General features: G+C 33.6%; 1 protein-coding gene and 1 non-coding gene across 3 annotated transcripts; one reads left to right on the top strand and one right to left on the bottom strand.

Moving 5' to 3' along the window:
* Positions 1 to 27624: 27624 nt before the first annotated feature.
* TRNAL-AAG (transfer RNA leucine (anticodon AAG)) lies at positions 27625 to 27705 on the bottom strand. Its single transcript has one exon. It is a non-coding gene; the product is annotated as a tRNA-Leu (tRNA).
* Positions 27706 to 35976: 8271 nt separating this feature from the next.
* LOC120079641 (Protein kinase superfamily protein) lies at positions 35977 to 54296 on the top strand. Of its 2 annotated transcripts, none has more exons than XM_039033908.2 (6): positions 35977 to 36638; positions 43230 to 43528; positions 48204 to 48339; positions 52631 to 52767; positions 52982 to 53105; positions 53443 to 54296. In XM_039033908.2, exons 1-6 carry the CDS (start codon positions 36572 to 36574, stop codon positions 53817 to 53819), a joined length of 1140 nt encoding a protein of 379 aa, XP_038889836.1. In that variant the 5' UTR covers positions 35977 to 36571; the 3' UTR covers positions 53820 to 54296. The 2 variants fall into 2 exon arrangements, with proteins under 2 accessions (XP_038889836.1, XP_090170858.1); XM_090314732.1 differs by lacking the exon at positions 35977 to 36638 and adding an exon at positions 39852 to 39871.
* The last annotated feature ends 3008 nt before the right edge of the window (positions 54297 to 57304 follow it).

Here is a 57304-nt window from a genome sequence, read left to right as displayed (position 1 = left end):
TCAATTTCTTTTAATAAAATTGAAAATATTATTAATTTTACAAAATTAGTTTCATAAATTAATTTTCTTAATAAAATTAATAAATAATTATTTAAACAATTCAAATAATTATAATTAATTTAATATCAAATATTAAAATAATTTTTACACAATTCCATCTTCAAATATTTCAATCATATTTAAATATTATTTCTTCAATTTCATTTCATTCTAATTTGAACACTTCAAATGAACTTATCACGCTATTCTAGAGAAAATCCATTTACGAGCTAGTAGGGGGACCTCGCAGACCTACAGATCATGGGCTTCAACGATCCGAGATTAATCAGCTAAACTCATTAAAACCGATCTAACCCCCATTCGTTAACTAATGGGTGATTGCACTAAAGCCCATAGCTGAACTCTCCTCACTGTAGATATATTATGTCCACTCGATATAACCATGATTAGTAAGTTAACCCTTCATAGGTTGCTCGTAATAACGGCTGGGTCGAATCTCTGTTTTACCCCTGAAATTACCTCTTGTTCCTTAAATCCCACTGATCTCTTAATGAAAAATTGATTTGTGATCCAATCAACAAATCGAATCTCTCTCGGGTCAATGAGAGAGTGAGGTATCTTGTTCAAGACCTAGAATCAACACTTGAAGGGAACAACCTCTCTACTAACCCTAATCGGGTAGGAGTGAATTTCGTCTTGCACCTTATGTCCCCATCTATTCATCTGGTCTTATCCCCAACGAAAATTGAGCAAAGGCAATTGGTCTACTCTCATCGTTTACAGATCAAATGATAATCCCAAAGAAAAAGGAGTTCATAGTTAGCTCAGGATTAAGGTCAAGTTACCTAGGTCATCACTTTGAAATAGTTAGTCCTAAACAGTAAACAGTGTTATAAAGTAAGAGTGACTGGTTTCGTGGTCCGATCTTGCACAAAACTCATTTGCACAGGATACCTCCACTCCTCATGTCCTAACATGAACGAATTAAGATAACTTCGTTTATAGTACTTTACAACTCTTTGTAACAACTACAGAGTAAGTCGTATCCAATAGTGTTACCAGAATAAGGCACCCAACCTTATTCATATACTATAGATCATTTTGATTATTTACTCGAACCTGATCCACTTGTATGTCTCCATATAAAGTTCAAGTACACATGTAATAGTTAAGGGACTTTGGTTTATTGGATTTCTAAAAAACAATATATTCAATACCAACTTTATTAAATTTTCAGAATAAGTTCTATTGTTTATTAACCATGAGTTTTAGGACATATTAGGACATAAAACCCAACAACCTCTATTCCTCATGTCATAACATGGACGATTTATTAGATTTCTAAAAAATAATATATTCAATAACAACTTATTGAATTTTCAGAATAAATTCTATTGTTTACAAACCACGAGTTTTAAGACATAAAACCCAGCAGGTTACACTTACAAGAGTTACTAAGTGTTAGTAAGTTTTTTTATTGAAAACGGTAACTAAAAATTACTATAGGAATAAAGAGTTATTTTGGAGTTAGTATTTAGTCAAGAATGTTTTGCTTCGGTGAAGGAGTATTTGACTGACCCTAGGTAGCATCTATTATGATTTACTAAAGTATCATTGCAAATAAATAATAAAATTTAGGTACATTATTACTTTTGCTAAAATTTGATTGGGTTTAAAAAGTAATTTACTAATTATAATTTATTAATATCATCATGTTAAATTCTTCTAAAACATTCGCTTCTGATAAATTTAACAATTTTGATTATTCAACATGGAAATGAGACATAAATGCAATATTAGTAGTTGATGGTTTAAGGTTTGTTTTAACAAAGGAATGTTCCATATCTCCTAGCTCATCTGAAAACCATAAATTTTGGATTGCTTATGACAAATGATAAGGCCCGAATCTATATCTTAGCTAGCATACGCCATATACTAGCTAAGAAATACGAGAGCATGGTTTTCGCCAAAGAAATCATGGATTTAATGCAGACATTGTTTGGACATTCTGTCAGGAATAAAATTCTCGAAGGTGTTTATAACTATGCCACAAAGGATAGAACCTCTGTTAATGAACATGTTCTAGATATGTTCAAAGTAATAAACACAAATGTCATAGATGAGGAAATTAAGAAAGCACAACAAAGTAAATATGATTTATTGGTTGTTGAAGTGTGTTTAGTGGAAAATGATAAATTAACCTGGGTACTTTATTTAGGTGCCACTATTCATATATGTGCTTTTGCTCGGGAAACTAGTTCCTAGAGGCAGCTTACAGAAGGCGAGACAACTTTTAAGGTAGGGACGGAGAGATTGTCTCAGCTAAAGCAGTGGGAGATATAAAGTTATTTATTGAAGATAGATACATTTTACTTGAAAATATTTATTATGTTTCTACCATAAGGAGGAATTTAATATCTATCTCATGTTTGCTAGAACAAAAGTATAGAGTTTCCTTTGAAGTTAATGAAGTGTTCATTATTTCAAAGGGTATTAAAATATGTTCTGCAAAATTAGAAAATAACTTGTATATGTTAGCACCAACTGAGACAAAAGTTGTTTTGAATATAGAGATGTTTAAAACAGCTGAAACTCAAATAAGAGGCGACAATTCTTCTAATGCCTATCTTTGGCATTTAAGACTTGGTCACATAAATCTCAATAGGATTGGGAGACTGGTAAGAATGGACTTCTAAATTAGTTAGAACACAACTTTTTACCTCCTTGTGAATCTTGTCTTGAGGGTAAAATGACAAAAAGATATTTTACAAGAAAAGGTCTTAGAGTCAAAGAACTCTTAGACCTCGTGCATTCAGACCTCTATGGTTCGATGAATGTCAAAGCACGTGATGGGTATGAATATTTCATCATATTTATTGATGATTATTCTAGATATTGCTATATTTACCTAATGCATCATAAGTCCAAAATCATTGAAAAGTTCAAGGAGTATAAGGCAGAGGTTGAAAACCAATTAGGTAAAAAGATGAAAACACTTCGATCAGATCGAGGTAGCAAGTATATGGACTTGAAATTCTAGAACTATTTGGTAGAACGTTGAATTCGGTCTCAATTGACAGCACTTGGTACACCTTAACAGAATGGTGTAGCAGAAAGGAGAAATAGAACCTTGTTAGACATGGTTCGTTCAATAATGAGTTTTTGCTCAGTTGCCTAGTTCATTCTAGGGAAACGCAGTACAGACTACAGTATATATTTTGAACATGGTTCCCTCGAAAAGTGTTTCAGAAATACCTTACGGGTTATAGAAATGGTGTAAAGGTAGTTTATGTCACTTTAGGATTTGGGGAATCCTGACATATGTGTTGGTGAAAAACTCAAAGAAATTGAAATGATGTTCTAAAATATGTCTATTTGTAGGATACCCTAAAGAAACAAAAGGTGGTTTTTTTTTATGATCCACAAGATGATAGTGTTTATATTGAAAAATGCAACACTCTTAGAGGAGGACTACATTAGAAACCATCAACCTCGCAGTAACCTAGTATTGAATGAGATGTCCAAAGAAACTATAGATAGATCAACAAGGGTTGTTGATCAATCTAGACCTTTAACAATTGGTCTGTCACATCCTTCTCAAGAGTTAAGAATGCCTCGACGTAGTGGGAAGTTTGTTCAACAACCTGTCCGTTACATGGGTTTGATAGAAACCCAGGTCGTCATACCCGATGATGGCTTAGAGGATCCATTAACCTTTAAACAGACAATGGAAGATATGGATCGGGATCAGTGGATAAAAGCCATGGAATTCGAAATGGAGTCTATATACTTCAATTAAATTTAGGAACTTCTAGATTAACTAGATGGGTAACCTATTGGTTACAAATGGATCTACAAAAGAAAGTGAGACCAAGTTGGTAAGGTACAAACAGACAAAACTAGACTCGTGGCAAAAGGGTTTACTCAAAGAGAGGGGGTGGACTATGAAGAAACCTTTTCTCCGGTTTCCATGATTAAGTCTATTAGAATACTCTTATCTTGCTGCCTTTTACAATTATGAAATAGGGAAAATCGATGTCAAGACAGCTTTTCTGAATGTCTATCTTGAAGAGAGTATCTGTATGTCTTAACCAGAGGGGTTCATTGAACAGGGTCAAGAACAAAAGGTTTGCAAGCTTAAAAGATCCATTTATGGGTTGAAACAAGCATCTCGATCCTGGAATATAAGATTTGAGTGCAATCAAATCTGATGGCTTTAAACAGAACATTGACGAACCTTGTGTTTACAAGAAGATTGTTAATGAGACTGTTTTGGTATTATATATTGATGATATTCTACTCATTGAAAATGGGTAGAATTCCTGGCTGACGTCAAGAGATGACTGGCATCGCAATTCCAAATAAAGGATTTGGGAGATGCACAATATGTTCTTGGAATCCATATAGTTCAGAATCGCTAAAACAAAATACTAGCATTCTCTCAGGCATCTTATATATACAAGATGTTGTCTAGATATAAGATGCAAAATTCCAAGAAATGTTTGTTACCTTTTAGGCATGGAATTCATCTGTCTAAGGAACAATGTCCCAATACACCTCAAGAGGTTGAGGTTATGAAACAAATTCCTTATGCATCAGCAGTTGACAGTTTAATGTGTGCCATGTTGTGTACACAGCTAGACAAATGCTATGCAGTTGGAAAAGTCAGCAAGTTTCAGTCCAATCCTGAATATGATCATTGAACTACTGTTAAGAACATCCTCAAGTATCTTCAGAGAACAAGGGATTATATACTCATGTATGGTGCTAAGGATTTGGTCCTTACAAGATACATTGATTTTGATTTTCAGACTGACATGGATTTTAGGAAATGTACTTCAGGATCAGTGTTCACTCTAAACAGAGGAGTTATAGTATGGAGGAGTATAAAGCAAAGTTGTATTGCTGACTCCACCATGGAAGTGGATTATATAGCTACATGTGAAATGGCGAAACAAGTAATATGTCTTAGAAGTTCTTGAACGATTTGGAAGTGGTTCCAAATATGCATATGCCTATCCCCCTCTATTGTGATAACAATTGAGAAATTGAAAACTCAAAATAACTAAGAAACCATAAGCGTCGGAGGCACATCTAGTGTAAGTACCATCTCATCAAGGAGATAGTACATCGAGGAGACGTGATTGCCATGCAAATTACCTCGGAAGACAATTTAGCAGATCCATTTATAAAGGCCCTCACGACTAAAGTGTTCGAGGGTCATCTAGTTGGATTAGGACTACGAGATTCATAAATCTAAGGCAAGTGGGAGAATTCATGGGTACTAGATGCCCTAGTTTATTATATTTATTTCTCCTTTACTCACTATTGTATATATTGTAAACCCGCTGGAGTTTTAGTCCAAATGGGAGTTTGTTGGGTTGTATGTCCTAAAACTCGCAGTTTGTAATCTTTATACATATTTTACTTACAATAAAGTTGTTATTGAGGTTTATTCAATAAAGTTGTTATCTAACATGTAAAATTGCACTTGTAATAACCTAAATCCAATAAACTAAAACCCCTGGCTATACCATGAATACTTGAACTTTATGTGGAGATATAAAAGAGAATGAGGTTTAATATGTGGCCAAAACGGTCTATAAGTATAAGGATAGGGTTGTGTATCTTATCCTGAGGACACTATAAATGTGTCCTGCTTTGTATTCGATACAAACGATGTGATCCCAAAATTGTTCATGTAGAGACATGCAAGTGACGGCATCCTATGCAAAAGATATTTGCATAAGACCGGACCATGAAATAGTCACCTTTATAACACCATTTATTTTTTAGACTAACTATTTCAATCTAATGACCTAAGGTAACTCGATCTCAATCATGAGCTAACTATAAACTCTTGTTTATTTTGGATTATTCTTTTAATCTACATGGGTGAAAATGGCTCAACAGTGCCGCTCAATAAGCCTTCCATTTTAGGGGTAAGATCGGGTAGATTGTTGGGGACATAGTCTTGCAAGATGGAACTCACTCCTACCCGCTTTAGAGTTAGCAAATAGGATGTTCCCTTAAGTACTGGCTCCTAGTCTTGAACAAAGAGCCTCATCCTCTCTATGACTGAGAGGGATTCGGTTTATTAATAGAACCATAAACCAATTATTCATTAGTGGATCAGTGGAGACATAAGAAGCAAGATGTATTATAGTGGTAAGCGGTAATATTGATCCAACTGTTAATACGAACAACTTATGAAGAATTGACTTACTGATAATGGTTAAATCAAGTGAATAGAAATATATCTACAGTGAGGAGAGTGCAGCTATTAGGTTTTAGTGGAGTGACCCGGTAATTGATGAATGATGGTTAATTTGATTAAAAGAGTTTAGCCAATTAATCTCGAATTGTTGGAGCTAATGATCTGTAAGTCCATTAGATCACCCTACTAGCTCACAAATAGACTAAACCTTAGAATATCGTCATGAGAAAATTTAAAACGTTCAAATTCGATTTGAGAAAATTATTAATTATATGTGATATTATTAAACGTTTAATTATCAAATTAAACGAAATTAGAGAGATAGAAAATATTTAAATATGATTTAAATATTAATTATATGAATAAAGGATTCAAGTTTGGAATAGGTGTTATATTAATTTAATATTTGATATTAAATTAATTTAATTAATCATTAAGAAATAATTTTATTTAAAATTAATTATGAAATTAATTTTGTTTAAAACTAATGAATTTAAATTAATATTAATTATTGAATTAATACTATTTGAATTTTGAATTTTGAAAATTCAAATTGAATTGAATTTTGTAAAAATTCAAATAACATGATTATAGTTTAGATAGTGGGAAATTCCCATTTCTACCACCTAAATTCCATGCAAAATTATTGAAGATTGGGTGTCAATCTCTTGAGTAGTTGGATTTCATGTTGAAGGAAGATTAAAAAAAAAAAAAAAAAAAAAAAAGTTTAAGCTACTAAGATTGGGGGCATGCAATCTGATTTTTGCTTGAGAAAAGGGTTCTCTCAAATTTATATCTCACAAAACTTGAATATCTCCAAAACTCCCTCAAATTCAAACTCATTTTGGATTCCATCATCCAATCTAAGGGCCAAGGGAATAGTAGAAAAGATCAAATGGTGGTCTACAAGTTATTGAACAAGAAAATCGAGTTGAGGAGTTATTGATTTGAAGGGATTCTTCAAAGGTAAAACTTAAAACCCTATTTCCATTTTTCTGACCTTGCATGCTTAATTTCAAAAGTTAATGGAATTTAGGTGCTTAAGATCTTAATTGCTTCCACATGTTGATTGTCAACTGTTAAGATTGGTATCCTAATTCTCTCAAAGTCTCGTAATTTATAAACTGTACACATTGTTATGAATAAAATAAGAGTTATTTTATTTGGCATTTACTCATATCTAATAAACAAAGCTCCATGGTTGTTGTATGAAAACTTAAGCATGTATATGAGATATACAAGTGGATTATGCCTTAAGTGATAACCTAAAAAGGTCTGTAGTACTTGATTAAATAGAGATACTTGATCCTGGTAACACTATGGATATGACTTGCTTTGTAGAGGTTTGCAAGTGTTGTGAACTACTATAGATGGTAGATCCTGACCATTCATGTAGAGACATGTGAGCATGGGCGTCCTATACAAAGAGTTTGTATAAGACCGGACTACGAGATGACTAGTCTCTTTATATAACGTCGTTGATACTTGAGACTAACATCTTACCTAAATGACTATAGGTGATATGACCTCAATCCTAAGTGTTTTGGAAACTCCTATCTTTGAGGGCAATCCTTTGATTAGTATGGGTGAGAGTGGCCAGATTGCCAACTAAACATACCTACCTTTTTGGGGATTTGTCTGATTTGGGAGCTAGGAACTCAGTTACACAAGATGGAATTCACTTCTTCCTTGAAGTAGGGGTAAGTAGATAGATTGCTCCCTTAAGGGCTAATTCCGGGTCTTGAACATAGTAGCCACGGCTTCTCTTTGGAAGAGAGGACTCAATGAGGGATTAGTGGTATTTAAGGAGTTAGATGTAACTACAAGGACATAACAGTTATTGGCCCAGCTGTACTTATGAGTGATCTGTGAAGGGTTATCGCACTGTTGATTGGTTGATATGGACATAAAATATATTTGTAGTAAGAAGAGTGCAACTGTCGGTCTTTAGTAGAGTGTCTGATAGTTAACAGATGGTGGATCCTGTGACTAAAGAGTTTAGTCAGTTATTCACATACCGTTGGAGCTTCAAGCTACAAGTCCATAAGGTCCCCTTGGTAGCTCAATGGATTCAAGTTGAGAATGAGTTCTTGGTGTTGATTTGAAATGTTCAAATTGATAAGAAGAAATTCGATTATATATGATATGATCAGTGTGATGTATGAGATACATCAAGTGGAGGATTAATGTAAATGAGATTTACATTAAGTACCATGAAATAGAAAAAGAGCTATGGTTTATATGTTTCATGAGATGAAATATTAAAACTATAGGTTATAAATATAATATGGTAAGTTGGTTATTATATATATTTATAATAATATTAATTATTGGATAATTATATCTTTTTCAATAATAACCAATTGAGTGGGGGTTATTGGTGGTTTCATGGTAACCGTGAGATAAAAGAAAAAATATTTTCCTAAATTTAGAAGTGTTGTGAGAGTTGCCATTCTCGGAAATCACTCACGGAAAGACTATCAAGTGAATTGAATTCATTAAACGATAGCTGAAGAGAGACTAAACGATCGTGGAGTGACATTACACAATAGTTCACTCAGCTGGTCGTCTTTTAAATGATCGTGTGGCTTTTTCTATACGATAGCTTGCCTTTTCTAAAGGATTGAGCATTCGTCTATACGATAGACTCTTGTCATTTCCCACTTACTCAATCGTTTACATGAATGTTATTCCTCTGATCTCTTCTTCTAACCAAGTCCACACAAATCCCACACTTCTGGATTCTCACACTGAGAATACCAAGGTAACCATTGTGGTGGTGTTTTACTCAACTCGACTGAGTCGAGGTTTGGAGGTCGTTCATTGGGTTCGTGATCTTGGAGATCAGTGTGTTCGAGTTTACTGGTTGATCATGCTGTGTTAAGGTCATAGTGTTCAAACGTTTGTGTGTTGCTTTTTTGGATACTGAACAAGCGTTCGTGATTGAAGGAATTTGAAGCATGAGTCTTCAAAGGTATGTATAATCTTTCCCTTGATCTATTCTAAAAGCATGCTGTAATTTCGTATTGTGCATGACTGATTAGTTTCATTTTCTTGATTGTAATTGTGTGTGTTCAAATACGAATGAAACTTGGAACGATCATTCCGCTGCTCATGGAAATCCTCATGTATGATTTCCTTCCATACCAACATGCTTGAAGTTGCAGTTTGGCAAGGGCAACCTGTTGCATAAGAGAAGTAAGATTAAATATTTGAGATTTAAGTTCACTTACCTCTTGAATAGTGGCTATGACAGCGGGAGCTCGCATCTCGTAGTGTTGAGAATTCCCAACCATAGTCGAAATCAATAATGTGGCCTCGGTGGGAGTTTTATCAACTAATACTTCACCAGTTGCAGTATCGATAGTGTTCCAATCATGGGAGAGAAATCCCTCATGAAATACTGGATGAGGAGCTAATATGAAATCTGATGGTGTGGGAAACTCGTACATAACTGCTTGTAACGTTCCCAGTACTCATACAGGTTCTCTTCAGTAGCCCGAGTGATCTCGTAAATTTATTTCCTTATAGTATTAGCTCTAGAAGCAAGAAAGTTCTAAAAACTTCTTCTTCAACTCAATCTACATTTTGATTGATCCCGGTGGTTGGTAATACAACCAATCCTTTGCTTCTTCTTTCAAGGAAGATGAAAAGGGTCTCGGGTTGAGTTGCTTTTCCATTACTCTATAGAGCCTCATATCTTCATAAACCATGTGAAAGTCCTTCGGATGTTTATTTAGGTCTTATCTTGGACTACCAGTCAACTGTGCTAGGAAATGAATCAGGTCTAGCTTAAGCTCGAAGGAAACTAGAGAGTAAATATGCGTGTATCTTATGAAATGTGTTGATCTCCATGCGTCGATGATCATGCGTTGAACTGAAGAATATACATTAATCGTGTATGTGTTGATCATTCATTCCTATCACAAGTTTTCTTTCTCTCTCGCCAAGTATAACGAGATCGCAAGTTTCTTGGGGTGATTCGAGGTCGAACTCAAGGACTTGTAACTAAATGTTGCGAAGTAATGTGTTTGCGGCGATGAATAAAAGAATAATGAAGTTAAAGAACTATGCGCTACTCCTACTCCTAACTAAACTGATTGAGCAATGGAAGTGTGACTATGAGAATTGGTAGAGACGCGGCAACTGTTAACGCGTAATAAGATGCATGGATAAATAGATAAAATGGAGGGGATAAATTCACCGCATCACTAAGCTTAATCACAAGGGTAATCCCAGCCAGCACAAGTTATGCGATAGAACTTATTTCTAAGTTTCTACTCTTGCTTATGCGCAGTTAAGACAAGATGACCGCATACCACCATATCTTATTTCTAGGGAGCATGCGATCTGTAAATAGCAGATAGAACTTATTACTAAGTTTCTACTCTTGCTTATGCGATCTGATCCGACTCTCTCAAGCCTAGATTTTGTCTTTAGACTATTCTCCAAGTATGTCCAAAGGATGAATGATGCACTCATAAGACAAGATGATCATATAAAGCATGGTTGAACATAAGATTATTCCTATCTCTAGAAACACTGCTTACTTTGCTTAGTGAATTCCACTACTTACCCTCTCGGGCAGTTAGTCGTTGCTGATCAGCTCATAGACAAGCGTTGCTACAGCCTCACACTAAGCAAAGAGGATTTACTCACTATACTCGTGCAACACATACCTCTCGGGGGTTTGTTACATGCTTCATATGTCTATGCCGTATGATTAAGTATGCGATACTGTAGCAATCTTACTTAGTTCGTTGCAATGAAAGTAAGGAATGATAAAGAAGAAGTTAATGAAGATGGAGTCGAAGGAAATAAAGAGATGCATTGATTAAAAAATGTATTAATGTCTTAAGCCAAAATGTAATACAATACAGAGATAAGAAGAAAGATGGAGGGCTAGATGTAGGCAATCTCTTGCTTCCATCAGATATGTGTCAAGGCTGCCGGTGGTGCCATGGATGGGCGGTGGAGTAGTCTCTCTCGAGATCTATCTCCGACAAAGCTCCGGTCATCACTCGGAATGGGTGAAGGAATGAATAACTCTCAAAGAATGTCTTTTTACACTCTCATCTATGATCACAAGGATCTGCCTTAAGGCAGAAGCTCGGATGCCTTGAATTTGTGCTCTACGGCTCTATTTATAGAGCTCAATCGTCGAAAGCATTGATAATCCCACTCTGAGTCTCTGCCACTAACGGCGTGATGGACCTGCTCTGAATCTCTGCTACTAACGGCATGGTAGGTGAAATATCAACATCATCTGTTTTATACTCCCAAGGTAGCGTTCATGCTTGGTTTCCGAAGTACCATCGCATTCCACCACCCTTGCGATCACCCTCCTATCATGGTTATTACTCTGTAGCCACAACCTCCATGTGATGGACGCATGCGATTAGTAGCCGCAACATCCATGCGATGAACATATGTGATCACCCTTGCGATGGTCTGGGATTCACCACATGCGATCGGTTCCTGCGGTAGCAACAAAAATAGATATTTTGACGCAGAATAACGCATAATATTGGGTTAGCCAAGATTTTCAATGTTGATCGACGCAAGCTCACTTTTCACATGAATTCTTAGTATAATCACCGCATATTCTACTTGTTAGACCTCATAATTCTAAATAAGAGGGTGCAATAACTTGTATTTCTACCGATATCCCACCTCTAAACTTAGAATCATGTTTGTCCTCAGGCATGTCTTATACTTAGGAAATTCAAAATTTACCCTCTGACTTTTCCCTTGCGATGACCCGCTTTTCAAAATATAATTCACTTATACGTCTAACCTTGGCAGCAACGCTCTCCTCAACTTTGACTACTTATTCAAAGAGATTTTTTCTAAGTTTAAATCTGGCAAGCCTCTACTCAAAAAATTTTTACTCATTTTAAGAATCTTTAGCTTTTTACAATGCATTCGTTTAAAACAATTCAAAGCTTTGCCATACATTATTAGAGTGTGGCGTTGAACTTGGTTATGCTCTTCGTTTTGGCTTACCCCCACAGGTGTCATGTGGACATCCAACTTCGGTTGCATGCCATATTCAACTCAACTCTTGCCTTGGCTTAATTTGGGCTTGCGCTAGACAGAGGAGTTGTTCTTATGCGTTGGTCTTGGCCACTTACTTTCGTTTTTGCTTACCTGCATAGGTTTCATGCGAAGTATCCAACTACGGGTAAGTGCCTTTCACAACTTCAACTCTTATCAGCTTAGGTTTCCCCTTTTGCGCTGATAGTGGAGTTTTTATTACCATTTTTTTTTATTTTAACATCGCAATGTGATGGACGCATTTGCCCAGACTACTGCCACCCCCAAACTTAGAAAGTGGCAGTGTCCTTGCCAAAAAGCTAAAAATTAACTCGATCAGGAATGCGGTAAAAGATGTTTGAGTAGAGGTTTGCACATGATAAAACGTAGACTATCAAACCTTGAAGAAGCTATTAAAGTGAGGTGAGCCTTGCAACGTTTAGTTAGCAAATGTAGTGAATTATAAGTATCATCATGGATGCTAATTTATCAACGCAAAGGTAGGCAAGCAGACAAAAGAAAATTTCATAAGGATAATGCATAAAAGATAACAAGAAAAGAACCTTCGAGTATAATAACACTTGCGACCATACTTTAGAATTCATGCAGTCATAGCCATGCGTTGAATGATGGAGAGGATTCTTCCGTTGAAACTACGCACCAAGGAGAATTATTATCACACCTACAAGGAGCGAACACCTACCATATCCAAGAAAGCAGTCGCAAATCCAAAATGACAATAATAAAATAAATAAACTAAACTAGGAAAGCAAGGTAAAGATAGAGTAGAAGACGTCCCTAGAGAAATTAGAGTGAAGCCACCGCAAAGAGTCTTCCATGCAGAAGATTGATCTCAACTGCTTAGGTCAAGAGACTCGTCCTGACCATCGGAGCTTCCAGCATTTGATGGTCGCATGTTGGTTGACACGCGCCTAAGACTGCTTTCAGCTCATGCGACAGATAGCCTTTCTATCTCGAGGTCAATATTGGCTTTCGGCGCATCGCCTACACTTCAAATAGTGTTTGTAACTTGGTCGCACAAGCTATAATACGCCCATGATAGAAAGGGTGCCTGCGAAAACACAAAACTTAACAAACTATTATCTGCCAAAAGTCCCCGGCAACGACGCCAAAAACTTGATGTGTGGAAAATAGAGAGTAAATATGCGCGCATCTTATGATATGTGTTGATCTCCATGCGTCAATGATCATGCATTGAACTGAAGAATATGCGTTAATCGTGTATGCGATGATCATTTGTTACTATCACAAGTTTTCTTGCTCTCTCGTCAAGTATAACGAGATCACAAGTTTCTCGGGTGATCCGAGGTCGAACTCAGGGACTTGTAACTAAATGTTGCGAAGTAATGTGTTTGCGGCAATGAATAAAAGAATAATGAAGTTAAAGAACTATACGCTACTCCTACTCCTAACTAAACAGATTGAGCAATGGAAGTGTGACTATGAAAATTGGTAAAGACTGTTAATGCGTAATAAGATGCATGGAAAAATAGATAAAATGGAGGGGATAAATTCATCGCATCATTAAGCTTAATCACAAGGGTAATCCCAGCCAGCATAAGTTATGCGATCATGCTATACACAAATATACGCATGTGATGCATATGTGAAAATGTCAATAGAACTTATTTCTAAGTTTCTACTCTTGCTTATGCGCACTTAAGACAAGATGACCACATACCACCATATCCTATTTCTAGGGTGCATGCGATGTGTAAATAGCAGATAGAACTTATTGCTAAGTTTCTACTCTTGCTTATGCGATCCAATCTGACTCTCTCAAGCCTAGATTTTGTCTTTAGACTACTCTTCCAAGTATGTCCAAAGGATGAATGATGCATTCATAAGACAAGACGATCATATAAAGCATGGTTGAACATAAGATTATTCTTATCTCTAGGAACACTGCTTACTTTGCTTAGTGAATTCCACTACTTACCCTCTCGGGCAGTTAGTCGTTGCTGATCAGCTCATAGACAAGCATTGTGATCACTCATAGACAAGCGTTGCTACAGCCTCACACTAAGCAAAGAGGATTTACTCACTATACTCGTGCAACACATACCTCTCGGGGGTTTGTTACATGCTTCATATGTCTATGTCGTATGATTAAGTATGCGATACTCTAGCAATCTTACTTAGTTCGTTGCAATGAAAGTAAGGAATGATAAAGAAGAAGTTAATGAAGATGGAGTCGAAGGAAATAAAGAGATGCATTGATTACAAAATGTATTAATGTCTTAAGCCAAAATGTAATACAATATAGAGATAAGAAGAGAGATGGAGGGCTAGATGTAGGCAACCTCTTGCTTCCATCAGATGTGTGTCAAGGCTGTCAGTGGTGCCATGGATGGGTGGTGGAGTAGTCTCTCTCGAGATCTATCTCCAGCAAAGCTCCGATCGTCACTCGGAATGGGTGAAGGAATGAAGAACTCTCAAAGAATGTCTTCTCACGCTCTCATCTGTGATCACAAGGATCTGCCTTAAGAAAGAAGCTCGGATGCCTTGAATTTAGGCTCTATTGCTCTATTTATATAGCTCAATCATCGAAAGCATTGATAGTCCCACTATGAGTCTCTGCCACTAACGGCGCGATGGACCTGATCTGAATCTCTGCTACTAACGGCATGGTAGGTGAAATGTCAACATCATCTTTTTTATACTCTCAAGGTATGCGTTCATGCTTGGTTTCTGAAGTACCATCGCATTCCACCACCCTTGCAATCACACTCCTATCATGGTTATTACTCTGTAGCCACAACCTCCATGCGTTGGACGCATGTGATTAGTAGCCGCAACATCCATGCGATGAACGTATGTAATTACCCTTGCGATGGTCTGGGATTCACCACATGTGATCGGTTCCTGCGGTAGCTACAAAAATAGACATTTTGATGCAAAATAACGCATAATATTGGATTAGACGATATTTTTTATGTTGATCGACGCAAGCTCACTTTTCACATGAATTCTTAGTATAATCACCGTATATTCTACTTGTTAGCCCTCATAATTCTAAATAAGAGGCAGCAGTAACTTGTATTTCTACCAGCTATCAAGATCTGTCAAAATCAAAAGACAAAATGTTAGCACTGTCTCAGACATTGTATATTGACAAGATGCTTGTCAAATCTTTGATGCAGAACTCCAAGAGAGACTTATTGCCTTTCAGGCATGGAGTTACATTATCTAAGTAACAATGTCCTAAAACACCTCAAGAGGTTGAGAAGATGAGGCAAGTCCCCTATGCATTTGCCGTAGGCAGTTTGATGCATGCGATGTTATGTACTAGACCTGACATCAACTATGTAGCGGGGATAGTCAATAGATATCAGTCTAGTCCAGAAATAGATCACTAGTCAGCCGTTAAGAACATCCTCAAGTATCTACAGAGAATGAGGGACTACATGCTTGTGTATGGTTCTAATGATTTGATCCTTACGGGATACATAAACTCTGATTTTCAGACTGATAAGGATTCTAAGAAATCCACATCAGGATCAGTGTTCACTCTTAATAGAGGCGTAGTAGTATGGCAAAGCACCAAGCAAAGGTGTGTCACTAACTTCACCATGGAGTCTGAGTATGTAGAGGCTTATGAAGCTACTAAGGAAGTTGTTTAGCTCAAGAAATTCTTGATTAATCTGGAAGTTGTTCCAGACATATCAAAGCCCATCACACTTTATTGTGATAATAGTGACGTTGTGGCTAATTCCCGAAGCCTAGGAGTCATAAGCGTGGCAAGCACATAAAGCAGAAGTATCATCTCATCCGAAAGATTGTGCATCGAGGGGACGCGATTGTCACGAAGATAACTTTAGAGCACAACATTGTTGATCCGTTTATAAAGGCCCTCACAGCTACAGTGTTTGAAGGTCACCTGCAAAATATGAGTCTATGATACAGACCACGTCTAGACTAGGGCAAGTGGGAGATATTGTACTGTGCGTGTTATGCCCTAGTTTATTGTTTGTGTACTTTATTGTTTGTTGATATTGTACACCTCGCTAGCTTTAGGTCAAGTGGGAGATTGTTGGGGTTGATCCCCTAAATTTTGTAGGGTCCTATAGTTTGTAAACATTGTTGAACAAACTCTTTATGTGATTAATAAAATATATGATATTTTATTCACTTTGTTTATAAAATATGAATATGTGATATTTTAGTTGCATTAACCACAAACCAATAAACCAACATCCAAGGTTATCATTGTAACTTAAACATGTATGTGGAGACATACGGATGGATCATGTTGTTGGAAATGGTGTCTTAAATCTCCTTGTAATCTTGTAGTTTGTAAACTCTGTATAAACATATTGTTATTAATAAAATAAGTGTTATTTTATAAGCATATACTCAATCCAATAAACTAAGATCTGAGGTTATTTTATGTAATTTAAACAAGTATGTAGAGACATATAAGTGGATCATATTTAAAAAATAACCTAAATGGTCTGTAGTAGATGGATAAGGCTGGGTACCTTATCCTAGCGACACTACAAATACGGTCTGCTTTATAGATGTTACAAGTGTTGTAAAGTGCTACAAATGATTTGATCCTGATCATTCATGTGGAGACATACGAGCGGGGGTATCCTATATAAAGAGTTTGTATAAGACCGGACCACGAAATGATTAATCTCTTTATATAACGCCGTTAATAATAGAGACTTTACATTTTACTAGGATGACCATAGGTGACATGACTTGAATCCTGAGTGAATTGTGAACTTCTGCTCATGAAGGGGGTCCTTTGATTTGTATGAGTGAGAGTGGCTAGAATGCCAACTCAACAAGTCTACCATTTTTGGGATTCGTCTAACTAGGGAGCTTGGAACTCAGCTACACAAGACAGAATTCACTCCTTCTTCGATGTAGGGGCAAATAGATAAATTTCTCCCTTAAGAGTTGATTCCAGGCCTTGAACATAGTGGCCACACCCTCTCTTGATAGGACTTGGTCATGGTGTGACTATGACTTATTATTCATTAAAGGAATCAATGATACTTAAGGAGTTAGATGTAACTACAGGGGTAAAACGGTATTTTAGCCCAGCTGTACTTACGAGCAATTTGTGAAGGGTCATTGCACTGTTGATTGGTTATATCCAATGGACACAGAAATTTATCTGTAGTGCGAAGAATGCAGCTGTCGGTCTTTAGTGGAGTGACCGACAGTTAACGGATGTTGGATAATTTAATTAAAAGTTTAATTAATTATCTAAGTATCATTTGAGCTTCAATCTACAGGTCCAGAAGATCCCCACTATAGCTCAACAGAGATTTATATTTGGATTAATTTGAAGGGTTCGAATTAATTGAGAGAATTAATCATATATGATATAATTAATTATAATGTATTTGATACATTATATATGAGAGAAATTTGAATATGATTCAAATATCAATTATATGAATGAGATTCATGTAATTAAATATAAATATGATTTATATTGAGAGAAATAAAATATTTGGATATGATCCAAATATCATTTATATGGATGAGATTCATATAAATGGATTTAATATAAATGTGATTTATTAAATGTCATGTATAGTTCAGAGAGAATAAATCTATAGTTTACGTTGTATTTGATGTAATATAAAACTGTAGGCTATATGTTATTTATATTTGATATAACATTTAGTGTGTGTATATATATAGATAGAGAGATAAAATAAAGTTTTTATTATATATTTTTTTATTTTATTAACTTATTTGAAATTAATAAAAGGGAAGGAGTTATAACTCCCTCCCATTATTCTCTCAATAACAAAATGTGGTTCTCAAGTTGGTTGTATAGGATCTTCTTCTTCCAAGTTTTCACACAGAAAAGAGTTCTCTGAAAAAAAAAGTTCTCTGAACAATCTTCCCTCTCCTCTTTTCCTTATCTTTCCCTCTTCCAAGGATTCAAGCAAAGCCTAGAACTCCTGCTTGAATCATTTAATTCCAAAAGAGAATATAGAGGGTTCCCGACTAGTAGTGTCCGTGCGTGAAGAAGGAGATTCGCGAGGAAGGAGTTCTGTTCGTGGCTCGTATGAGGGATTACATGAAGAAAGGTTCTTCAAAGGTGAGGTTTCTTGAAACCTATATGTCATCTAAAAGCATGTTGTAATTTATTTTTGAATACATATATATTTGCATATTTACTGTAAATTTTTTATTCAATAATCAATGAAATTTGGTCGATCCACTTTCGCTCAAGATTCTCCTCATGTCAAGTTTCCTTCACATGTTTAAGTGATAACCTAAATGGTCTATAGTAGATGGATAAGACTGGGTACCTTATCCTTGTGATACTACAAGTATGGCCTGCTTTGTAGGTGTTACAATTGTTGTAAAGTGTTACAAATGATCTGATCCTGATCATTCATGTATTAGACATGTGAGTGGGGATATTCTATACAAAGGAGTGTATAAGATCGAATCATGAAATGTTTAGTCTCATTATATAACATCGTTCATAATAGAGACTTACATTTCACCAGGATGACTGTAGGTAACATGATCTAAATTCTGAGTGAGTTGTGGACTCTTACTTATGAGGGTAGTCCTTTGATTTGTATGGGTGAGAGTGGCCAAATCGCCGACTCAATAAGCCTACTATTTTGAGGATTCGTTTGATTGGGGAGCTGGAAACATAGCTATACAAGGAATTCATTCCTTCCCTAAAGTAGGGGTAAGTAGATAAATTGCTCCCCTAAGGGTTGATTCTGAGTCTTGAACAATGTGGTGCCACACCCTCTCCTAGCCTGAGAGAAGTTTAGTTATAGTCGGACTATGATCTATTGTTCATTAGAGGAATTAGTGATACTTAAGAAGTTAGATGTAACTACAGGGAAAAAACGGTAATTTAGCCTAGTTGTACTTACGAGCAATTTGTGAAGGGTCATCGTACTTGGTTATAGTCAATGGACACAGAAATATATCTGTAGTGCGAAGAGTGCAGCTGTCGGTCTTTAATGGAGTACCCGACAGTTAACGAACGGTGAATAATGTAATTAAAAATTTTAATTAATTATTCATGTACCTTTGGAGTTTCAAACTACAGGTCTATAAGGTCCCCTTAGTAGCTCAAAAGGATTTAGTTGAGAAACAGTTTTTGGATTAATTTGAATTGTTCAAATTAGTAAGAGGAATTTAATTATATATGATATAATTAAATTATTTCAATTATATGTGATATAATTGTTATAATGTATTTGATACATTATAGTTTAATGAGAGAAAATAAATATTTGAATGAGATTCAAATATATGTTCTATGAATGTGATTCATAGTTGTTAAATTTAATATAAATGAAATTTATATTAAATGCCATAAATAGAGAAAAGAAACTATAGTTTATATTCTATCACATATAAAACTATAAGTTATATGTTATATTTGATATAAGATATAATTTAATATGAGTATAATATGATAAGTTAGTTATCATATTTATTTATATTATTTTATTATTATTTTGAATAATAAAGAAGTTAGTTACAACTTCCTTCCTCATCTTTTCTCTCCACCCACTAAGTGGGTGGTTATTAATTTTTATGGCAAGAGAAATAAAAGAAAAGTAGTTTTCTCTTCTTCCTCTACGATTTGCTATTGCATATTGAATGATTGAGAAGAGTTCCGTTTCTTGATTTTCTTAAGAGAATTCTCAATCTACCTTCTCCACCAAATCCTATCCCTCCTAACCAAAATAGTCAGAGCCCACTACTCCTAATCTTGAAGAAGTTCTTCAAGAAGTGGAGTTTCACAAAGAAAGGTTCTTCAAAGGTGAGGTCTCTTGAAACTCTTTTTCTTTTAAAAGCATGTTGTAGTTTAAATTTAAATGCATATCTGTTGTATGTTTACTGTAAACTTTGTTTTCAATAATTAATGAAATTTGGACGATCCGCTTCCACTCAAGGTTTTCCTCACACGAGTTCCTTCACAAGAGATGCAGAGAAATGTTGGGGCCATTAGGTACCGAATCCGAGTTGTTTACTGTAAACTTTGTTTTCAATAATTAATGAAATTTGGACGATCCGCTTCCACTCAAGGTTTTCCTCACACGAGTTCCTTCACAAGAGATGCAGAGAAATGTTGGGGCCATTAGGTACCGAATCCGAGTTTCGAATCTTGGTCTGAATATTAGGTCTGGGGCATTACAGATAGTATCAGAGCGAAAGCCCAATAAGATATGGTTCGGGGATGAACCAAGCGAAAGCTGGTGGGCATGTAATCACCTGAGTTTAGGAAGGGGGACATGAATGGATCGAGATCATATTTGAATGAGAGGATCATGAGAAATGAAAGTATAGTTGAAAAAGGCTTAAAAGAATTAGAAGTTACTATCATACCAATAGGGTGCACCTTTCTTTTCGGTAGCACAATCATAAGAACTTCATAGTTAACCGATAGCCCGATTTTTAAGGAGAATCTATATCTAGATTTTATTTTTATTTTATTTTTGCTTACTTTGGAAATACGGGATGAGATATGGGGTAAGATAGTGTTTCTTTAATGATTCTGAAAACTGAATATTATTTCTTTATAATTAATTAATGAAAGGAATTAAGGGAGAATCTATATCTAGATAATCTCATATTTTTCTCTCTTAAATTTGGGTCCCCTCCTTTCTCTCTTCTTTTTTTTTCAATTGTCAATTTTATTCTTCTTCTTCTCTTTACATTTTCTAAATCGGAAAATAGGGGTGGGTCGGTGTCGGTTTGAGAAAATTTCAAATCAGAAAACTTCAAAAAATAAAAGCGATCAAACCGACCGACCGATCGACTTTTACTCCTCGTTTGATCGAGGTCGATTTGAAGATTTACTAAACCGAACATGATCAGTTCGATAGTGGTTTGGTCGAAAAACCAACTCCAACCGACCGATGCTCACTCCAATTTTCTATGATATTCACCAACAAAGCCACCAAAAACTTTGCCTTGTATTTTGTTTCCTTCTCCTTTTGAGTCTTTGTTTTCCCTTTTTGCTATTTGTAAATTATTTGTTATTCCCATGGAGACTAGAATTTACAAATCTAGATACCATGTAAGAGGTCAGAATTCCTTCGAGGGTTTGATATGGTGGCAATTAGTTATGTCTTTTGCCCTTCGATTTTCAGTGAATTTCTTGTTTTTTGTTTAATTTCTATGTGTTTCAGTAACATGGATGAAGAGAATTTTTGGCGATTAAATTATATGAGATGATAAAGGGGTTTTGTTGGTTGTAACAGAGGCGGCAAGGGCAACATGGACCTTGCAAGGTCGTTGCCAATGTCGATGAAGAGAGTTAAATTCCGACGTCGATGTTGGCGATGACGATGTAAGTGAGAGATTGGAGTATGGTGCCAAAGGATATGGGGAGTGGGTCTTGCTGGAGAAAGATGGTTGATTTGATTCTTGATTGAAGAGAGTGCAGAAAAAAATGGATACAAAGTATAAACTCGAATTCAAAGTGTTTAACTCTTTCTGATTACAAGGTACTTTCATATTATAATAAAGTATTTACATGGTACATTGATTAAATTTTGATTTATTCTAACCTAATTACAATTAAAGAATATTGGGATGTGTTTTGGTTTATGTGATTACTTCAGAGGGGGTTTATCAAATGTACGGGAACACAATTGTTGAACCTACAACTACACCATCCATGCGTGTTAACAATAGAGGTTTCTAGGTTTGTCGATTTTGTTGGTGTGGATTCCATGTATCTAGCAGTGTAGTAGTGCATTTTACACGGTCATCAAGAACAACACTAACTTGCCAACCTTGTATTTGTACCTAGGTTTGGGTTTTAGTTTTTGTTATTTCTATATTTTTTAAATCAATTTTGGTTTCTTTCCTTATGTCACTATTTGTTTATTGCCCATAAAAGTGTTATTCGATTGTTAGACGCGTTAATCTTTCTTTTTATCATTTAATTTTGACTAGTTTAAGAACACTTCAATGCACATGAAATCTCATAGTTTTAATTAAAAATTTTAAAATATATAAAAATTTTAACATGTAATAAGAATTGTAATTTTCTCTCTCTCTATATATATATAGTACAAAGTAAAAAAAAAAAAAAAAAAAAATTGTGTTAGTTATAAAATTATCAAATGAATGTATATTTATTATGAATTTTGGTATTGTAATATGGATAATATAACATTTTTATTTTAACGTTTCTCATATATTTATCGTCAAAGTAATCACTCTTAGAAATGATGAATTTTATTTCAAATTCTCTCTATAGATATCTTTAAAAGAACAGTTCCAATTGTTTGAAGAGAAGAAAATGATGGAATTTCATAAAAAAATTTAGGAAAAATAGGAAGGCGAATTTTCCTCCATAGCTTTGTTTTAGTCTTTGAAAGTTATGTACAAAGAAAGAAACCTATACCTAAAATCTAGTAGGTTAAATTCAAGTAACTAAAAAGTTTTTAAATTTTGTATAAAATTTACTTATTTCGTAAATAGATATTATTTAAATATTGTTTCATAAAAGATATTATGTATTATATTTAAAACTGTAAAATAAATTTTAATTTTATAAATTATTTAATAAAGAAATTAAGTAAAGTTGTTTTTCTTCGTAGATTATATGAAATCCTATTTTTATAATTTGTAATTTTATTTTTTAGATATTATCTTTAATCTTACTACTTTTTTATTGAATATTATTTTTATTTTCATAAACCCACTTATAATTATATCTTAAAACTTTTCAAACAAAATTTCTTTGAAAATAAAAGGATAATGAGTATAATATAATTGATCGCAATCAAATTAATTAAATTTTAAAAATTAAAATTAGAAAGATTATATTTTCAATATCTCTAAATCTATTCATTTTCTAGTATTCTAAATTTTCCCTTATATCTCTCCCCTTCTTGATAATTCTCACATTTTTTTCCTCCACTTTCATTGATTAAGAAAAAAGCTCTAACCAAATTTTCTTTGAAAATAAAGGGATGAGTTAAAGATGTTTTTATTAGAATAGAAGGAGAAGGAGAAAAAGAGGGAAAAAGGGAAAAAACTCACTTTAAAAATGCAAGAAGAATTGAATTAATAGTGAGATTCAAGAAGATGATAAATAGTTTGCTATTAAAACTGAATACGATTAAAACAGAATATCTCCCCATTTATTAATTCATCCCTCCGTATCTCATTTTTCTTCCTCGTTTTCTCAAATCTTCCCTCCATATCTACATCTTGGCTTTTCATCCTCCCCTATTTTCTCTCCATTATCTATTCAATATTTCATTTGTAATAATAAACATAAACACATCAATCAAAATAAGGTTGATAAAAAACACTTATAGTGTTATTGAGAATTTAGAAGGAAGAATCTAAAGAAAAAAAAAAAACAAAAAACAAAAGGCCAAAAAAAAACACACACACAATTACCTTTGGAGGAGAGAATGTCATAAACACAAACATACAAATCGACATAAATTCCCCTTAAAAAACAATGTTGGAGATGTTATTGGTGAAAGTGCAATTAGAAGGGGAAAATTGGGGGAAAAAAGGCAAAAAAAAAAAAAATGCAACGCACGTCAATGAAGATTGCCTTTATTTTGAATGAGGAAGAACTAGAGGAAAAAATAAAACAAACAGGAAAAAACACGCACACGTCAATGGTAATTTTCTTTATTTTAAATCAAAGTCCTTAAAAAAGCACAAGCACTTACAATATTTTATTAGAAAACTTCTTTGGAGATGTTATCAATGAATGCATCAATGATGTTTACCTTTGCTCTTGAGAAGAGATAGATTGCCCAAAAATCCCTAATCTCTCCCTTCACATTAATTAAATACATACACAAGAAATGTGTGAGAGTGGATTAGATTCTGCATTTAAATATTGTGTAATTCTGTAAATTGTTAGGAAGGATATATCTGTCCACATTCTCAACTAATTACAATGTATTTTATTTAATTAAATATTTTAAGTTTAGACATTTTTGGGATAGAAACTATATTCAGATATTTTCCAAAGTTATCTTTTAAAATTAGACATTTGTCTAGTCGCCCTCATAATTTCTACCGTATTTGATGTGTTGATTAATGTGGAAGAGTCACAACTAGTTGGATTTGATGATGATGAGACACAACTATTCCATCGAAAATGTGTGGGTGTCTGATGTAACTTTAAAAATAAAGAAATTGATAACAGATGCATTACATTATCATTGCAAATTTTAGTTTCTTAAATGATTATAGAAATAAAATCTTTCAAGAAATCATGGAGACTAAAATTGAGGCCTTACAAATTCATAAACTCATTTTAGAGGTACTGTTATTTATCTTATGACTAAATTTGTATTGTGCTTTGAGAAGTTTTTTGAAGTAAAAGGTCCACCTTAAAGATGTTTTTTTTTTTTTGTTAGAAAAGAAAAAAGAAATAAAAGAATTAAGATGAGATTTAAGTTTGAATGCGGAGTAGAAAAATAAATTGGATGTAATGTTTCATCTCATGGGTTACATGTTCCTTACCAATAACCATTTCTTCTATCCCACTAGAATGACAAAAAGAAGTATAACATTTCTGTAAATATTTAGAGAAATAGATTATTAAATTACTTATGATGGTGCAATTTTGGCAATTATCAATGACTTCAAAATTCTACCGTACTTTTATGTTTATTTTGTTTTGTTGGAAGATGTTCATATAAAAGAACTTTGTAGAGATTAGGGAGATATGGAGGGAGGAGTTGAGGAAAATCTTCCGCAAAAATAGTTTAATATTTTTTAATTTGAAAATCCCAACTAACTATTTTTTCTCTTTTCATCATCTAATTTCATTATATTTATTCTCCTTTTATTGTATGCTTACGATGAATGTTTAATTTGTTTAATATTTTTTAAAATTAAATACTTATTGAATTATTGTAAAAAATGTCAATGTCTATAATTCTTATATAAATTCTTATTTTTATTATTTTTCTTTTTTTTTTATAAGCCAATTCATTTGAAGAAATCACACTAATTATTCATGAACGAAGATTATGTCACATTTATTTATATGAATTAATATATAACTTTTAATTTAATTACATCATCTTTATGTATTTTCACTAAACTCATCTATCTTTTCATTTTTTTCCGTTTCGATATCTTTTTCTTTTCAACGACTATTTCTTCTATCCCATTAGAATGATAGAGAGAATAGTAACATATCTGCAAATACAGAAAGAGAGTATTGAATCGACCTATGATTGACGCGATTTTAGCCAATTACATATGATTTCAAAGTTCAATCAGATTTTATGTTTATTTTATTTTGTTGGAAGATGTTTTTATAAGGGTTAGGGAGATATAGAACTTTAGGAAATCTTCTGTTAAAAAATAGTTTAATATTTTTTAATTTGAAAATGGTTGTATTTTCTCATCTCTATTCTTAATCTAATTTCATTATATTTATTCTCCTTTCATTGTATGCTTATGATTGAATATTTAACTTGTTTAGTACCTTTTTTTTAAATTACGAACTTATTGAGGTATCTTAAAGAAATGTCAATTTGTGTGATTTTTATATAAAGTGTTTTTTTTTCCTCCATAAATCAATTCATTAGAAGAAATCACACAACAATTATTCATGAGTAAGAAACCTTATTATGTCATATTTATTTATATGAGTTAATATATAATTTTTAGTTTAACTTCATCATCTTTATGTATTTTTATTAAATTCATCTATCTTTTCATTATTTTCCATTTCCATCTCTTTTCTTTTCAAATTTAATGTCAAATATTTACAATTTATACTTAATGAAATATATATTCATTCAAAATTTATATTTCATTATACAATTTATGTTATATAGATTTTTTACTATGTCTAGCACATTTCATATTCGCATTTTTTTAACTACTTGTGAATTTTTTTTATTATTATTATTATTTGCAATTTGTGCAAATAATTGATCCTCTAACTTCGAGATATATAATACAAACTTTATCTCATTTAGTATTCAAGTTTTACATATTTTTCATTATTTTGTAAAATCATGTGAAATATTTACTATCTAAATGAAAAATATTCCATTCAGTAAAGTTTATATTTTAAACGATTTTGACCACATGCGTCACACAAGCTTTTTAACTAGTTTTTCTTAAATTTGGTCATTTTGAAAGTGTGTGCTTGACTTATTTTTCTTCATCCTCATCCATACCTATAACCAATTATTTCTTCCAAAACATAGATTTGAAATATCAATGTCAATGAAAATTTACGAAAAATTTTATCGAATTGATAAAAATTATTATAATTAGTTAATAAAACTTTAATTGTGGCTTAGTTAGATTATAATTTACCATTTTTAATCATCGTTTTATAAAGTAAGACAACATTCCAATATATATTGTAAATGTTTGTGTAAATATGATGTGAGAACATGAATTTAAAAAATAAATGGAAAAATAATTTAAAATAATATAAAGTTTATGAATATTTTGAGGTGAAATGATGTGAAATTGAAAGTTTTAGATGGTAAAAGAAACATAACTCACATCATTCAATTTTGAGGTGAAATGATGTGAAATTGAAAGTTTTAGATGGTAAAAGAAACATAACTCACATCATTCAATTTTGAGGTGAAATGATGTGAAATTGAAAGTTTTAGATGGTAAAAGAAACATAACTCACATCATTCAATTTTGAGGTGAAATAATGTGAAAATTTAATGAAGAAGTTTGAATGGGATTAAAAATAATACAAGTGCGTTTTTGTGGTTTTTTTTTCCAAATTTAATTTATGTGGAAATGAAAGTTTTGGATTTAAAGTAAAGCTAAAATTTAAGAAAAGTTGAAAATTAGAAAAAGTAACACATTGAAAAAACTTCATCATTTGTCAGAAATGACATTGGCGTATGAAACTATACAATTGTGCATAATCATGACCATAAACTGAAGAAACTTGAATTGAGCTAACATAGCTAATTCCTAAAAATTAAAAAAAAAATTGAAATTTCCTTGAAATTTCATCAAAAAGGGAAAAAAAGGAAATTTGTCCTACCAAAATTTTAAGATTATCGAAAAAATTAAAGATATAGGAATCGAGAAGATATAATTTCTTAAATAACAAAAAGTGATTAACAAATTAAGAAAAATATCTAAAAGTGATTAAAAAGCCAACAAAATAAAATTAAGGGAAAACTTTGAAAAAGTGATAAAAAATCAAGAAAAAAATTTGAAAAGTGATAAAAAAACAAATAAAGAAAAAAAATTGAAAAGTGATTAAAAAAAAAAAGAACAAATGAAGAAAAAAATTGAAAAGTGGTAAAAAAAAAGAACAAATGAAGAAAAAAAATTGAAAAGTGGTTAAAAAGAACAAATGAAGAAAAAAATTGAAAAGTGAAAAAAAAAAAGTAAATAATTGTTGAGAGTGGGATTTGAACCCACGCCCTTTCGGACCAGAACCTTAATCTGGCGCCTTAGACCAACTCGGCCATCTCAACATTTGTGACTTCATTATCAATGTTTTTATATATAATATTTAAAATTATTTGCAAGGCCCAAATGAATCTTAGGTACCTGTTAGAAGAGTTAAAACAGGAAAAATGCAATTTTAAAAATGACAAAAATCTTCGTCATAATAAAAATATTCAAATCATAAATTGGTATATTAATTTTCAAACACCTTAGGACTTGTTTACCTAGCTGTTTAGATTTGGATGTAACCACAATAAAATGCCATCGTGATGAGATTGAGTTGTAATCTGAATGTTATTTTGATTAAAGATGTTTGTTTATCTGTAATGTAAATGAATTAGAATCGTAATTAGAAACTCATTAGTAGTATTTATTCTATTTAGAATGAGAATTTAATATATATGATTATCAAAATGCCTTTTATATTTCTAATCAATTTAATTAAAGAAATTTTTAGTTTTACCTACTCATTCAAAAAATATTTATTTATTCATTTTTTTTATTTAAACAAAATTTAATACCTAATTTTTAAAAAATAAAATAATAATAGGATAAAATTATTTGTACTTATGTACTTGAAATTTCAGTTTGGTAGTTTCTCCCCTTCTTTTTTTTTTTTTTTTTTTTTTTTTTTTGCAGATATAAATAAAGTGACATTAGATTTGGTTGATACAATTATAAATTACTATAAAAAGCGCTTCACCTAAAGAATCAGAAAGAACCAAAGTGAAATTATTTAAAGCAAGACAATTTTCACAAATTGAGACATTTTTGTTCACAAATTTCAGAGGGTAAATATCAATTAAAATTAGTATTATCTTATAATCTTGTTCAATTCATATAATTAAAGAACAATTGCCTTTATTTATCTAGAGGAAATTAATCAATCATTTGATTTTTATGACTGAAATCGTGTAAAACTCAAAAATTTTAATAGAGCTTCATTTGGACAAGATGGCTTGTTTAACGACGAAGTTATATTTTATGAATTTTTTGTTAATATTTCGACAAATGTCAATTTATACTGTTAAATTTTGAAGGTCGTTGATAACTTATATTACTAAAGTTATTGTCTCTTAGAAATGGAATATTTAGAAATTATTAATGAGAAAAACATTGAGATTATGAGAAAATAGAGCAAAATTTGCTTTCATGCATTCATTGAATTTAAATGTAGAGTTTACAAAAATTACATCACTAATAAGTTGAATATGTAGGATTACAGATGAAATCAAGGAAGAAAAAGCTACGCGTCGGTTTTTTCTTACATACTATGCAATTTGCCCCTCATCAAATTTTGAGTTGAAGTACAACAAGTGATAGGTGTGGGCTTGGATGAGCTTTATTGAATCTAAATCTAATCCGACTCTTGTACTCGAAGGGCATTCCACATTCGGACTCATTTAGATTGATCGAGAAAATTTTGTTTTTAAAAAAATTCCTTTTTATTTAATTTTTTTTTATAAAAAATGTTTAAAATATACTTTAAAAGCTATTTTGATGGGTTGCTAAACACTCCAATTTTTTTCAAAATGACTTATTTTTAAAACATTTAAAATATATTTTAAACACACCCCTCATTTTTTTTTTTTGTTACAAAGGTTAAAGTCTCCTTTCCATCAACTCTATTTATCTGAACTTTATCAACATCATTGGAACATAAATTTTAGAACAAATTCTACAAATCTGTCTAACAAAAAAAATTCAGATCAAGCCATAATTGATGCAAACCAGTCAAAAAAAAAACTATTATGAAATATAATTATCTTAAAATTAATTATGATAAACCTAATGTGTTTTTTCTGTTTTAAACTTTTTTTTTAACCATTTATATGTTACTTTGATGCTGGAATGTGATAGTCTTACGACTTAAATTCAAATTGATTTAGTCACTTCATCCACTTTTGAGTTCGAAAATTTAAAATTAACATATTACTTTTAAAAATTTTGGTAAGAATTTAAAAACTTTTTTGAATTGTGTTTTTTTAGTCTATGGATGAGAGAAATTTTCACAAAATGACCCAAAAACCACTACCAATGATCTCTTTTTAAAAACTTTTCTACCACTAATCTTTTGTCCATGCAAAATTCCAAAATTACCCTCAAGTTTAAAAAGTCCTCATGTCGTTTGGCATCCGCACCTGTACGAACACTTTACAACAATAGGTTCCTTCATTTCCTTCTCAAAGAATTTCTACGCCTTTTCAAGGAATTTTCTCTCAAATTTGCTCTTGTTTTCTCTCTAAACTTCAGTCGAGCACTCCTCACAGATTTTTCGTTGGTTGTCTCTACGCACTTGCCACCGTTGTTGTGATCTGAAAGGTATGAGACTCCTCTCCTTGAAGAATGCATGTTGATATTCGAGGTTTGACTATCTTTTAGGGTTTAATCGTGTATTCATTTGTAATCGATCGTTGAGAGAATATTAAGCGAATGGATAGAGAATACTAAGCGAGCGTTTAAAGAATATTAAGCGAGCATTTAGATATTACTAAGCGATCGGATAGAGAATACTAAGTGATCGAATAGAGAATACTAAGCGATCGTTTAGATATTTATTGTCTGATCGTTTAGGTTTATATCGTATGATTGTTTGTTAAGCTATCTGTTATGCAATCGTTTAGTTTGTGTTATATGATCGTTTAGTTTTTATTATGCGATCATTTAATTTTTGTTATGCGATTGTTTGCTAATTGTTGTAATGTGCACGTTTGTCAGATTGGTAAGATGATCGTCTCTCAGAAATATTTTCCTTCTTTCATCTCTTGCCAAGTCCACAAAACTGCCTCTGTGATTAGGAATAAGTTGAAGAACAAACGAGACTATATAGGAAAACGACCTTTGGTTCACTGTTGGATATAGATTTTGTTTTTAATGCACAACTTTTGCACCATTTTCTGTTAAGGGAGGTAGCGGATGTGAACCCATACGTTATATCATTCAACATTCTAGAGAAGAAGGTAGCATTCTCCCAAGACGATTTTAACTTGATAACTGGGTCGTGACCGACCAGGGAAATAGTAGAATGAGAAACAAGCAGTGAAAGGCTACAAGAACTCATTCTTGGACCGAAGGACCCAAATGCATTCTTGCAAGGAGACCGCATTCGAGAAGTTCAATTTTACTAATGATGAAGATGCTACCAAGATTGAATTCAATTGAATTATGGGCAAATAAATATTTATGGTAATAGAATTCAAATTGCACTGTACATTTAACTAAGCAATCGCCCAAAAATAACTAAATGATCTCATATATTTGAGTAAACGATCGCAAATAATAACTACAATATCGCGTACAAATAAATAAGAAATCGCATAAGAATAATAAAGCGATTGTATAGAAATAACTAAGCTATCACATAGATCGAAGTAAATGATCACACATAGTAACTAATCGATCGCGCATAAATAACTAAGCGATCGCCCTTCATTTATAAAAAATTGATTGCATACAAATTACATATTGTTGAGTCTAGATAGGCCAGTGCCAAGTGTTATTAATGTTTGTCTACACGTTTTTTTGTTATGTCCTCTCTAACCACATCGTGTACACCTGTATATTTGTTGTGGCTCCTCTCTAGTAGAAGGTATCCTAGCAGTTTGACGTCAACCAACACTTGCTACCTTTCGTGGTGGTATAATTTCAAAGTCTTCAAAATCTAGTCTTTGACTTCATTCTTATCTATGTCCAACTGGAAATATTGGTTCAATGTAAGCAACAAACATACACTCAACTGTAAACCATTTTGCACATAATGTTTGAACATTAGTGTTTTTAGGGGTTGCTACAAATATTGCATGGGAGCACGGGATCTCAATGCAATTAAACTCTATACAAGTACATGTCCGTGAAACTCAGATATTCTATAAGCTTTTGCAGCTAGGTTGAAGTGTGGGATTATGTCCTTATTCTTTAATTTGTCAATCAAATTATTCCGAATATGATATATACATAGAGCATGAAATGCATTAGGGAATATACTTGAGATAGCCTTTGCCATTGAGATGTGATGATATGATATAATCACTAAATTCGGAATCCCTCCTATCGAAGCCTTCAAATGATTCATGAACCAAGTCCATGATTCATCATTCTCACCATTTATAATACTGAAGGCGATAGGATATATGTTATTGTTGCCATCAATATACGTTGCTATTAATAACACATCTTTGTATTTTTCGTGCAAATGGGTCCCATTAACAACGATTACTAGGCGGATGCAGTTCAAAAAACTACTGATACATGGAGTCATGCTTAAAGTATTGCCCGTCCTCTACTTCAACCTCAAAGATCGTACTGGATTTTCAAGCTTAAGTGCCTCGCCATATGCCCTAATAATAGCACATAATCCTTTCGATGACCCTTGTGTGAACACAAATCCATATTCTCTAGCATGATAAGCCCACCTGTGACTTATGCTCACTCCATAATCTCGTCAGACGTCTTTAATTATATCCTTCAAGCGGTATGTTCGGCCAACTTATTCGTATCTAGACTTGATTAAGTGTCCAATAATCCTACTTTTTGACTGGTTGAAATGGGTTGATCGGTTGGATTGCAATGCTAGTACATATTGTTTGTGTGTACTCCATGACTTTCGCAAGGTGTAACTGATACAAATAACGACATCCGAGATGCATCACCACCTTCTAAAAATGCTAAGATCTTTATCATCGATTATGTCAATCAAGGGAGCTAGGACCACTAAATTGTAACAAATTTTGATGTGTATATTAAACATATCTGGATCGATATTCAGCGTTGGTACATAATACTCACTAATTCACTGACTGTTATATCATTTCTGACTTTCAGACCTTTCATATGACTTCCAACATTATTTATTCTTGACTCATCCCAATTTCGACCAAATTGTACAAAGATGCGAAGTAGCGTCATTAATCTACAATGGGATAAGCAAATCTTAAGCAATATCCCATAAAAGTTTAAGAAATCGCCCAGCAATTGATAAACAACCGCCCAACTATTTATAAGTGTTCGTTTAGTATTGTATATGTGATCTTATATAAATTTCTGAACGATTGTTTATACAGTACTACACGATCGTTTATAAATTGCTACACGATCGTTTATAAATTACTACATGATCGTTTATAACTTATTACACGATCATTTATAACTTACTACACGATCGTCTAGTAATTTATGAATGATCGTTTATATTATAATGAACAATTGTGTATATATTACTATACGGTCGTTCATTTAATGCCAAACAATACTTATTATGAAAGCAATCTGGGATAAGAAATATTGTAGAATATCACTTAAATTCTCTCTGCTTTTGAATCTGACGATGAAAGCGACCGACGAGGATGTTGAACTGAAACTTTGAGAGGACACTTCGAGAGAACAATGAGAGAATTTCATGGGGAGTTTGACAAAAAGTGAATATTGAGAGTGACCTTCCATTCTATTCATATCAATGTTATTTAATACTTTTTGGTAGAATATTAGTTGGAAATAAATGCTTTGGTGGAATGTTGGTGTTGCATTGAATACATTTTAAATGAATACTTGAGAAATGGTTGAAGGAAGAAGATGGAAGGTTTTGGTTTGAAAGCTTATTAAAATTGGGGGTAATTTTAGAATTTCGCATGGAAAAAATGTCAGTGGTAGAAAAGTTTTTATGAAGGGGTCATTGGTAGAAAAGTTTTTGGTTTTTTGAGTCATTTTGTGAAATTTTCCATGGATGAGCATCAAGTTTAAAAATACAGACTTGAAAAAATATTAAATAAATGTTAGTCTATATCTCCTCTTTAAGTAATTTCTCCATTGTTCCTCACCTTGACCAACTTTTTTTATCTTGCTCCTGTTAACTGCATTTATAAAATTAGGTAAAATCAATCTAGTTGAAGATATCTATGAATTATATAAACTTTATTAATGTGGACCACCGTATCTAAATAGATTGCAATTAGATAACAAAATTAAAAGAATATAAACCCATAGCAATTATATATGAATAAATTAAAAGAACGAAAACTGAATCACATAATCTAAGAAACAATAGAGAGAAAGAAAATGCACATTATTGAAGAAGGAAGGAGATAGGATTTAAAATTAGAATTACGAAATTAAAATTAAAAGAACCAAATCAATTCCTATATGATACTCACTTAAATTTCTAATCTCTCTCACCATATCCCTTTATCATCTAAAAGAATCTTTTTATATAAAAAGCAAACCTATAACGACAAAATTGTCATCACCAATCGATTAAACTCCATTTTACTTTTGGTTTCAATCATTGTTTCAAGCAAAATTTGTCGCACCTTAGAACAATGTTTATTCGAGGTAAGTATTTTGCTTCTTATTTTGTTGAATGATTTCACCTCTTTGCAAAATTTTACTTGCTCCTTACTTTAATAATGATCAGATGACTAATTGGGTTGTCAAATACTTGTCCAATTTCTTAGCAACTATTTTTCATTCAAATATTCTATTTGTGTTTTTCTTCTACTAGAATAACATCTCGAAGGAAAACCTTTCACTTCAAAAACTTCTTCAAAACACAATTAGGGATGAAAGTAAAAATTTTAAAGCAAATAAACAAAGAAAGAAAAATGATGGATAATAGTGCCTCTTCATTAATTTGGTAAAAAAGTTTTCTTCAAAGAATAAAAAATTGTCTCCATTAATTTTGAAAGATTTTGCTTCTTAATGTTTTGTGGAATCTCATATTTTGCTAGATAATGAATGCATCAAGCATCAATTTCTTTATTTTTGTAGATACTGTCACACATCTATATACTTACAATGGAAGAGTTGTGTCTCATCGTCATCAAATCCAAATAGTCACGTCCCTTCACAATCAACAGGCACATGAGAACTACTATGCGAGTTGGAGAGCCACCTTATTGAGGGCAAAAGGGAATTATTAAGATATATAATAAGGGCAAAAAGGGAAGAAGAAAATTCTCCCCTTATAGTCCCTTTTAATATAATATAGATATTGATAGATAATTAAGGAATAATGAATTAATTTATAACATAATCGATTTTTAAAGGCATTCATGTAAATAAGTAGAATAAATATGGGATAAACATGTACAAAAGTATTTAAAAGGGAACAAACGTGTCCAAAAGTATTATCTACACCCTCACTTTTTAATTTAATAGACATATAAATATGATAATACAAAATGGGGAGCTAAACAAAATAAATCCTTTGACTATATTCAACAAAAATATTTACTTTCTCTACTTGTTCATACCGTTGAAACCTTTGCTTGTTTGAATGATCATGTTTGTTCGAGATCTTGGAGGACACACTTTGAAGCCTTTTATTGTTTTTCACCTTGAACATGGCTCATCGCATCTTTTTCTAGATTTTTTTGATGTGTTGATATCGAAAATTGGTATTAACTGTGAATTTGTAATTTTGGGAGGAATTGAGCGAATGTCTTGTCCAATAAAGAAAAAACTCGCACTGGTGTAGTGCTTGGTCACCGACACTTCGACGATCAAGTCAATAATTATTTAGAGAGCTAGAGAGTGGAAAGTTGATGGTATATTTTGGTGCACCTCAAATGTCATGAGCCCTCTTGATTATATAGAAATAGGTTCGTAAATGTTATTTGCTAATTAATTCTTCAAGTGATTAATCAAGTCGTTACTAACCGCTGTAAACCAGGGGATTTATTTTACTAGCAAACACTTAGACATAATCCTTGTTTTCATAGAGTTGACCTCCTAAAGCTCTATGGTTGTTTCTATGGGTTCGACTTCGGTACTTAGGCATTATTGCTTGATGACCATGAGTCTCCATACTTGGCCAAATAAACTTATGACTTGATGGCCGACCCTATTGGTTGGTCTTCATACTTAGTTAAGTAAATATTCAAATTTTCAACCACAATATTATGGATACTTTTTTTATAATATATATAGGAGTGGAGGATCGAACTTCATTTCTTGAAGTTGATAGTACAAATTTAGATCAGTTGAGTTATGCTCATGTTGGTCTCATTTTTTTCTAATCCGTATATTACATCATGATATATATTTCTTTCAAGTTCAACAACATGAGCGATCAATAAAATTTGAAACTTAATCTATAAGAAAAATGTCAATTTACACCCCTAAACTTTAGCTAAATCAACAATTATACCAATTTAAACTTTGAATGTAAAAACATTTATCGCGAAAACTAGTAGACATGTAACGTTCGAGTTTAAGAGGTTTGCATGTATAAATTAACATCACAACTAAATGAGAGAGATCTTAAAGATATGTTAACATAGTTAACACATGCAATCTTAACGACTAATGTTGTAACAAAAAAAAAGATCCTACCAAATTCTTACAAACCAAAGATTGCAAATATAAATTTGATTCTCTAAAATAAGCAAACTCTTGATAAACATAGAACTTAACTTTCTCAAGCTTTGAATAATTTCAAACCAAACTGAAAAAGAAGAAAGAAAAGAATAAAAACAGAACTTTTGCATTTGGTTTTGCGCCTTCTACGGTCGTAATGCGAAATAAAAGGGCATGCTATCTTTCTCTGTGCTTTCTTGGATCGTTCTCCTTGTATCTAACTTTTCTCCTCCATATCTGTATTTTGTATATTCCTCCAGGTTTCTTTTCTAGAGCCGATCGTCTTACTACTGTCCATTTTTCTGTTTCCGAGAACTCGATCGGAATCCGGCGAAATCCACTCAATATCCTACTACCCATTTCGTATTTTGGGGGACCAACATTGAATTTGGTCCCTATCCTAAACGATCATCAGTTTTTAAGGAGGTTTGACGATTTGTAGAAGTGGGTTGTTCGTGTTCAGGAATGGCAATTGCTCGTGTTGTTTTGTTTTGCCAATGATTATGGGGTTAGAAAGTGATGCCGGTTTCAGGTTGAGTTCCCATGGGGATTTGTTTGAGCGGTGAGGCAAGGGGTGACGGATTGAAGGGTCCGTCTAGAAGGAATTCAGGTACTGCTTATGAATTATGATGTTCCTATGAGTTTTCGTTTCATTTGATTGTGTTCTGTTTGCGGGTTGATTGACATGTATATTCTGATTTCTTCATTAAATGGACATTACTCTGAACTTTGAAGACATTCTGGACGGTGTTGGTTCTATTGAACAAATGATTTTTCTGTAGTTGCTTTTTGTTGTAACTTTCACATTATGACACATTCACCAACAGAGGAAAATGCTCAGCCTAAAACCGAGACCAATGGAATAGGACTAAATCAAAGATTGTAAATGTCTCCAGTTATTATTGGATGTTGTAAACATCGACGTGACCGAAACTCTTAGCAAATTATTGAAATGAATCTTATTTGGATTTAAATGATGTCACAATCTTCATATGGAAAATTTCTCTGTTCCCTTTGAATCTTAATGTTCAATGATGGTCGTCATCTTGGCAGTCAAAGAATGTTTCTCTTCCATGCAATATATCTGCCTAAGAAGTATAGAAATGAATACACATATAGGACATGAATAGATGCTAGAACATGTCTTTTTTCTTTTCCTTCCAAAAGCTAGGACATTACTTAGACATGGCCCAAGTCAAAGACAGATTTATGAAAAGAAATATGTATATAGTTAAATAGATTTGATATGTTTTAAACATGATTAATGGTCCTATGCTTGAATTTTCTTTTGTTCCTTTTAATTTTGAAAGTTGCAATTAATTCTTCAAAAGAAGAGTTGAACGATCTTATATGGATGTTAATAATCTATTTCTAGTGATGGGTCGGTTCAACTCAATTATTGACTGAAATTGACATAGATTAAGGATAGTGAAGAATGACTAAAAAGCTAATTTGATAAAACCTAAAACCAATTTGAGCCAACTGCTTGCATAATCGAATGAACCAACTAAAACAGAAGCATTCTAAAATACCAACAAAAAATGATTGAATGGACTAAAATTGACCTTAGTGTATTCTTTCATTCTTTTCTTATTGTTTGTCTGTATGTTTTTTAATGTAACCAAATCCACCGATATTAAGTAACCAACTGACTAGGTTCAGTTGGTTTGCTGTCACTCTCTCATTTTCTTTCTAAGCATATTTTTAAAAATTAAACAAAAGGTCCAAAACCTAATAAGCATATTTCTAAAAAATCAGTACCAAATAAGCCTACCTTTGGCTCATTTGGATCGAGCAGAAGCATAGCATATTTGAAGATAGGGAATCGGATTTCACACAATTTTATTTATTTATCATCTTTTGTATATATCTCTCTCCTGGTGTAATTCTCACACACACACATGTGTGTGTGTGTGTATATATGTGTGTGTATATAATTTATATATATATATATTTGTGATTACAATCTTACTTCTCTTGTATCGCAATGGAATAACATTATGCCTCACGGCACATGTTGTGGTTTTGTAATTTCATACCATCAATGAAACTTTGAATGGATGTTTCTTACAAAAAAAATATTGATTTCTCATTTCAAAAATCAAATATGCCTATCCTACAACTCTACAGTCTATGCTATACATTTTTAGAAAAAACCAAATGTTTCTCATTAGGTTTCATGTATTTTTCCTTTTGGTTTTTTTCCCTATGCCAATGTATTCCCGAGTGAAAAAGAACAATGAATACCTAATCCTATAATTTTTTTGCAGTACTATTTTCCGATGCCATTGTGTTCCTGAGTGAGATAAGAGGGAATACCTAATCCTCATCCTATAATTTTCCTTAGTATTCTTTTGTCTATGCCATTGTGTTCCCAAGTTATAGAGAATCATGAATACCCAATCCTATAATTGGAAGGCCCAGTTGTTGAACTGTTGGTGTCTATTGTATAATGTGTGTCTGATAACAATTGTACAATCTATCAAGGGTTGTATCTAACATTAGGTGTCCAGTATCATCGAAACTATCATGATTTGGATGTAGCTATTTTCTTTGATTTAAATAGATACTCAATTTGAATGCAGTTCCAAGAAACATCAAGACTCGTTTAGGATTTGTTCTACAAAATGGAAATGCAGTGGATACAAGGGCGGTCAAAATCCCTCATGCCTTTTTGACATAGTTATACCATTGAAGTTAAGAAAAATTTCTCTGAATGTACTCATTGGTAATTGGTACCAAGCTTCCCAGGGACTTCCAACCAAGTAAAGACTTGGAAGAACTCAAAACATGATTCTCAAAAAATTGTGTGCACAAATGTTGCTAATACAGCCAATCACCTGGTAAAATGGAATTGGATCTCCCTCACTCAACATGGGGGGCTAGGGGTGGATTCTCTCAAGCAAAGGAACAGCAACCTCATTTTAAAATGGCTTTGGATTTACCCAAGAGGAAAAAATGCTTTGGAGGATTGTGGTTGCAACTATTTATGGGGTTGAGCTTCGTGGATGGCCTAACAAACTGGCTGGATGTAGACCTGAGTTGACATAGACAAAAAAGGAATGGTTTTATTCATTTTAAAATTTAAAATTTAATTTGATTTTATTCTTGTTTTTTGAAGTTCAAAGTAGTAATGGCCAGTGTATTTGTTTTTGTGAGGATGCCTGGCTAAGGTGGTCCCTTTCTCTCTGCAATTCCTGAATTTATGCCGATTTTCAAAAAGGTGGCTTTTATAGCAGAATGTGTTGTGTGTGAGCTTCAGGTTTTGAATTTAGAGGTTAAAAGAAGATTGTTTGACAGAGAGGTGGCTAAATGGGCTATCTCTGCTGAAAAACTGGATGTGGTTCAGATTGGAACTAGCCAAGACAAAATCACTTGGAATTTAGAACTAAATTGCTTGTTAGCGTTTATCCACCTTATTAATCCGAAAGCCAAGTTGAGAAGTCTCTTGTGAGTTACATCTGGACATTCAAGATTTGTTAGAAAGTCAAGCTCTTTATTTGTCCTATTCTTTATAGGAGTCTGAATACTGTTGATTAATTGGAGGGAAGTTTCGTCACTGGACTTTATCACCCTCAGTCTGCTGTTTCTGTAATTATCTTGACCACATCTTCCTGACTTCCTCCATTGTTCTTTCACTTAGTGGGCTTAGTAATTTCTTTTGTCTGGATTTGATTTTCCCTCCTTTTACGGGTGAATCTTTGGCTTTTCAGTTCTTGGTGGCATGATGTTAAAAAGCAAAAGCTTAGATCTTGTAGAATCTTGCAGGGCGAGCTCTTCTTTGGCTTATTTGGAAAGAGATAAATCAAAGGGGCTGTTTGAGGCACTGAGTTAAGATAAGATGTATGAAGTTCATATGTCTGTAGAGTTCATATATTTGTGGAGTTCATATGTCTGGAGTTATTTGGTCTGAGTTCATATGTCTGTGTGGGGTGTAGAGTTGAGTTCATATGTCTGGGTATCTGATTCAGTTTTTGAACTCTAAATAATATGCTTTTATGATTACTATTTTTGTTTTGAAACTTTTTTATTCAATAATTCTACCCATCTTTGTTTGAATAAAATATGGATTGCAATTTTTTTTTTTTAATTTTTAAAACTTTTCTTTGTTTCTTTCTTTCTTTTTTGGGCAAGGAACAATAAGTAACCCATTACTTTTATTATAGAAATATGGTTAAATAAAATGAGAAACTAAAGCGAAACCAAAACTTTTGATTCTAGCCAATTTTTCTCCATGAATTTCATTATCATCATCTTCTTTTTCTTCTTTTTCCTATTGTTAGTTCTATATTTTTACTAAGTCATGATTTTTTTTAATTAAAAATCTCCCCCATTATCGTAATAGCCAATAGAATGTCACCACATTTTTTTCAACAATTTCACTTTCAATTCCTTTAAATTTGGAGAATCATAGAGAATAAATCTCTATTTTTCACTAATTCTTGCTCAAAAATGTTCAAAGAAAAATAATTATATTTTATGGTTTTTTTTTTGTTATATGTTACATACTTTTGAATTACATACATACTTTTCGTTTAAATATTCTTAACGCTAATTTGATATGTGAATTCATTATGTATAAATATTGCATTTAATGTAGACAAAATAATATTTTTTATATAATCGACAACCCTACGACATACTTTAACAGCCATCAGTCTTATAGTAGTTGGAAGTGGTTTCAAAGTTGATTTTTGCTGGAGTTTGTAGTAGGAGGTGGTTGTCGAAGCCTGAAGTTGGTCACATGAAGGTGTATTGGAGTTGGTTGTCGAAGTTTGTCATCGGAGGTGGATTTTGTATCTCGGAGTTGGTCGGGCGAAAGTGGTTGTCGAAGTTGAACATCGAAGATGATTTTCTTTGGAGATTGTAGTCGGAGGTGACTGTCGGAGCCTGAAGTTAGTTGCAAGAAGGTGGTATTAGAGTTGGTTATTGGAGTTTGTCGTCGAAGGTGGTTGTCAAAGCCTTGAGTTGGTCGTCGGAGTTGCTCGTTCAAAGGTGATCATCGAAGGTGATTTTCATTAGAGTTTGTAGTCGGAGGTGGTGGTCGAAGCCTACGAAGGTGGTTGTCAGAGTTGATCATCGGAGTTTGTTATTAGAGCCAATTGGTCGTCGGAGTTGGTAGCGTGAAGGTAGTCGTCGGAATTGGGTCACAGAAGGTGGTTTTCGGAGGCCAGAATTGGTTGTCAGAGTTGGTCGCGCGAAGATTGTCGGAGCTCGGAGTTGGTTGCCAGAGCTGTCATCGGAGGTTGTTGTTGGAGTTTGGATTTTGTCACCGGAATTGTCATCAAAGGTGGTTGTCGGAGCCTAGAGTTGGTCATCAAAGTTATCATTGGAGGTGGTTGTCGGAGTCCGGAGTTAGTTCTCGGAGTGTGACAGTGGCTGATGGGTGGAGCCATTGAAAACATAGGAAGAAGGGAGAGTTGGGGTGAGTTGGTAAAATATACCAACTCAACTCCACCAACATTTGAAGTTGGTGGGCCAAACAATGAGTTGGTATATTATACCAACTCAACTCATGTTGGTGAGCCAAACACCCCAAAGAGATTTTTGCGGATAAGATGGATTTGATGAATTCTTTTTGTGATGGTGTATAATACACAGACCACAAGAAGTTATTTCGTAACTACAACCTTGTCATGATGCTTAATGATTGGAATGTTCGTTGGGAGGGGGTTTTTTCTCTAACCCTAACCTCTAGTTTGTTTCTTTCATTTTCTCTAACACATCATCTATTTCTTAGCTTAAAGAAAAGAAGAAAATTATTAGGACAAATGGAGCATAGAGATGCTAACAATTGGACGAGATAATCAGATTGGTCAACTTTTTAAAGATTAGGATTCTAACATGGGATATGATTTTTATTCATTAGTTCTATTATTTAATTGATTTATAGTGCTCAAAGGGTTTTCACTAGAGGGATGGAATTATGATTTAGGGTGGGAGTTGGTGATGTGGTTTTGGAGTGTTGATGCTCAAATGTGTTTAATTTTAAGTAATTGCCTTTCTCATGATTAAATTTGGCAAACTGTGAAAAGGATATTTGAACCGTGCGCCAACTGCATCCAAGATTTATCTATTCCTTACCTCATTCCTAATCACGTCCTAGTTGAAATTGCATCATAGATAAATATCAATGTATTGTAGATATATATCCAGGCATATCCTTAACATGATACACCAACACTGTAACCTTGGAGTTGGAGAAGTATCTTGATAGAACCTAAATATACTGAGATATAAACGGTAATGGAACTACAAGATAAACTAAGTTATTTGAGGTACTTGGACTCTCCCGATCTTGAGATCACACTCAAGCCCTAATTCACTCACCAAAATATTGTCTATCTTCTCCATTCCCCACCCCCTCTATTTATAACCAACAAGTATAACAAACTCCCTAGCTAATTACTAATATACCTTTAATACTCCAATAATACCCTAATATCATTTCTATCATATTTGTGTGCCCTAGAATTTTAGGAAAAGACAAGAAAATAAGAGGCAATTCTCCATTGCAAAAGACTTTTGTATTAATCCTGTGGAAAGTAAACCCTGAAAACTCAATATATTGGTGGATAGCCATTATTGTGAAGGATTAAATTCAGCTGAAAGCCTTAAGAAAGGATGCTTTTACTCGACTATTATGTTAGCCCAAGTTTGTAGCAGTATAATTGAAAGAGAGTCAATCGTTTTCCTTTTCATTGTTTCCATAGCAGGAAAATGTGGGAGTCTTTATTTCAAGGTTACAAGATTGCTTGGATATTCAATTTTATTGCAAAAAGCAACGTCCTTATTTTTCTTTGCAGCCCTCTGGAAAAAACAATTAGAGTCTCTTTGATGACAAACAATCCTTGTGGGAAGAAAATTTTGAGATGATTAAACATTAATGGCTTCTTGGTGTGTTCTTCCCAAAAAATTTTAGGAATTATTTGTCGTTTGGTATTAATTCTTGTTGGGATGGGAAGCTTTCTTGTGACTACTCTTGGGTTTATGATACCTTTGTCTTAGGAAGTATCTTGTAATGCTCTATGGTGGGTGGTGCATGTTATTTAGAAAGGGTAAGGTGAATGGTGGGATCAAATTGTGAAACCATACATAACTTTTCACGTTATTGATAAAAAGCTTTGCTTGTCTTTCAAAAAAACATATTTACCTTACTGAAATTTTTGGCTCACAGTGTTTTTTTCATATATATTATCAGAGATGGCTCATGAATCTCCTTCTAGACCAGAGGGAACCACAAGTGGACATTGCATGGTTAATAAGCATATTGATGTTCTCCGTGAAACCCCTGCTTATAGGGACGTTGAAATTTTTGCATATGAGGAGATGAAGTTGAGCACAAAGAATTTTCGGCCAGATCTAATTCTTGGAGAGGGTGGTTTTGGAGTTGTATACAAAGGATTTATTGATGAAAACGTAAGACCTGGTTTTAAGATGATGCAGGTTGCCATTAAGGAGCTAAATCGTGAAGGTTTTCAAGGTGACAGGGAATGGCTGGTATGGTTCTTTTCTGCTAGCTTATATATTGTTAAATTTGTATATTATTGAATAAATCAGGATACATAATCAACCTTTTACAAGGTGAATAAATAGCCATCAATAAACCAATAAAGAAAAATACAAGAAAGGAAAATACTATAAAGGAAATAATAATTAGGAATAAACTAATTTAGTAATAATCCCCAATTTTCTTTTAACATATACTTTCCTGAACTTGAGTTGTATACAATTTTTTGACGGTGTTGTGTTATGATAATAATTTCTTTCAACAATAGCAAAATATTTCGTTAGAAGTTTGAATAATTCACAGAAAAAATGCGCAGTGTTGCTATTCATTTGCAGGATTATGAACTTAACGTTGCAGGCTAAACTTTCATGTTTTTTTTTTTTTTTATCTTTTTCTTTTTTAACCAGATACAAAAATTTCATTGAAAGTATGAAAAGAGTGACTATTGCTCAAAGGGTACGAACTCCAAAAGGGGTGAGAGATAGGCAAAGACTAAGGATTTTTTAAGAATAAATAGGCAGAAACTAATGATACAAATGCGATTGGTAAATAATTAGAGTATTAAGGACATATTAACAATTAATCAAGGAGTTTGTTAGGGAAGTTTGGTTACAAGTATAGTGAGTGGAGGAGGAGGAAGATAGGCTATATTTTGTGGAGTGAATCAGGTTTGAGAGTACTCTCAAGATTGGAGGGTCCAAGTACTTCGTAGACTTGGTTTATCTTGTATTTCTGTTCTCTTTTATAGTTTAATATATTCGGGTTCTATCAATTTGGTATATGATGTAGTAGGATTAGAGTAAATTAGGGTATCTTGGTTAAATCTTTAATTGATTAAAATTAAGATTAGTTTCCTTGATTGATTAGGATAAGGATTAGTTTCCTTAGCTTATTAGGTTTACAATTAGGATTAGTTTTCTTTTCAATTTTCTATAAATAGAGGGATTGTTTTCTTGTATTGGCAACTTTTTATTGATAATAAAGATTCTTTATTATTGAAGATTTCTCTCCTTTTTATCTATTAGGCTAAATCAATATCAGAGCTATTTGATTCTGGCCATGGAGTTTGATGCTAATATATGAGAAGGGATGGAGCGTCTAATTTTGATTATCGATTTTTTCCCAGATTCAAGTAGGAAGAGCTTTCTCTATTCCCTTCTAAATACAGGAAAACATCGTTTCAAAGAAATTATAGAACATATTCCTAGATTCAAGTGAAAAAAGTTCTCTATTCTGTTCTAAATATAAGAAAACATAGTTTCAAAGAGATTAGAGAACGTATTGAGGAGTTGATATCAGCAAAGATAGAATGGTGAAGGAAAATGTGGAGGCTGATTTCGTGGATAAAATTGGAATGGCCTGAGGATTACATTATCACAAGTGGGAGAGATTTTTTTTTTGAAAGATTCTCCTGTCTCGTCTCAATGCCTCTTGTTTGGCGACATCTTTTCTATATGGCTGAATCATTAGAGGTTGGGAAGAAATACACTGAAAGTAGTGATGAAGTAACCAACCTATTACTCACATTGTTCCTTTATGTGACGTGTGATTGGGATAGGGTTTCCAACCTTCAAAGGCAAGGAAGGGAAAGACTTGAATGGTGAGTCATACCTGGTTAAACATCGTATTGTGGAGTATTCAACACTAAAGAAGGAAGAGTTGAGAGTGGAATTTCCAATGAGAAATCATCAATGGTTGGTGCTGAAGATGGAAATCTGAGGGAGGCACCAACAGAGGACGCAAAAAAGGGACAAAGGGAATGAAAAGGGGCTGATGGTTGAGATCACTGGTGATCACCGCTTTGAAGGTGGGAGATGAACACTTGGAAAAAGCGTTGGCACAAGGGTATGGAAGAGATGGCAGGGGGATGGGAATAAAAAAATTGGTGGAGACCATTGCGAGAGATGAATGAATTGGTGGAGAGACGCTGCTGGAAATTTTGGGAGATGGTGGCCATGGGGGAGTTGGGTCGCAGTCAAGTAAGAAGAAAAAAAAAGAAAGAAAAGAAAACCCTAATCATACATATCAACGTGGAGATGAATCTAGAAGAAAGTGGGTTGGTAGGCTGTTTGTTGGGTGGATTTCTATGAATTTGTTGAGGTATATTTGTTTAACTAAAGGAGAATGAGGTAGAATCGATTTCATCTACAACCACATATTTTTCAATCAAAGTAGAGAATGTGGCAGGAATTACGGGTGACGATTCTACTTGAATATTTTTACCATTCTGAAACAAGGTATCAAAACCATTTGCAAAGTAAGGGTCTATTTGGTAGAGAATCTGAAAACAGAAATCTAAAAACAAGGGATTAAATATGACCTTACTTGAACAAGATTTGTTCTATAGGTTGTACAACTATGTCTTTGAATTCTAAAGAAAATAAGGGATTAAATAAAAATAGAGTTGTATTTCATGTTTTCAGATATGTGTTTGGTACAGGGTTGGCAAAAATTCTCGCAAGGTTGGATCCTCGTCCTGACGGTTTGATCGGGGATATGGGTCAAATCAGGGATTATAACCAGGTCCTCGGTCGGAGATAGGGAGGGTATCCCCGCCCCATCCCCGTCCCCGTCCTTGACCCCCGACCCCTTTTTTTTATTATATATATATTAATTTTACAAATAAAAATATATAATATATAATTATATATATACCCTATAAATATATATTAATTTTACAAATATTTATATAATTATATATATTACAAAAAAAAAAAAAACCGTGGATGTGTGCTCGGCAGGGAATCCCCGTCCTCATCCCCACCTTCAATTGGTGGGGATGGGGACGGGGAATCGCACCCACCCACCCCCCACCCGGCCCCGCCCGCCCCGACCTCGTTGCCAACCCTAGTTTGGTAGCAGAATTCAGAAATTGGATTCTAACTTAAACAATTGTGAACTAGTTGTAGTTACCCATGGAATATTAGTTGACAATAAATTGTTATTAATTTATTTATTAACATGTTTTATGTTAAAAAAATTGTATAATTTTTGTTGGTAATATTATATAATTTATAAGAAAAATTGAAAATTTGGTCCCTTAGAGTAAGTAAAAATTTAGGTCTTATGGTTTATAATTAGAATTTACCCCCTATGGTTTGATAAAAGCTTCATAATAAATAGTCCATCTGGCAGGGACTATTTAAGAGGATTTAACAAACCATAGGGACTATATATGAATTTATCATATGAACTAAATTCTAAATTTGTGACTAACTTTTAACTTTATTCAAACCATAGGGACCAAACTTGGAATTTAACCTAATTTAATTTATTTACACTATAAATATTTTAATTTGAAAAAAAATTGAATTTGTTTTATAACATGACATACTATATTTCTAAATGTTTTTATCTTTATTTAATATAACTTTGCGTTTCAAGAAAACATAAAAATATTGTTTTCAGAATTTGCACCGTTTGAATCACAGAATCAGAAAACAGTTTTCAGAAATAGAATTTGGGTTGTCTGTCAAACAGATATTCGCTGAATTCAATAAATCTAAAAACATAAAACAGAATCCGGATTGCGAACAAAACATGCCCTAAATCGTCGAATCCTCCACAACAAAATCTTCTTAGGTTAGAGAGTCCATAATCTCCTTACTGCTTACACTAATATCTGAATCATCATCAAAATCATAACTAGAAAGATTGTCTTTAGGAAGTGGATGACTATAAACTTTTTTAACAAAAGGTGGTTGTAGTACTATTGGGTATGGGCTGATTTACATGGGTTAAAAATGAAGAAGGCTGTTTTTTTTTTTTTTTTTTAATCATTTCCCAGTTTTGAGAAATTTCTTTCGTGTAACCACACCTTGAGGGGAAGGTGTGTTTTAGGGGTGGGTAATTAGAATGCTATTGGTAAATATTTAAAGTATTAAGAGCATATTAGTACTTAGTTTAGGAGTTTGTTAGGCAAGTTCTAAAAACAGTGAGTGGGGAACGAGGCAGATAGGCAATATATGGTGAAATGTAGTAGTGCTTGAGAGTATTCTCAAAATTGGGAGGGTCCAAGTACCTCAAACACTTGGTTTATCTTGTATTTCTATTCTCTTTTATAGTTCAACATATTTGGGTTCTATCAGAGTGAAAAAGAACTAAAAAAGAAATACAAAGTAACCACAACTCATGAGAAATGATGAACTTATGAACTCAGTAAAGAACTAATACATCAAATTGAATCAAGAGAATTAATATCGAACTGTCCATAGAATTTGGAATAGATTTCTGAAAGCTGCATCAAGTATTGGCGAAGAGTCTCAATCTTCCTTTTAACGAGCTTCATGGTTTTTATGTGAAGTTACCAAGTTAGCAAAGCATATAATGCCAACCAAGGACAATTCCTGAATTTATGTGTTGGTTTCATATTTTCATACAAAGTATATGCAAATGCACATCACTTATAGAGAACAAGTTATGAATTAGTTAAGGTCCCATTTTATAATGATTACTATGTATATAATTTATACACACTGATTATACATCTGACATCACTGATCACTGATCATAATGTATATGATTTCCCATTTTCTTCTCTATAATGTTCTTATTTAGTGCATTGGTGAGCTATTTAAACAATATCAGTAAATGATTTACTAATTTGAAATGATCTATTGTTTGGTAGAAATAATATTATTCTGACTTGTAACCCTTGTAAACCAGGCAGAAGTTAACTCTCTGGGGCAGCTTAGTCACCCTAATCTTGTGAAGCTAATTGGTTATTGCTGTGAGGATGAGCACAGGATGTTGGTGTATGAATATATGGCTGGTGGGAGCTTGGAGAAACACCTTTTCCGCAGTAAGTTTTGGTCTATGAATGAAATAGGCCTTAACTATACCTAATCATTATGGTTCTGGATTTTTTAAGTGCTATAATTTTTATCACTAATGCTGTTGTATGAAGAGCACGAATTGGGTCAAGTTAGGTACTTAATTAACCGCTTTGTGTCCACTGTGTCATTTTATATTGTGCTATTGTTTTTATTTTTTTACTTTCCAATATGGCAAGGAGCTATATTGGTGAACTTCAATGTGCTTATCAATGACCAAATGCTGAAACAATTAGTTGTTCTTTCCATTGGAAGCCTCCTGGGAGATTCTAAATTCATTATTAGCGTTAAGTTAGGAACTCATTACCTAAGTTGAAGTAGGTCCATGGCAGGACTTCAAACATTTGGACAATGCCTACTGAGAAAATAGTCCCTAGAATTCTTAGTTTGGTCCCTGATCTTTAAAAGTTCTCCATTTTACTCTAAATGCATCCAAAATTCACTGTTAGGTTATTTAAAAGAAATTGTCAACAAAAAAGTTGATGTGATTAAATTATTGTTTCAACAACATATTTGGACATAAGCATGCCCTTTGAAAGAAATTATGGGGTTATTTGGGAGACTGTAATGGAATGAATTTGTAATGTAATGTAATCCATAATCTATATTTGGATTGATCGTTTTGGGCCCGATTTGTAATACCAAACTTGTTCCATTTCCACAAGTTTCAACCCAACCCTCTTTTCCACCATTTTCACGCTTCACGATTTCATTTCCGTTCCGCCCTTGATTCTCACGCATCCCAACATTCTTCAGATTCCCAGTAATGCTGATTACATTCCAGCTTCCTAAATAGCCCCTAATTTCAATGAGGTGCAGGTTGGATTTTTCTGATAGGCATGTTGGAGTTCATGTGTCAAGTGGCATCACTTTTTGTTTATACTTCCTTTTATTTTATTTATTTTTTTTTTACACCAGGGTAAAATTGAGCATTTTAGATTATGGACCAAATTAATGAACTACCCAAAAGATCAGGGACCATTTTGTATATTTTGCCTTTTTTTTTGTCTTGCTTTTCTTCCTTTTTCTTTCTGATGCCCAAGCATTTCATTTACCCAAATGAAATATGAAACATTTTTCAAATACAAGAATTCAGGAGTTTACAAAATGTCCTCCTATTGACAAAAACAAAAAAGAGAGAATACTTACATGAGTATTAGTATGGAAGCAGGAGGAATATTGTTAGGAACATTAATAGTATTTGTAAAGTGCGTGGGAAATTGGTAATTGTCTTCTTTAAATCAGTACTACTTTTGGTTAATTTTCATTTTGGTTTATCATTCCAAGATTCTTGTTGGTTATCATACTTACAAGTGGCTAGAGGGGCTTTCTCTTTGGCTATTTTGTTCAAGTTCTCACATAATCAATTGGGTTAGGGTTTATAGACTTCGTGGGGGTTAGATGGATTAGGGTATTCTGGGAGGAGATAGGAAACATTTTTTGTTTTGGAGAGTATGTTAATAGGCTTAAAGAGGAAATTTGGACTGAGCTTTAAGTGTTAAAAACCAGTGGACTGTTTGAAATAATGAATACGTCTGAATGATTGGAACAGAAAATCAATCTGGGCTATAATAAGAAAGGAGTTTAGGGTTTTGGTTTGGTCGGGGAGTTCGGTCTCTTTCTCCTTTGGGTTCCGTCGGTCTTTGGCCAATAGGGGACGATGGAGGTGGCCTCTCTTCTTACCTTGATTGATTGAGAGTTGACTTTAGGCTTGGAAGGAAGGATGTTTGGGTGTGGAGTCCTTTCCCTCCGGAGGGCTTCTCTTGTAGGTCTTTCTTTAGATTTTTATTAGATCCCTCTCCTGCTATTGAGTCGGTCTTTGATGTGATATAGAGGAAACCAAAGAAAGTCACGTTCTTCTCTTGGCAAGTTTTGCTTGGGCGTGTAAACACTACAGATAGGCTTCTGAGAAATATGCCTTCGCTAATGGGCCCTTGGTATCGTATCCTTTATCGGAAGGCGGAGAAAAGCCTTGATCACCTTCTCTGGGAGTGTGAGTTTGCTAGATTTGTGTGGAATGACTTCTTTCAAGAGTTCGATTTTGCGCTTGCTCGTTAGAGGGAGTTCCTCCTCTATCAACCTTTCAAAGAGCAAGGCCGTTTTTTTTGGGATGTTGGGGTGTGTGTGATTTTGTGGGATCTTTGAGGAGAGAAACAATAGAGTGTTTCGTAGTGTGAAGAGAGACCCTAGTGAGGTTTGGTCTCTTGTGAGGTTTTACATCTCCCTTTGGGCTTTGGTCTTGAAGTCTTTTTGTAATTATTCACTAGGAAATATTCTTCTGGGTTGGAAGTACTTTTTCTAAGGGGTTTTGTGGGTTCAGTTTTTTTTGTGCAACTTTGTATTCTTTCATTTTTTTCTCAACAAAAACAGTTGTTTCTATAAAAAAAAAAAAGAAAAGAAGGAAGTTGCCTTCTCTCCAAATAATGACAGCTCTGGGTAGGTAGTGGGTTGGTTTGAACCTTTACCATCAGCCCAAATTGGTTGGATAGGAGATGGGAAAACAAATGGCAAAAAAAAAAAATATATAAACAGAGCAAGGAAAATTTTCCAATTCAAAGGCTATCAGGGAGCGAATTTGTTAGGGACTTAAGAACCTTGGAGAACCACATCCCAAAAGCTAGCTATTGGGGTGGGAGCACCAAGCCACTTAAGTATCACATTAGTCATCCCATTCTAACCAATGTGGGACAAAGGCATCCCATACTACCTTAGTTCCTAACAATATCCCATCCCCATAAAGCCAACGTTCGGTGGCTACTCCGGCGATACTTCACTCGGCCACATCCGGTCAGAACTCTCCACCGGTTCCACTCCGGAACATTGACAACCGGCTTTGATACCATTGTTAGGTACTTAAGCACCTTGGAGAACCACACCCCAAAAGCTGACTATTGAGGTGAGAGAGCCAAGCCACTTAAGTACCACATTAGTCATTCTATTCTAACCAGGGTGGGACAAAGGCATCCCATACTACCTTGGTTCCTAACAGAATTGTGGATAAACGAGAAAGGCTTTGCTTCAAGTATGACGAAAAGTCTGTCCTAGATTATCGATGCCGTAGGATCTCCTCCACCATAAAGCTGCATACCATGTTCCTAGCTTGACAAAAATTGAATAGCTGAAAAATCTCAAATGGACCATGCAAAAACAGGTCTAGAGGAAAATTTAGGTCCTATGTTGCAGTCTTACAGAGAATCCACCAATGCAGCCCCAAATGTTCTAAATGTTGAAATATTTACTTCCAAACCTTACTAAATGTTCCATGCAGGACACATCTTTTCACTTTATTTTTCAACGGCATATGTATACTTTGGAGCATCATTTTCTTATTTGCTGACACAATTATGACTATGTGAAATATTTTATTCGAAGAATTTAAATACCCATCCACCAAAATTTGTTAGATGAATTATGACTTACCCATACTATTTTAGGCAATAAATGAGGTGTGTGGCTTAAGAAGTTAGAACTAGAGGGAGTTGAATTGTTAACTCCACTCGATGTTTAGCCCGAAGAAGTCATGGGCCCATGACTAACAAATGTCAATTTTATTTCTTACTAACTCCTTAAGTTGTGAGTCTCATGACGAGACAATTTCCGCTCCTCTTATTTAACAAATCCAGTCGTTGCCCCAAATGCCTTCAAAATGGGCACTTATAGTTTGTAATTCCAACATCTTTTTCTGTTTAATAATAATTGTTATGATTTTAAGTCTCTTTCTCTGTTTAATAGTTATTTTTTATTAATTCAGTTTAATTATCTTGTAGCTTTTTAGTGACATTATATATCTGTACAATCTTATGTTTATGCATGCAAGTGTTGAAAAGGATGTTTTAGATCTTATTGAGCGATCGTTAAAATTTTATCAAGTGGTTCAAATAATTTCCATGCATTTTCGTGGTTTTTTGTTTGAATTACATTATCTCCATAGATTTTTGGAATCGTATCTACTTAATTCATAAACTTTAAAAAAATTTTAATATGCTTTAAGGCTTCAAAATATCTTCACCTTTGGTTCATGATGTTAACAACAGCCTGTAGTTGACAACTGTTCTTTTCCCCTAAAATTTAGAGGAGATGATGTGATTTAACAGTTAGTTGAATGGATTTAGGAAGTGTGGAGCATGTGCTTTTGACTATGGCCTTTACGTGTTTCAATTAAAATAAATAGCTTTGCAGATTGCTAGATGCCCTTCATTTTGTGAAACATGCATATTGATTAATTCTCATTTCCCTAATTGTTTTTTCCTACGGTGTTAGGAGTGGGTAGTTCGCTGAGTTGGGCGAGAAGAATTAAAATTGCATTAGATGTTGCAAAGGGACTTGCGTTTCTTCATGGTGCTGAAACACCTATCATATATCGTGATTTCAAGTCATCGAATATCTTGCTTGATGCAGTTAGTTTCTTTCCCTATCATTTTGTTTTATTTGTCAGACGTTATTCTTCTATAGGGACAATAGTTAAGTTTTTCTGCTATAAATTAGCAATGCAAAAGTTTGACATCCAATTCAACTTTCTAGGTGAGTCGGTACTAGAGATGTACGAAGAAGAATTTGTGTTTACTCAGTTCTTTTAATTTCTTTTGCTGAATTTCGAGTAATCTTTATCAGGACTTCAATGCGAAGCTTTCAGATTTTGGCCTTGCCAAAGAAGGACCTATGGGAGATCAAACTCATGTGTCAACAAGAGTGATGGGTACATATGGATATGCCGCTCCTGAATATGTAATGACGGGTGAGTTTGTAGGTACCTAATACAGAAAAAGTGCATTGCCTGAAGTCTTTTTTTCTTTTGGTATGGTAAATAGAACAAGAATGTTTGCATGTATTTGTTGAATTGGAGTAGTTTAGTCACTGCATAATTATCTAATCAGTCATGGTTGCAAGGTAATAATAGACCTAAATGAATAAATTACTTCCTCTATTTTATCAAGTTCATTTTATTGAAAAGAAAAATGAAGAGTGGTTTGCTAGATGTATTCTCTTCTTTAATTAGTTCTTGAATGCAAAGGATGAACTTAAGTAGGTTGCTACCCTTTCCGAGAATTTAGTCCATGTATTGACATTACCAGGACATTTAACTGCCCGAAGTGATGTCTATGGATTTGGGGTGGTTCTACTTGAGATGCTTATTGGCAGGAGAGTAATGGACAAGACCAGACCAAGTCGGGAGCACAACCTGGTTGAGTGGGCTCGTCCACTCTTGAACCACAACAAGAAACTTTTGAAGATATTGGATCCTAGACTAGAAGGACAATATTCAACTAAAGCTGCAATGAAGGTTGCCAATTTGACTTATCAATGTTTGAGCCAAAATCCAAAAGGCAGACCCCTAATGAGCCAGGTGGTAGAAATGCTGGAGGGCTTTCAAAGTACGGAAAATACGCTTCCTAGTGGAGTCAGTGGCGGTCAAATTCTCTACCAGCACACACCTGACAATACACAATAGAAACTGGATAACAAAAAACTGAAGGGAAGCATGGAAACAGGCAGGGATACACAACAAGCAAAGTGGACACTGGAAGGACCTCGAGCTCTGTCGCCCGTCCCCAGATTTGATTTCCCATGAAAAATCAGCATGTTTTGAAAGCTGAACTGCTTTTACGTGTTGATTGAACAGATGCCGAAAATGTGCAAAACTTTTTCTACTTAAATTTCTAAGAGCACATATTCTTGCTAGATATTCTATTGCCTGGAGAGTATTCATATATACATATTATATACAGATATACACAATATATATTTATACACACACACACATATATATATATGGGTGTAATATGTTCACTTTCTGTACTGTTTTTATTCTTTTTCTTTGTTTTATACATCAGCAAACACTGTACGCACTGCTTGTATATCTCGTGGAGCCAGTTGATTTGTACTTATGAACTTCGCAGTTTTAGAAATGAGATAACCTTTTGTGGTATTGTGGAGTTTATGGTTTAAGTCAATGCCATGCTTGGATGCATTATGCTTTCTTTGGGGTAATGGTATTTGTTTTGCAGGTGAAGCATCATAACATATATAGTGAATGAATAATGTCTAGTTTTATCCTAGCTTGTAAAATGGGGACGGTTTGCTAACAATTAGGTCCAAAGTATTTGTAGATATAGTACGATGCAAAAGAATTTACAAATATAGTAAAATTTATAATTTGCTTTCGAAATCTATTAGTTATAGACCATATCATTACTATGGGATCTATCAGTGATAGACTATTGATCGAGATTTATTAGTGATAGACCACACATTGGTAGGAGTCTATCAATAGATCATATTGTTAGTAGGAGTTCATTGACGATAGAGTCTATCACTATCACTGATAGATTTTGTTATATTTGCAATTTTTTTAAAATGTTGCTAGACATTTGATTGTTATCCCTAAAAATACTGCCCAATGCAACCATTGTATAAACGTCCTATTTAATTGTTAGTTAAATAGACTCGATGATCTCGATTTAAACATAAATATTAAATTCAAATCTTAGTTTGATGGATAGAACTTTTGGGTTTGGTTCGTTTCATTTTGATATTGAAACCTTTATCATTATTCTGTTATCAATTGTTTGACATAGATTTTGAATACACCATATAGATAAATGCATCAGATTGAAACACTTCCTTTTGAATACTCTTTCCCTTTCTTCTCTTCTGCCTCTCTATCGGGGACCTAAAGAGGTTCCGTCAAACTGGAGATTGTCCCACAGACGAACAGAGAATTTTGCCCATCCTACCTCCAACATGCCCTCCATCTCACTATTGAGAATATAATGAGAATATCATGTATGTATATATATATATGTATGTATGTATTTATTTATTTATTTATTTATTTTTAATCATAGTATTAAATATATTCCTTGTACTAATAAATGCAAACAAGCAATTATATGTGTGTAGTGCATATACTTGGTATATATACACATTAAAGATACCTGCAAGGATGAGAACAAACGTGTTATGTTGTGAAAACAGAACAAAACAATAAAAATGTAAAAATTCTAATATTTGAGTTTGATTATCTTTATTTCCTCTCTTACATTTGAAGTTATTTTGCTTAATTATCTATAAGTATGAGTGAATATATGTGAAGTATGTATTTAATGAACAATTTTTTTGGTCAATTATTTCATTAATTAAAATGATAGAACGATGATGGATAATGATCTGAACATGGTTGAGAAGTAACAATAAATTGGTCTGAATAACAATAAACATTTTGCTGAACTCTATACCTAAATAAAATGAGAATGAAGAATATGGACGAAAAAACAAAGAAAATCAGCTTGAGAGAGATTATTAATTGCCACACAAAATTAGCTAAAAGATGAAAAATGACCAAATGGAGAAGACAACATGATGGAAACTCAAATAGACTCAAAAGAATATTATTCATCATCCTCGAAATAAAGTTTATAACCAAATTATATAGGAGTGAGAAAATTTCTAGTACTACGATACTATGAAAAATGTTTCCTCCCTTCATTGTAGCTTGCTAGAAGATGTTCGAGAACACATTCTGAACATGATGGTCCACTTCAATGTGGCAGAGATGAATGGGTCACACATCGATAAGGGTAGCCAGGTTAGCATCATTCTATACTCGTTGCCAGATAGCTTCCTGCACTTTGTTAGCAATGTTGTGCTGAACAAAGTTGACTATATCCTTACAACACTCCTCAACGAGTTGCAAACATTCCAATCCTTGCTGAAAAGTAAGGAGAAGAAGGTTGGTGAGGAAAATGTTGCTTCATCTTCAAATAAGTTCCATCGAGGTTCGACCTCAGGGACTAAGTATGCACCTTCTACTTCTAACACTTCTAAGTGGAAGAAGAAGAAGGGTGGTAAGGGGAAGGGGAAGGTACCTGCTAACTCACAACCTGTCGCACAGCGGGGTAGGTGACCAATGCCGGTTGAAAAAGAAAAATGTTTCCATTGAAACCAGGATGGGCATTGGAAGTGGAATTGTCCTTGTTGGTTAAAGGAGAAGAAGAAGGCTAAGGCCAAGGCAAAACAAGGTAAATATGATTTATTAGTTTTTGAAACTTGTTTAGTGGAGAATGATGATTTTGCCTGGATTATTGACTCCAGGGCCACTAATCATGTTTGTTCTTCTTTTCAGGGGATTAGATCCTGGTGACAACTTGAGGCTAGTGAGATGACAATGAGAGTAGGCACCGGGCACATTGTCTCAGTTGTAGCAATGGGAGGACTCCAGTTGACTTTATAGAATAAATTTATCATTTTGAATGATGTATATATTGTTCCCGAGTTAAAGCAAAACTTAATTTCTGTAAAGTGTCTGATTGAATGTAAATAAACTCTCAACTTTTCGGTGAATAAAGTGTTTATTCTGAAAGATGGCGTTGAGATTTATTCAGCAAAACTAGAAAATAATTTGTATGTGCTAAGGTCGTTAGCAACAAATTTCCTCCATAACATAGAGATGTTTAAAACTGTTGTAACTCAAAATAAACGACTTAAGGTTTCTCCTAAGGAAAATGTCCAACTTTAGCACCTTCGACTAGGGCACATCAATCTTAATAGGACTGAGAGGTTGGTGAAGAATGGACTTCTAAGCGAGTTAGAGGAAAATTCTTTACCTATGTGCGAGTCATGCCTTAAAGGCAAGATAACTAAAAGACCTTTTACTGGAAAACGTTATCGAGCCAAAGAGCCTCTAGAGTTAGTGCATTCAGACCTTTGTGGTTTGATGAATGTGCGAGCAAGGGGAAGCTACAAGTATTTCATCACTTTTACTGATGATTATTCTCGGTATGGGTATGTTTATTTGATGCAACGGAAGTCAGAATCCTTTGAAAAGTTCAAAGAGTTCAAAGCTAAAGTTGAAAATACACTGGATAAACGGATTAAAATACATCGATCAGATCGGGGTGGAGAGTCTTTGGATTATGAGTTCCAAAACTATATGAT

The sequence above is a fragment of the Benincasa hispida genome, chromosome 6 (genome assembly GCF_027475165.1).
Source record: "Benincasa hispida cultivar pf3 chromosome 6, pf3_genome.v1.1, whole genome shotgun sequence".
NCBI lineage: Eukaryota > Viridiplantae > Streptophyta > Magnoliopsida > Cucurbitales > Cucurbitaceae > Benincasa > Benincasa hispida.
Note: the sequence above shows the minus strand (reverse complement) of the source record. Positions and strands in the feature narration are given on the sequence as shown.

Excerpts from the sequence above, each read along its gene's own strand:
- LOC120079641 (XM_039033908.2), top strand. The coding sequence starts at position 36,572 with ATGGGGATTTGTTTGAGCGGTGAGGCAAGGGGTGACGGATTGAAGGGT. Across the intron at positions 52,768-52,981 it reads CGAATATCTTGCTTGATGCA|GACTTCAATGCGAAGCTTTC; the intron begins GTTAGTTTCTTT and ends AATCTTTATCAG. Across the intron at positions 53,106-53,442 it reads TCCTGAATATGTAATGACGG|GACATTTAACTGCCCGAAGT; the intron begins GTGAGTTTGTAG and ends TGACATTACCAG.